General features: G+C 43.3%; 2 protein-coding genes and 1 pseudogene across 8 annotated transcripts in view; all 3 read left to right on the top strand.

Annotated features, from left to right (window-relative positions):
* The window catches only part of Anln (anillin, actin binding protein), a 65,017-nt gene extending 53,670 nt beyond the window's left edge, over nt 1-11,347 (top strand). For 2 of the 3 annotated variants that reach the window (XM_085844491.1, XM_085844489.1), the window contains 4 exons: nt 4,030-4,116; nt 5,057-5,164; nt 9,160-9,332; nt 10,213-11,346. In XM_085844491.1, coding sequence (XP_085700617.1) covers nt 4,030-4,116; nt 5,057-5,164; nt 9,160-9,332; nt 10,213-10,336 — 492 coding nt within the window. In that variant the 3' untranslated portion in view covers nt 10,337-11,346. Of the gene's footprint in view, nt 1-4,029; nt 4,117-5,056; nt 5,165-9,159; nt 9,333-10,212 lie in introns of all 3 variants that reach the window. The other variant, XM_085844490.1, reaches the window with a different exon arrangement.
* A 1,435-nt stretch (nt 11,348-12,782) lies between these two features.
* LOC110302326 (small ribosomal subunit protein uS10 pseudogene) lies at nt 12,783-13,106 on the top strand (annotated as a pseudogene).
* A 22,117-nt stretch (nt 13,107-35,223) lies between these two features.
* On the top strand, nt 35,224-64,642 carry LOC110301943 (zinc finger protein 809-like). 5 transcript variants are annotated; one of them, XM_085844484.1, is made up of 9 exons: nt 35,224-35,408; nt 37,315-37,404; nt 42,029-42,121; nt 49,969-50,072; nt 56,545-56,671; nt 57,417-57,509; nt 60,101-60,207; nt 62,081-62,534; nt 63,433-64,642. In XM_085844484.1, the coding sequence occupies exons 4-9, from the start codon at nt 50,070-50,072 to the stop codon at nt 63,468-63,470; spliced, it is 822 nt and encodes a 273-aa protein (XP_085700610.1). In that variant the 5' UTR covers nt 35,224-35,408; nt 37,315-37,404; nt 42,029-42,121; nt 49,969-50,069; the 3' UTR covers nt 63,471-64,642. The 5 variants fall into 5 exon arrangements, with proteins under 5 accessions (XP_085700610.1, XP_021028326.1, XP_029337267.1 ...); XM_021172667.2 differs by having other exon boundaries at nt 62,081-64,642; XM_029481407.2 differs by having other exon boundaries at nt 49,966-50,072; nt 62,081-64,642.
* The last annotated feature ends 7,094 nt before the right edge of the window (nt 64,643-71,736 follow it).

The raw sequence follows: 71,736 nt of genomic DNA, 5'->3' as shown, positions 1-71,736 counted from the left end.
TCTGACCTCTGTAATTGTGCTGTGTGTGCATGCGTGGACACATACATACTTGTGTCAAGGTGGTAAAGGAAAAAGTACATGTAAAGAAAGATCTTAAGGCACAGTTGAATGGGCTTTGACACAGCCAACAGCATTCTGTCACTCGCTTATAGTTAGTCCCAACTGCACAAGTTCTTCCCACTCCTGTCCTCCTACTTTGGTTTTGCTTGTTGTTCACTTTCTGTAAATGGAAGTACATGCATGATCTTCTAAGTGTAACCAGTTTTGCTCAACATGATGCCCTTTGAAATTCACTCAAGATATGTATTCGGAGTTCATTGCTTCTAAAATGATCAGCTGGGGGTAGTGGTTCACATTTTTAATATGAGAACTTAAGAAAGCTGCAGATAGGTCTCTTTGAGTTCAAGGTCAGCCTGGGGGCTATGTACTGAGGCCTTGTCTGCAAAAAAGGAAAAGGGAAAACAAGGAAAAACAACCCTCCACACAGATAACACCCACAGCTTAGTAAGTAAACAATGATCCACTAACCCTCCACACAGATACACCCACAGCTTAGTAAGTAAACAATGATCCACTAACCCTCCACACAGATACACCCACAGCTTAGTAAGTAAACAATGATCCACTAACCCTCCACACAGATACACCCACAGCTTAGTAAGTAAACAATGATCCACTAACCCTCCACACAGATACACCCACAGCTTAGTAAGTAAACAATGATCCACTAACCCTCCACACAGATACACCCACAGTTTAGTAAGTAAACAATGATCCACTAACCCTCCACACAGATACACCCACAGCTTAGTAAGTAAACAATGATCCACTAACCCTCCACACAGATACACCCACAGCTTAGTAAGTAAACAATGATCCACTAAGGCAAAACTCACTCAACAAAAACAAGTTTTGACATGAATAGTCTGGCGGCTCTTACCCATTCATGATGTTGTACAGTGCTGTCTCCAAAAGTGGAGGAAGCTCTCTGACAACATTTGAGTGATTTCTGACGTCTTGGCTTGCTTCTGTGGATATATGCAAATACAATGTATGAGTGCCTGTGTGTGCTTTTTTGGGCTTATCTCCAGGAATGTAATTGAGTCAAATGGATAATTTGGCTTATCCTTATAAAGAGCCACCAAACAATTTTCACAGAACCCAGAACACTGGATATTTCTACCAATGATGCCATGAGGTTCTACTTCCCTGTTCTTTTTTTAAGACATAACCATTCTAGGAGCTGTGCAGTGGCTGGAAGTGGCTTTATGATTGAGTTGGAGCCACCATGACCATCTGCCTGTGAGTCTGATTTGCATTCAGTTTTGGCTCTTTTGCTGTTGAGCTCTTTGGCTTTTCTGGCACCACAAATTTATTTAATCATCTTTTTTTTTTTTTTTCTTTTTTTTTTCTGAGACAGGGTTTCTCTGTATAGCCCTGGCTATCCTGGAACTCATTCTGTAGACCAGGCTGGCCTCAAACGCAGAAATCCGCCTGCCTCTGCCTCCCGAGTGCTGTGATTAAAGGCCTGCGCCCACCACACCCGGCTTAATTTTTTTAAAAAGAATTATATATGTATATGAGTACACTGTAGCTGTCTTCAGACACACCAGAAGAGGGCATCAGATCCCATTACAGATGGTTGTGAGCCACCATGTGGTTGCTGGGAATTAAACTCAGGTCCTCTGGAAGGACAGTGAGAGCTCGTAACCACTGAGCCATCTCTATAGTGCAAATACAACTTTGAGAACCGATTCCTTTGTCTCATGCTCCTGTGATTATAGTGTCATGATAGTCCTTTTACATTTACTTTGTGTGCTTGTGTCAGAGAACAATGTGGGCCCTGGGGATCAAACTCGGGTTGTCTCTCAGGTCTCAAGCACTCTTACCCACTGAGTCATCTTAGTAGCCCTGGCTTTTTTCTTTTTTGTTTGTTTGTTTTGTTTTTCGAAACAAAGCCTCCTGTAACCAGCTTGGCCCTGAACTTACTCTGTACCTGAGGATGATCTGAACCATTTCCACTTCTCAGTGCTTGGATTAAACTTGTGCCACTGCTATTGGCTGTGATTCTTATAATTGTTTTTAACATATTAATATACATATGAATGCATTTTAGTTCCTTCTTTTTATGCATGCATATATTTTTATATATGCATAAATATTTTGATTACATTTACAACAGAGATGTAAGAACCTTTGTGGCTACACCACTGAAGAAAATGTCTTTTCTTTACTCTTCATTTGTTTATCTGCCTATTAATCCTCGGGGATGGGTGGGGCCCTGTGAGCACCTTCCCCTTTCATGACAGAATGTTGGCAGGCCTAGTCTCACACAGGTTCTGTACAGGTAATCACAGCTACTGTGAGTGCAGGAATGCAATGGCCATGTCATAGCCCTGAGTCAGCACATCCCACATCATTACCCCTGAGTCAGCACATCCCACATCATTACCCCTGAGTCAGCACATCCCACATCATTACCCCTGAGTCAGCACATCCCACATCATTACCCCTGAGTCAGCACATTCCACATCATTACCCCTGAGTCAGCACATCCCACATCATTACCCCTGAGTCAGCACATCCCACATCATTACCCCTGAGTCAGCACATCCCACATCATTACCCCTGAGTCAGCACATCCCACATCATTGCTCCTGAGCGAGTACATCCCATTGTTACCCCTTCTTCCTCCAACTGTTACCTTATTACCCCTCCTTCACTCAGCAGTCATTTAGTCTCTGCATTTTGATCAGCTGTGGATCTCTGTAGTTTGTTGTTAATTTTTCAAGAGTCCCTGTTCTAAAAGGATTTAATTTTGATGAAGCCTATTTTATTCTCATGTAACTTGTGATTTTTGTATCGTATGTAACAATTCATTGCTAAATTATGATTATGAAATTTTACTTCTGTGTTTTCTTCTAAAGATATTTCTGTAATATTAGTTCTTATTAAGTCATTATCTATCCTGGGTTAACTTACGTTTGGTGTGAGGGTGAAGTTTAGCTTGTCTTGCTTAGCTTTTCTGACAACTTGACATAAGGTAGAGTTATTTGAGACTAGGAATCCTTAATTGAGAAATACTTCCAGAGTGGCTTGTGGGTGTCTTCTTTGATGTGGGAGGGCCCAGCTTACTGTGGGCAGCGGCACTGCTAGGCAGATGATCGATCCTGGGGTGTACAAGACAGAGGGTTATGAAAATCATAGGGAGCAAGCTAGTAAGCGGCACTCCTCCATGGCTTCTGCTTCAGTTCCTGGCCTGACGTTGCTCTGTGATGGACTGAAAATGTAAGATGAAGTATGTCCTTGCCTCTCCAAGACGCTTTAGCACAGCAATGCGAGCCCAACAGAGACACCAGCCTTACTCCTTCACATGGGAATTTCCAGTTTTCTCAATATTATTTGTTCAAGATTGCTCTATTTTTAGAGTAGTCTTGGCATGGTTTTCAAAAATTAATTGGCAAGAAAGCCACAAATAATTGGGTATCAGTATTTAGGGTTTTTTTTTTTTTTTTGGTATCTGCCTTTCAGTCCTACAGATTGGGTCAGGGTCTTGTGCATGCTACACAGATCTCGCCCACTGCCACTTCTCCAGCCCTTTCCTGGCTCTCAGCTCTGCTCCATTTCTCGTGTCTGTCCTGAAGCTTCTGTCTTGCAGCTGTGATTGTTTAAGCTTTGAATTAATTCCTGAAATGGGGAAGGCGTTCATCCGGTGCTCTTTCGGTTGTTTTGATGACTTGCAGTTTCATTTAGGTTAAGGATTGCCTTTGTAGTCGTTGTGTGTTGTGTACTGCTGAGCGTTGCTGCTGTAGGCTATGAGCAGTCATTCTCTCCAGACGCTCCTGTGCATGCACTAGAAGTATCTAGGAGTACACTTTAGAATTAGTTGGTGCTAAGGAACTGGTGGATCTTTTATACTTCAGCTTTAGCATGTGGCTTTTTTTTCAGGGTATAGTATTCTCTGTTCATTATTTATCAAGAGCACACTTTGAAAAGACTTCACAAATAATGTTCTGCTTTTCTTCGCAGGTACCTTTTTTATCACCGTTGGAAGGTCACATCTGTTTAAAAATAAGCTGCCAAGTGAATTCAGCTGTTGAGGAAAAAGGTTTCCTTGTGAGTGCCGGCTCCTGATCTTTGTGGCCCTTTCTTCTGTTTTCCTAAAGCAGGGGTCCTCAACACGTGGTCTTGTCACTTTGGGGGATGAACAACCCTTTCTCAGGGGTAGTGAGGAAGGAGGCAGGAGCATGCTCAGATTGATCCTGCAGAGGATTACACCTGCTTCTTTCTCTTACACTTGAAATAGAAGTGGTAGGTTTCTTTCAACATTTTATTGTGAAAAATGGCAGCTGTCTAAAAATATTGCCATCGTTTTACAAAGCGTATGCACTGGCTTTCTCAGTTCTGTCATTACTCTAGTATGTTTGTTTATAAGACAGAGTCTCTCTTACTTAGCTCTAGCCATTCTAGAACTCCCTATGTAGCTCTGGCTGACCTTGATCACCTGCCTTCCAATTAAAGGCATGAGGCACCGTGCCCAGCTTGGTCTAGAAATTCTTCAATGCATTTTTGATAGAGACAATCATTCACTTAAAAATATCATAGCAGCCGGGTGGTGGTGGCACACGCCTTTAATCCCAGCACTTGGGAGGCAGAGGCAGGCGGATTTCTGAGTTCGAGGCCAGCCTGGTCTACAAAGTGAGTTCCAGGACAGCCAGGGCTACACAGAGAAACCCTGTCTCAAAAAACAAAAAAACAAACAAAAAAAAACCATAGCATATGGAAACTTTTTCTTAAGTTTCCAATGTCAGCCAGGTGATGCACGCACACCTTTAATCCTAGAGTTTGGGAGGCAGAGGCTTGAGGATCTCGGTGGCCAGGCCAGCCTGATTTACAGGAGCAGGAACAGCCAGGGATGTTACACAGAAACACTCTGTCAGAGAGAGAGAGAGAGAGAGAGAGAGAGAGAGAGAGAGAGAGAGAGAGAGAGTTAGAGTTGGATTGGTGGATGGATGGATGGATGAATTCTAATATCAGTGTTTTCATTAACTTCCAGACCATATTTGAAGATGTTAGTGGCTTTGGTGCCTGGCACCGAAGATGGTGTGTTCTCTCTGGCAACTGTATCTCTTACTGGACTTACCCAGATGATGAGAGGCGAAAGGTAATTGACACAACTCAACTCAGTGGAGAAAGGTCTGCTGGGCTTCTGTGGTACTTAATGAATGCATGTCCCCTGTCCGCTTCCCTTAGCTTCCCTTATGTATGAATTAATGAAAAATAACTGTTGATGTTCTGGCTGTGTGCCCTCCTATAGCTAACAGTATATAGTAGTAATTATGTATGCATCCATGAATCATCTCCCTTACCCTCCCACTCTGCCCAGCTAGTGCTGGAGACTGAGCCCAAGCCTCGTGTCTGGTACGCCTGCTAGGCTTGCCTAAATCCCCAGACTATGAACTTGTCTGATTCAAACAAAAACAAATACTTTGTAATCTGAACTTGTCTTTGATAAGATATTCTGATATCTTTCTAAAGCAATAGACTTACCTATAATGCTTTTAATAGTTACTAAATAGCATTACATTATAGTTATTAAAATTATGAAAAAAATTTAAAGATTTATTTTTATATTATATGTATAAGTGTACTGCCTGTATGTATGTCTGTACCACATGTGTGCATGATGCCCATGGAGGCCAATAGAGGGCATCGGATCCCCCTGCTGCTGGAGTGCTGATGGTCGTGACCACCATGTGGGTTCTGGGTCTTCTGAAAGAATAGTGAGCACTCTTAACCACTGAGCCGTCTCTCCAGCTCTAAAATTAATATTATTTTTAAATATATTCTAAAACATTTAAGAGATTCAAGAAAGCATTAAAAAAATTATTTGAGTGAGCTCTTCAGTTTAAACTCCCCATAGGATTTTCTCTTCTACCAGAGATACTGTCTGTGGTGAGAGTGTACTGGGCCTTTGTGTTTCTTAGCATTTTAGTTGTGTTCTTTTTTTTTTTTTAAGATTTATTTATTTATTATATGTAAGTACACTGTAGCTGTCTTCAGACACTCCAGAAGAGGGAGTCAGATCTCGTTACAGATGGTTGTGAACCACCATGTGGTTGCTGGGATTTGAACTCTGGACCTTTGGAAGAGCAGTCAGGTGCTCTTACCCATTGAGCCATCTCACCAGCCCTAGTTGTGTTCTTATAACTGCATATTGTTAACTGTTACACAAACGATACCATTGAGTCAGTGTGGAATGTTCAGTCAGTCTAGGCTGGCGTGTTGCCCTAGTTTGTTCCTTTTCCTCTCCTGTATAGAATTCCATTGTCCAAACATGTCACAGTGAATTTAGTTATTGTGTTTGTGCATTGCTGCATTTAAATGCAGCCCTGTGGCTTTTGAGAAGGCCAGTGAGATTGAAGATAGAGGGCATGATAATAGTTCATGGAGCAAGGATGGAAGGTGAAGAAATAGCACAAAGCCTCAGAGAAGGGTATGTGTGCAATGCATAGAGGATTGTGCAAAACTAATTGGTTTTTCTCTGCTACCCAAGGATTTGTGGGATGCTATTGATGTTGCAAACCAGGTTGCAGTTATTGTCAGAGGTGTAAAGAGGAGCTAGGGTTTGAGTGACGTAGGTGAAGCAGACTGAGTCAGATTCATTAGACATGCTTTTCCTCTCTTGTTAGCGCTATTCACGGTTGAGTCGGTAGATGGGACTGCGTGTGCTCCAAAGGTTCTCCATTCTCACGAACACTTTAGCATCCCCAGCTCTTGTCAGTGTGAGTGAGACACACATCCTTTGTAGTTGTCTTTGTGTCTTCATTACTGGAGTAGCACCTTGTCTTCTGTGTCTGGCCTTTGTGATGATTTGAATGAGGCTCATATATTTGAATACATGGACTCAGGTTGGTGAAACTGGGAGGATTAGGAAGTATGCTGGCTAGTTTCCTCTTTTAGCCTGATTCAAGCTGAAGTTATCTGAAAGGAGGGAACCTCAGTTGAGAAAATGCCTTTATAAAATCCAGCTGTGGGGCGTTTTCTTAATTAGTGATTGATGCAGGAGGGCCCTGCTTATTATGGGTTGTGCCATCCCTGGTGGTCCTGGGTTCTATAAGGAAGCAGGCTGAGCAAGCCATGATAAGAAGCAAGCCAGTAAGCAGCACCCTCCCTGGCCTCTGCTTCAGCTCCTGCCGCCAGCTTCCTGCTCTGTGTGAGTTCCTGCCCTGACTTCCTTTGATGAGGAACTGGACGTGTAAGCCAAATCAACCCTTTGCTCCCCTAGTTGTTTGGCCATGGTGTCCCAGCACAGCCATAGAAACCCTAACTAGGGCAGGAAGTGTGGCCTTTTTGGGGATGTGTCACTTTGAGGTTTTAAAATCCCATTCCATTCCCAGTTGGTTCTTTCTGCCTCCAACTTGAGGGTCAGATGTAAGTCTTAGCTACTGCTCCAGTGCCATTCCCAGTGCCTGCTGCTGCCGTGCTCCTAGCCATGATAGTCATAGACTCTATGACTATCTAACCCTCAGGAGACCCAGCATTTTCTTTTATAAGTGTTCTTGGTCGTGTTCTTTGTCACAGCAATAGAAAGTAACTAAAACAGCCATTTATATCTGTCTTACACTGATCTCTATCCCTTTTTGGACCAGGCTCTTGCTATGTAACCCAGAGAGTCCTATAACTTGAGATCCTCCTGATCCTACCTTCTTTTCAAGGTCTGGGATCACAAGCATGTGCCACTATATCAGACAGGAACTTTCTCCATTCTTTACCTTTTTTGGGGGGAGGGGGTGAAATTACTTTTCACTGCTCTTTTTGGTTTGACTTCACTTTCTATTGTTAAGGGAATTGAATCTATCAGCTTGTTATATTGCTTGCTTGTACTGCTTTGTCTTAACACCAAAATCAAAACAAAGACCATCCTTACTTTGCAGTCAGAAAAATTACTTTTTTGCTTTCTGTATTCACTCCAGGTCATGTACTCACATCTGTACTTGGAACTAGGAGCCACAAATGAGAGAGAGAACAGTGTCTGTCTTTCTGGGTCTAGAGAACTTCACTTAGTACATTTTCTTGTTCCATCTGTCTAAAAATCTCTTTTTTTTTAACAGCTGAATATTATTCCATACTGTGTATGTACCACATTTTCATTATCCATTGATCGGTTGAAGGACATTTACAGTGTCTCCATTTCCAAACATGGCTGAGCAAGTACCTGGATAGGACCTCCAGTCCTTTGAGCATATGCCAACGAGTGTGTGGCCGGTCTTGTGCCATAGTATCTTCCAACTTCATCCGTGCTCATCTTTCACAAAGCACAAGGCTGTTTTCATCCAGAACCACCCATTGTGTATAAGTGCCCCAGTTTTTAATTAATTCATATTTTGATGGTCTTTTGTGTTCTTTCCGTATCATAACTATTACGAGTAGTCCTGCAATGAGATCTCTTTGACATACTGGTTTTATTTCCAGAGCAATCCCACTAATTCCTCTAGTGGGACTGCTGTATCATATGGTAATTCTATTTAAACATTTTGAGGAACTTTCTGTTATCTAAAGTGAGTTTATCTATATTGTTTTCTAATGATCTACAATGTTTTTGGACGTGTGTATAGTGTATGTGTGAGTGCATGTTCAATTGTTGAGACACGTATATGAATATGCACACATAGTCATAATATGATCAATATGGGGTTGTCCTAAAAGTTTCCCTGGGAGCACAGATGTATATTATTGAGCATGCACCCAAACCAGGTGGGGCAGGTCAGTCCATTGCCTGTAGTTACTGGATTGTGTTCCTTTGTGTTTGAAAATAATCTGGCTGTTAATAAGTGGTTGATAGGTTGCGAACATTTTCCCATTGTTTAAAGCAAGTATATGTGTGGCCTGATGGAGGTGAGGGGTCCTAGGTCATTAATAGTTTGCTCAGAGCATTGCTCAGAGAGGAATGTGTACATGGCTTAAGCTAGGTGAAGTCCCAGGCTGCTAAGATATTTCTGGTGCTTGGCTATTTCATGCTTATTCTTTTCCTGGTTGTTAAACATTTTAAGCTAATGGCTTTTTTACTTTAATTTATAAACTTAAAAGCTGCTTAATACATACTGACTTAAATAACCTTGCTTGTTTTCTAATACTTTGTACATTTTATTTTTGAAGAATCCCATAGGAAGGATAAATCTGGCCAATTGTATCAGTCATCAGATAGAACCAGCCAACAGAGAATTTTGTGCAAGACGTAACACTCTGGAATTAATTACTGTCCGACCACAAAGAGAAGACGATCGAGAAACTCTTGTCAGCCAATGTAGGGACACACTCTGTGTCACCAAGTATGTACTGGTACCATGCTTATTTCTGTCAACTGAGTAATTTCTGACTTTGTTCTTAAGCATATGGAAAATGTCAGTGATGTCAAGTCCATCACTAAGTATAAACACCATGGCCAAAAGCAATTTGAGAAAAGGGTTTATTTGGCTTTCTCTTCCATAACACAGTCCATCACTGAGGGAAGCCAGGGCAGGAACTCAAGTAGGAACCTCGAGACAGGAATGGAAACAGAAGCCATGGAAGAACTCTGCTCACTGGCTTGCTCCTTATGGCTTGCTCATTATGCTTTCTTGAACCCAGAACACCTGCCCAGGGGTAGGGCCGCCCACATCAGTTCTTAATGAAGACACCACCCCACCCAGTTACCCCACAGAGTTGCCCTACAGGCCAGTCTGATGGTTTCCTATTGAGCTTTCCTTTTCCCAGGTTACCCTATGTCAAGTCAGCAAAGAGGCTTCCAACGCAAATGCCCAAGACAAGCTTGAAGTCAGCCTGCGGTTGTGATTAGGGATGGAGATTAGATGTTGCTGGATATAGATACGGGAGTGTGTGAAGTCACTTGATGAGACCTGAAATTCCATCTCAAAAGGGGGGGAGGGGGGAAGAGAAAAGAAAAAAAAAAAAAAAGAAGAAAAGGAAACAAGAGAAAGAGGACGCACTAAGGACTTTGTGTGATGACTAGTTAACCGCATTATGAACGGTGGCACCATTGTACAGAGCACTTCCTTGCATGGCTATTGGTTTGTATCCAGTTATTGGTAGGCAGCAAGTCTTGGTTCATTGAGGGAGTTATGTTTTCCAAGCAAAGGCATTAGGGGGCTGAGGGTAGGGTGGGGCGCATGGAATGGGGGGATGGAAGCTGACCTCTGTTTGCCCTTGCAGGAACTGGCTCTCTGCAGATACTAAAGAAGAGCGGGATCTCTGGATGCAGAAACTCAACCAGGTTATAGTTGATATTCGCCTCTGGCAGCCTGATGCGTGCTACAAGCCTGTTGGAAAGCCTTAAGCCGAGGGAGCTTCTGCCCCATGAGAGACTTTGCTAGCTGTGTTAAAAGGGTCTTAAGAAGACAGGGTTAGAAGCACCAGATTTGCAAGTTGTATTTTATGCTTTAAATATAAAAGGGTATGTGCAAATATTCACTACATATTATGCAGTATTTATATCTTTTCTATGTAAAACTTCACCCAGTTTGTCTTGCATTTGTACATGTTTGACAGTCAAATACTAACAATATTCATGAGAATTGATATCCATGCTAAATATAACATTAAGAGTCTTGTTTTGTAGAAACCTCACTAGCCAGTTATTCATGACAAAAGCTATATATTATAATCAAGTTCTGATTTGTCCTTTGGAGCTGTGGGTTTGAAGGTATTAGGGTCTCCTGTAAGTCACAAACAGAAACATTTCAGGACAGTTTAGTAAAGAGATGAGAAAAGGCAGCAAACAATAGTTTAAGTTGCTCAGAGCTGTGGGCAGGACACTGTAACATTTGGGCCTGCATATTCTATACTGAAGGGTTAAGAGTCACACAGCTAGCGCTCACTCTGACCCTAAGTGTGCAGTGTGGGGCACATTCTCACCGTGTTCAGGCTTGACTAAAGAGTTATTTCCATATAGCTTGGAGTCCTCATATTAACCTTAGCTTTTTCTCTTGCAATAAGAGCAAATGTAGGTTGAAGAACAGTGCATAAGAACCTTTACCAGGCTGTTGGACTACTCCTGTGCTTCCCGGAGTTCTTGTCTTACGTTCCTTTCATGTTTATCTATGACACTGTCTACAAATCTGTTCTGAGATCACTGAAAAATATAGTAAGCTATGTATTACCTTTAAAAGCCCAATGCCTCCTTGAAATTTAAAGATATTGAAATGCATGGCTTCAGTTTTTAAATATTGTATTACTTCTCTGACTTAATTATTGATGGTTTCATTTATAAACACTAAGTCTATCACTTGCCATTATATTTCTTACTCATTTAAACATGGATTTTCTTATGTATATTATAAAAGTATTTTATGACATAAATAAATAATTGTAAATTGTCAAAAGCATCAGTTATTTAAGAAATCCTCTGTGTGATGTATTGCTGTATATGTCCTGGTTGTGTGGGGGACATTGTGCTGACACTACGCCATCCATATCTTCATATCTAGCCCGGTCTTCGTCTTGCTGAATGTTCTTGGGGTTGGTGTTACATGAGCAGGTGTGTGAAGGACCCTTTCTGGGGGTTTCAGCAGAATGTGATGATGGGTGCACATTTGAGGAGGTGATGGGTGAGACTGAGTGGTCAGCAGCTAGAACAGGCAGGCATGAGGTGAAAGGAGCGATGAGGTGGTTCTTTGTACAAGGCTGTTGACTCGCATTTGCAACAGCTCAAGAGCGCAAAGACTTTACCCAGATGTCTTCTCCTGTTCTCAGGCTTCCCTTTGTACTTTTCACAGCATAGACCACCGTGCAAACAGTCTTTACAGACGTGTGCAGTCTTCTGTATGTAAGTGTTCTGTACACACTGCTGGTTATATAGGACCCCTTAAAGGTTGTCTCAGTTTATATATGAAATTCCGTTTTAGAAGTTTACAATATATGTCATTCCTTTTAACGGTTAATGAAACAATCTAAAAATCACCCGAGTAGAAAAATTCATTCTAGTTTAAGTTGGCCTGTGGACATTGCTGTAGGGGATTTCCTTTTTTAATTTATATATTTATTTGTGTGTATGTGTGAAAGAAAGGCTATGTATGAAAATATGATACAATCCATTATTATGTATAATATGTTAACAGATACTAATACATTATAAAGCTTCGTTCTTACAGATATCTATAGATAAAGGTAAACACAAAAGGTCAATATTCATGACATAATAAAAGAATTGATGTGCAAAATATAAAAGACTGGCTGTCATTGAGCGTGTATCTATCCTATAGTGAGGCTATCCTTGGTGTCAATGTGTTCTTTTACCAACCTAATGAAACAGTAAACTAACAATTCTGGAACAACCAACGTTGCAAGTGACTGACCTCTGTAAGCCTATGTTCTGTTCCAGAGTCCACATGTTTCACTATGACACTGTGATCGTTCTCAAATTAGTGAGTAAAAGAATAGTTAGCCTGGGTAAATAATACTACCAGTAAGTGCAAAGTCACAAACAAAAATCCAAAGATCCAGCAAATGTAAAAGTAATAAATTAACAGAAAACAAATATAAATGATCACTCTTAGGATAGAAAGCAATACAGCTTTCTTAAGGTTGTGCGCGCGCTTTGAAAGGTTAATACCTGAGAATCCATAAAGATGCAAAGTCTAAATCATCTACAAGCCAATAATAAGAAATTAGGGCCTTTCTGAGACCTGGTGGTGCTCGCTGCAGAGCTCAGGCCAGTGTGCTCCATCCTGACTCACCTCTGTTCACTCTTGCTGAGGAACAAGTCAGGAAGCCTCACCTCAGCCATGGCATTTAAAGATACCCAAGTGGCGATTCACCAAATTCGAATCACACTCACCAGCCACTCGCTGGAGAAGGTTTGTACAGACTTGATCAAAGGCGCAAAGGAAAAGAATCTGAAAGTGAAAGGACCAGTGTGCACGCCTACCAAGACCTTGAGAATCACTACCAGAAAAACATCTTGTGGTGAAGGTTCCAAGACATGGGATCGTTTCCAGATGAGGATCCACAAGCAACTCATTGATTTACATAGTCCTTCTGAGATTGTTAAGCAGATTTCTTCCATCTGTATTGAGCCAGGAGCTGAGGTTGAAGTCACCATTGCCTAACACAACTGAATAAGTTGACTTGTTCAATTAAAAAAAAAAAATTGGGATGTGCTGTCCACATGAAAGTGCAGTATACAGTTACATTGACAGTTGATGAAAATACGGAAGGACCACCTTAGTTCTCACGGGAGAAGGGGAGAGGTTTGTATTGATACTAGGCTGTACTTCTGGACTATTTCATATGGTTTTGAGAATATTTTCATTGTATTGAATATTTGCATTGGATATTTTGTAATGGACTTGGGAAAACTTTAAAAATTACAAGTCAGAATGAAGAATTGAGTAAACAGTGAGCCAAGTGCAGAACTGGCTGTGGGACCGTGTGGTTGGGATGTTGTGGTTATAAAAAGATAAAAAGGTCTATGAATATGTTCTATGGGGGTGTGGTGAGGTATTGGGGATGGGGATGCCTCAGTGGGCCCATGCCAAGGCATCCCCCTCCCCTGAGGGACCAGCCACATGACAGTATAGTATAGAATAGTTTATTCAGGGCATAGGGAGGGGAGTTAAGAGGGTAGTAGAGGCAAAGAAAGGCAGAGAGAGGGAGAGAGCAGAGAAGTAGAGGCTGACCATGGTCACCTGGAGAGAGGGGGGAAGGGAAGGGGGAATTTAGACAGAGTGCTAACATTCCTCCCATTTTGGTTTAACTAAAAAAGAAAGATTGGAAAGATGTGATGGCAAAGCGGAAATAGGGTCGTTGTGATATCTGGCTGCTTCATGCTGACATCGGGGTGACATCTCTCGGGAACCTAGAGGGATGGGGATGTTTGTCCAGTCTCAGGAGAGTGGGCTGTTTCCTTGTCCAGGGTCTGTGGAGCCATCTGAGGATGGGTCAGAAGGAGCAGGTCCAGGAGAAGCGTCTGTGTCTGAGACAGGAGATGGAGCATCTGGAGGGAGGCTGCTTCTCTGGAGCTGTCCTGGATGTAGTGAGCGCCTGGACTTGACAAGATGCTCAAACACAATATAGTTATTGTATAGAGAGATTAAGTACGTTTGGGAGAAAGAAATTTTTTTTTCTTAAGATGTACATTTGAAACCCAGGGGAATCCCATCCTCTGGAATAGGTTAGGCAGATGTACTTGTCAGGATGGAGCCTATTTGGTCCATGAGAGGCAGATCTGAGTGGGTTTCCTATAGCTTATCAGTTAAAGCGATAACATGAGTGTACTGGCTAGTTTTGTGTCAACTTGACACAGCTAGAGTTATCACAGAGAAAGGAGCTTCAGCTAAGGAAATGCCTCCATGAGATCCAACTGTAAGGCATTTTCTCAATTAGTCATCAAGGGGGAAAGGCCCCTTGTGGGTGGTGCCACTCTTGGGCTGGTAGTCTTGGTTCTATAAGAGAGCAGGCTAAGCAAGCCAGGGAAGCAAGCCAGTAAGGAACATCCCTCCATGGCCTCTGCATCAGCTCCTGCTTCCTGACCTGCTTGAGTTCCAGTCCTGCCTTTCTTTGGTGATGAACAGCAGTATGGAAGTGTAAGCCGAATAAACCCTTTCCTCCCCAAGTGCTTCTTGGTCGTGATGTTTGAGCAGGAATAGGAACCCTGACTAAGACAGTAGTAAATATATTAAGACAGGATAGGAATGATAACTTCAGGTAACTTTGACAGGTTGTGTAGGTAAAGTATATTTTGTATTAGCAAAGGAATATTTGGCTAGGACTAGAATAAGAAAGCTGGCAACAGTGGCATAAGATCATGGTGACAGAAATGAGTTTGTCCAGGCAGGTTCAGGCCATGAGAACAGGCCAGGGGTGTGGGAGCATGGATAGATAAGTGCTTGGGCCTTTTGTGCTGCATAGCCCACATGGCAGAGGCTGGGTGGCACCAGTTCCCGTGGTAGAGGTCTATGAGTCTCACAGCAGCCAGTAGGTGGCAGTGGTTCTGGGTGGCAGGGCCTTGGCGTTGGTGGCTGTAGCTGCACAGCAAGGCCTGTGTCTCCCCGGGCTGGTGGGTTGGGGCAGAACTGCAATGGGCCAGTGGCAGTAGAGACAGGCACCGCAGGTCAGGCCTGTGGGTCTGTGCCTTTGAGGGGCGGGGATTCCCATTAGCAGCCAGAAGTCCTGGCCCAGAGTCCACAGTGGGCGGGGAAAGGCAGCTCCTGAAAGAGCGTGTCTTAGCAACGTAGTTGGGGTGCACCCCACCGCTAGCCTTTATAAGTCCTAGACAGAGAGGGAAAGAGGAAGGGTGAAAGGGGCTCGCGTGTGCAGGAAAACGGCTTTGGCAGGGGCCAGCAGGTGGTTGTGCACATGGGACAGCAAGTCTCACAGACGGAACAGGCTTTTCCCACCACGAACTGAGAGCAGAGTTAAGGAGCAGAGGGGGAAGGACAGCAAGTAGGGTCCCTAACTGGTCTGCAGCAGGCCACAAGTGAGGACGGCAGAGACCAGCAGAGCGCACGCAGGCTGAGAGAGCCGAGTGCAACTGCCAGTCTGGGTGAGACTGTCGCAGAGAGCAAGAAGAGGGGAAGGGCAGTAGAGTCCCTGGCAGGGGGCAGAGCCAGAGCCGCTTGAACCGGCAGAACCTGCTGCCGCAGTGGGAGTGAGAGCCAGCAACTGAGGGCTGGGGGGAGGGGAAAGTCTGAGCTACAGGTTTTTAGCGAGAAAGTGCTAGTTTAGCGGCGATGTAGAGATATTATTTTAGACCAAGTCGTCCCATTAAATAGAGACAGAGGTGGCGAAGACTGACCCCTGGGCGAGAGAATAGCATTATTAACTGCTACTACCAGCGTCCTGAGAGCATTAATAACCCGAGAGAGATTCTAGCACAGGCCAGACTGCCAGGTCATCACCTGTGGGCCGGGAGCCAAGGCTCAGAGCCTGTGCTCTTGAGCCAGAGACCAGTTCACCCGGGCTGGGAATTTCTGAGAAATTGTCTCCAAGGAAAGGGAAATCTCACACAAGGGGCAAAGTCCTAAAATAGGGGTCAAGGCAGCAGAGGTGTAAGCTCTGAGCTCAAGAACTCTCCCCCTGGGACCATGAACAGTTTGCTCTGACCAGTGGGGGATGTGGGGATTACCAGTGAGTGTGGATCTCTTGTGGCTGAAATGGGATGCAAACTGCAGAGTTTCTAGATCCGAGTCTCGGCACCAAACGCTGTGATTATAAAAAGATAAAGAAGTATTAAAATATGTTCTATGGGGGTGTGGTGAGGTATGGGGGGAAGGGGATGCCTCAGCGGGCCCATGCCAAGGCATCGCCCTCCCTGAAGGACCAGCCACACAACTGGTATTGTATAGAATAGAGTTTATTCAGGGCATGGGGAGGGGAGTTAAGAGAGTAGTAGAGGCAAAGAAAAGCAGAGAGAGGGAGAGAGTAGAGAAGTAGAGGCCGGCCATGACCACTTGGAGTAAGGGGAGGGGAAGGGAAGAACACAAGAGGGCAAGAGAGAAAAAAGCAGAAAGGAGGGGTAAGAGAGAGAGGAGGGGCAAGCAGCCCCTTTCATAGTGGGCCAGCTGTTGTCAGGTAACTGTGGGGAGGAGCATAGTAACTAACTGTGGGGTAGAGTTTAGACAGAATGCTAACACGGGGGTCTATCTGGAGTTTACAGGGCAAACAGTGAAGGAAGGATGTGTCTGGAAGGAGAAATGGCTGATATGGGGCTGAGAGAACCAAAAGGAAAGGGAACCTCAAAAATACTGATGAAGAGGGACTGTAGGGTGGGAGGTGAATGTGGGGTGCTGGGTAAGAAAGAGGTGAAGAGTGGAAAATTCCTAGCAACCTGTTAGGATCATAAACACTTGAGTCATAAACACCTGGTCCTCAGACCTCAGCCACTCCCGGAACATACCTTACCTTTCCTGGAACAATCATAATGTTCCAACGACCTCTGTGGAATGTCTCAACGCCCCAGAAGCATTGCCTAAGGTAGCACATGATCTAACTGCTAAAAGAATTTATGATCTCCCCTCCCTCCCCCTGGTTTGTGGTTTTTTCCTTTAAAAGCTCTGTAAAACTTCAGGCCAGGGTCGAAACTCCTCTACTCCTGCTTGGAGCATGAGTCTCGACCCCAGCATGCTGGCCTGAGCTCTCGTCCTGTCTCGTTCTGTCTCACTTTCAATAAAATTCCTCGTGTGATCACAAGATCCGGTCTCAGTGTCCTACTGGGTGCGCGACGGTCCCGAGACTTGAGTGAGGGTCTCCCTATGGGGGTCTTTCAGAGGCATAGTCCAGGACCCGGCAGCCACCCTTTACTAAGAACTGGATACCCAGAGTTAGGAGTCATGAGGGCCAGGCAGGTGTGGAAGGCTCTGTAGGCCCTCCTCTTCCAGGTCCATAAAATGGTAGGAACCACCTTGAGGCAGGGGAATTGCAGTGTGGGAAATTGCACAACTGTTCCATAAGACATTCAGGGCTCAGCAACCTCAGCTGGTAAGGAGACTGCAAAGGCCTCTAGTCCGAGATCCCTAATCCCTAAAAGAATTTGTACTGTCAAGAGACTAAGGCCTAAGAGGCAATCTACTACCTCTCTGATTTTCATTTTGATAATGGAATTTCACATCAGTCTAAGTGTGTGGTTGCTGAGACAGCCAGTGTGTCAGAGGGCAGCCTGGGCTAGTGACCGAAAAAGCCTCTGTCAAAAGAGCTAATAAGGGTTTTCACAGTTCAACATAACTCATGTAGGCTGTCATCTCATCATTTGGGGAAGATTAACACTTCATGTTCCCCATATTTAAATGTTAATTTTTTTGACCAAACTAAAAAGAATATAAGTATAGTTACAATTTGACTGTCCCAACATCTATTTAAAATGGCATGGATGGTGATAGAGAGGTGGCTCAGCGGTTAAGAACACACTCTGCTCTTGCAGGGTACCTGAGCTCAAGTCGTAACATCCACAGGAGGTAGCTCACAACCTATCTCCAGCTCCAGGGAATCTATCCTCAGGTATACATAACTGAAAGTGGAAATTTTTAAAGTGAATGAGCAAAGCCTATAGACTTGCTGGCTCTCCTCTATTCCGTTTTCTCACATAGTTGTATAGTAATGTATTTTATATTTTTTGAGTAAAATATATAAGAAACTTTCATATTTTAAATGTTGAAAATTCTATATGGAATTATAGCATTTATTATTAATAATGCTTTTCTACACATTTAAAGTAAAGAGTAAAACTTGATGAAAAATGTATCTTGGGTTGGCTCAGCAAGCCAAGGTGCTTGATGGCAACCCTAGCAAAGTGAGTTTAATCTGTGGGACCCAGACAGTGGGAGAAGAGAATCCCTCTAGTTGTTCCCTGGCCTCCACACTTGCTCCTGAAGTAGAATACAGTAGAAAAGACCAATTAAAAAGTGATTTATTTAGTGATTCACTGTATTGGTTATTGTCAGACATAACTGGAAAGGGCCCAAAGCCTTTGTAAAAGGGAAAAATGGAACGGGGTGGTGGTGCACACTTTCTTTCTTTTTTTTTTTTTTTTTTTTTTTTTTTGGTTTTTTCGAGACAGGGTTTCTCTGTGTAGCCCTGGCTGTCCTGGCACTCACTTTGTAGACCAGGCTGGCCTCAAACTCAGAAATCCGCCTGCCTCTGCCTCCCGAGTGCTAGGATTAAAGGCGTGCGCCACCACGCCCGGTGGTGCACACTTTCAATCCCACTACTTGTGAGGCATAGGCGGGCAGATCTCTGTGAGTTTGAGACTAGCCCAGTCTACAGAGCTTGTTGGAGGATAGACAGTCAAGGGCTTCACAAAGAAACCCTGTCTAGGGGCTGGTGAGATGGCTCAGTGGGTAAGAGCACCGACTGCTCTTCTGAAGGTCCAGAGTTCAAATCCCAGCAACCACATGGTGGCTCACAACCATCCGTAACGAGATCTGGCGCCCTCTTCTGGAGTGTCTGAAGACAGCTACAGTGTACTTACATATAATAAATAAATAAATCTTTAAAAAAAAAAAAAAAGAAACCCTGTCTAGAAGGAAAATCAAAACAACAACAAAAAAAAAAAAGGAAGAAAGAGTGGAAACTAAATGGGTCATTGCCCATAATAGCCTAACGGCAAAAGCTTACACCTGCCCGCCTTGAAGAATCACGTGCAACCTTAACTAGTGGTTGTAGATTCTCCTCCAAAACCATGATTTCACTAGCACTTCATAGTTAGCTAGGTGTCCAGTACAAGTGAAGGTATCCTTGTCAAACAGGTGTGTGTACAATCACACAGCCATTGGTTGCCATCAAGGTATATGTGCCACTACTGTGCCCACAGGGTTCTTGTGCCATGTTAGCCACTGCTGTGGGTCATGGGCATAGCTGGGTAAAACTGTTGGTTGCCTCTCTGTTTTGGAAGCTTGCATGGCACCTCCTGAAACCATGAATGCTGGTCTTCAGGGAGGGGACCTTGAGGTCAGTTCTAGCTCATAGGCCTCTGAAGTGCATGGTGTCCTCAGCAATGGGGACTTACCTTCTACAATACTGGATATCTTTTCCGGTGCCACTCGTTTATCTGCAAAGGTCATGAGTTCATTTTTCTTTACAGCTGAATAGGATTCTGGAGTGTGTGCGCCCACATTCTCAGCATGAAAGACATTTGAGTTGATTCCATTTCCTAGCTGCTGTGAATAGAGAGTTGTTGCCTACACCTGTATCATGTACAGTGCTGCCTATATTTTCTGGCAGTTCCAGGGTTTTGGGTTTTAGCTCTTTTGATCCATTTGGAGTTAGTTTTTGTGTGAGGTGATGTGGGTGCAATTTCATCCTTCTACATGTGGATACCCACTTTTCCAAGCACCATTTATTGAAGACGCACCATTTATTGAAAAAAAGGGAAGAATGACATCCCAGTGTCAGTCCTCACTTCAGTGGGATGGCGTGAAGCTTCGCTTCATTCAGGATAATGTTGGCCATGGGATTTTTGTATATAGCTTTTTTTTGGGGGGGGTGGTTCAAGACAGGGTTTCTCTGTAGCCCTGGCTGTCCTGGAACTCACTTTGTAGACCAGGCTGGCCTCAAACTCAGAAATCTGCCTGCCTCTGCCTCCCAAGTGCTGGGATTAAAGGCATGCACCACCACGCCCAGCTTGTATATAGCTTTTATGATATTGAGATATGTTCCATCTAGCCATACATTCTCTAGGATTTCTATCATAAAAGCATAATCCCTAACAACAATGGATAAATATTTGTCCTTATACCCTGTCTTAGTTAGGTTAGGGTTTATTTGCTTTGAAGAGACACCATGACCGTGGCAAATTCTATAAAGGCAAACATTTGATTGGGGCTGGCTTAAAGTTTCAGAGGTTCACTCCATTATCATCATGGCAGGAAGCAGAGGAGTGTACAGGCAAACAGTACTGAAGCAGCCAAGGGTTCCACATCTTGCTCCAAAGGCGGGCATAAAGAAGAGGATCTTCAGGCAGCCAAGAGGATGCTCTCTTCTGTACTGGGTGGAACCTGAGCATAGGAGTCCTCAAAGACTACACATACAATGACACACTTCCTCCAACAAGGCTACACCTTCTGATAGTGCCAATCTCATGTGCCAAGCATATTCAAACCACCACATTCCACTCCCAGACCCCCATAGGCTTGTTCAAACACATGAGTCTATGGGGGCCACCCTAGCCATAACATAACGCAAAATACGTTTAGTCCAATTCCAAGTGTCCCAACAGTCTATCACAATCTGAACAATATTTAAAAGGCCAAAGATCAAAGTTTCTCCTGATACTCATGTGTAATCCTCTATAAAATCAAAATTAAAAGACAGATCACAGCCTTCCAGCATCACATTAGACTCCAATATCATAGTAAGGAAATGCTGGACCAAGGCCTGGCAGAAAACCATGTAGGTGAACTCCAAACTCTGCATCTCTATGTCCAATGTCAAACTGCTCTGCAGATTTCTAATACTTTCTTCTTTATTGACTGCAACAAACTTCTTTCTCTTGGGCTGGTTCCACTTCTTGTTAGCAGCTTTCCTTGGCAGGTTTCCCATGACTTCGGCATCTTTATCACTATGGGGTATCCAAGGCAACTTTAACTAGACAGTTTCTTGTCCAATATCTGGGACACATGATCTTCTGGGCTTCTCCAAAGGGCTTGGGTTACGTTTCCAGCTCTGCCCACTGTAGCACTCTGGGCTCTGGTAGACTCTATTGCACTGCTGCTGCTGTTCTTGATAGTCATCCCATGGTACACTGGGGCATTCTGCTACAACTGTGTTCCACCAGTACCCTCTTAGGCTCTCTTCATGGTACTAAGCCTCAATTTCTTTGCATGACCCCCCTGTCAGGCCTTCAACTGCCTCTGAAGCTATACCTTCCCAATGGCCTTCTCTGACCTCTCATGGTGCCGGGCCTCGGCTGCTCTCCGTGATCCCTCCATGCCTTCAAACCAGGGTTACTTGGATGCTTCTTAGATATCACCAAGTCCAGGTGTGAGCACAGTGTCTATCTCTGTAACACGGCTTCTTTGTTTTCTCAAAAAAGCTCGTCCCAAATTTTAGCTCAGTGGTTGTCTTAGTTAGGTTTTACTGCTGTGAACAGACACCATGGTCAAGGCAAGTCTTATAAAGAGAACATTTAATTGGGGCTGGCTTACAGGTTCAGAGGTTCAGTCCATTATCATCAATGTGGGAGCATGGCAGCATCCAGGCAGGCATGGTGCAGGAGGAGCTGAGAGTTCTACATCTTCATCTGAAGGCTGCTAGTGGAAGACTGACTTCCAGGAAGCTAGGATTGTTAGGCCCCATTTTGGCCTTGGTTTGGGCCTTGAGGACAAACCCCAGCCTGGCTCGAGTTTCTGCAGCCTTGTGGGAGAGCCTAAGCCTGGCTCGGGTTTCTGCAGCCTTGTGGGAGAGCCTAAACCTGGCTCGAGTTTTGAGACTTGTCTCAGTCACTTCCATATCAAGATGACTCAGCAAGTCCTGTTTGGCCCTGCCTCTGCCCCACCACTGCTGATGTAGAGCTTTGCCATTGGTCCTGTCAGTCACTCCATACCCTCCATTACCCTTCCCTGCCTCCTATGCCATCTTACCCCACCAAAAATCCCCCTCCCTATGTTCCAAACTTATATAAGCGAGAGGCTGATACCATAACGTTGAGTTCCTGTTTTGACAAGATTCCTGGCTTGATGTGCTTCTTTTGGGCAGTCGACACTGGCCATCCTGCTCAGCCCTGGAGAGACCCTGGTGGGACTGGGACCTCTCTCCTCTTGCCTGGACCTGCCAGCAAGGAGCTGGCATAAGGTGATGATCTTAAAGTCCACACCCACAGTACCATACACACCTACTCCAAAAGACCCCCCCACCGTCTAATAGTGCCACTCCCTGGCATATACTTGGTGCTGGTCTCTTTTTAATCACTACTAATTTCTTGGCTCCAGCTAACCAGCACCAATTGTCACAGTAATTCCTCCTGCTCTTGACTCTAAAGCCAGAGCTCTATGACCAAACCTGCAAAGTTCTGCTACTTGCTGGGGCTGGAAATGGCCCCCTTGTTCTAGACATCAGCTTTCTGTTTTCTAGCTCCTTCACTGCCTAAGCTTGGTTGTTCTGGTATTTGCTGTGTAGACTGACCTTGAACTCAAAAGATCTGCATGACCATATCAGAAACACTATCACAGGCAAAATCATAGATTTATCTAATGCTGTAATTTTGGGTTATTTCAATACCTTACTCTCACCAATAGAAAGGTTGTCTATAAAAAAACAAATGCCGGGCAGTGGTGGTGCACACCTTTAATCCCAGCATTTGGGAGGCAGAGGCAGGCAGATTTCTGAGTTTGAGGCCAGCCTGGTCTACAAAGTTAGTTCCAGGACAGCCAGGGCTATACAGAGAAACCCTGTTTCGAAAAAGAAAGAAAGGAAGGAAGGAAGGAAGGAAGGAAGGAAGGAAGGAAGGAAGGAAGGAAGGAAGGAAAGAGGGAGGGAGGGAGGGAGGGAGGGGAGGGAGGGAGGGAGGGAGGGAGGGGAGGGAGGGAGGGAGGGAGGAAGGAAGGAAGGAAGGAAGGAAGGAAGGAAGGAAGGAAGGAAGGAAGGAAGGAAGGAAGGAAGGAGAAAACAAACAAAAGCAGAGCAACCCTGGAATTAAATAACATCCTAAATCAAGTGGATCTAAGAGAGAGCTACAGAATCTTCTACCTTAACACTAAAGTACACACATTTTTCTCCAAAATCAGCCATATATTAAGACACAAAGCAAGACTCAATAAATATAGAATGATAGAAGTCACATCATGCATTCTATCTAACCGCAGTGGAATAAAGGTATATACCAACAGCAATAAAAACCTAGAGAATGTGTTCAGGGAAACAAGAAACACATTTTAAATGATAATTGGGTCAAGGAATAAATCAAGAATGAAATGTTAAAAGTCCTAGAAATGAATGAAAATAAAACCAGAACATACCAAAATCTATGGGACACAATGAAGGCAGTCTTAAGTGGCAAGAGTTAATGGTTAAGTGTCTACATCCAAAAATTTGAGAGGTCTCAAATTAATAAATAATGCACTTGAAGTTGATACACTAAATCTCATAGAATAGAAAGTGGGAAATACCCTTGAATGCATGGATACAGGAGATGATGTTCTGAACATAACACCAATGGCTCAGGCTTTAAGATCAACAATTAAATTCTGGGACCTCATGAAACTGAAAAGCTTCTGTAAGGCAAAGGACACTGCCAGTAAGACAAAAGGCAGCCTACAGATTAGGACCTTCACCAACCCTACATCTGACAGAGGGCTAATATCCAACATTTACGAAGAACTCAAGAAGTTAAACATCAACAACCAAATGACCCAATCTTAAAAATGGGGCAGGGAGCTAAACAGAGAATTCACAAGATAGGAATCTTGAATGGCCAAGAAGCACTTAAAGAAAGGTTCAAAGTACTTAATCATCAGGGAAATGCAATTCAAAACAACTCTGAGATAGGTCTTACACTGGTCAGAATGGCTAAGATAAAAAACTCAAGTGATAGCGTTCAAGGAGGTGGAGCAAGGGGAACACTCCTCTATTACTGGTGGGAGCACAAACTTGTACAACACTTTTGGAAATCATTTTGGAGTTTTCTCATTCAACTTGGAATATTTCTACCTCAAGACCCAGGTATCCCAGCTCTTGCTGTTGCATCAGTCTCTGTCTCTGTGTATCTGTGAGTGGGTCATTCCAGAATAAGAGCCTTGAGGCTCTTCGGGTCTTACACCACCAATTCCTGAAACTATTAATGATACTCTGTTATGCTGGCAGACAGAAATCTATCATGGCTGTCCTTTGAGAGGCTCCACCCAGCAGCTGACTCAGACAGAAGCAGACATCCACAGCTAACAGTGGATGGAGCTTGGGAACGCCTATGGAAGAATAGGAGGAATGATTTCAGGTCCCAAAGAGGATAGGAACTCCACAGAAAGACCAACAGAGTCAACTAATCTGGACCTTTGGGGTTTTCAGAGTCTGAACCATCAACCAAAGAACATGCACAGGCTGGACCTAGGCCTCTGCACATATATATAGCAGATGTGCAGCTTGGTCTTCATGTGGGTCCCAAACAACTGGATCAGGGGCTATCCCAAAAGCAGTTGCAGTATGTGAGATATGGTTTTCTAGATGAGAGGAAGCTCCTAGCCTCACAGAGACTTGAAGTGCGAGGGTGGGAGGGAAACCCAGGCCCCATCCACTCAAGAGGAGAAGGGGTGACTGAGAGGAGGGCAGTATGTGGGATGTACAGTAAAAAAGTAAATAAATATTTGAGAGGTCTCAAACTGATTCTTTTAAAATGCACTTGAGAGCCAGGCATGGTGGCGCACACCTTTAATCCCAGTACTTGGGAGACAGAGGCAGGCGAATTTCTGAGTTAGAGGCCAGCCTGATCCTCAGAGTGAGTTCCAGGACAGCCAGGGCTACACAGAGAAACCCTGTCTTGAAAAACAAAAACAAAACAAAAACAAAAAAAAAAGCACCTGAAGTCCTTGTAAAAGAAGATGAAACAACACTACAAGAAGCAGATGGGAAAAGATAATACAAATGAGGTAAGGACTGGAATCAATGAAACAGAAATGAAGAAAAGAAAATATACAAAGAATCAAACAAAATTGGTTCTTTGAAAAGATTAACAAGATTGACAAGTCTTTAGCTGTAACCTCCCCCCTAACCTGAAGCAGGCTGAACCAGACCTCAACTTTCCTGCCACTAAGGAGATTACCTAGGGTGGAGCCTGCCTCCCTAGGTCACTCTATTGCTCAGCCACTGTCGCTGCTACCTGCTGGGAGTCCACCTAGCTATTCCGGAGACTACACCCTATCCTGCACGTGGTCACCTGCAGCTGGGCTCCAAGGATGAATTGGCTGGAATGGGCCTCCCCCATCCTTTATAAAGCTCATCTGCCATTAAACATTTGAACCTTGAGCAGACTAGCATGTCTTGGTTCCATTATTTCTCGACCCGCCTAGGTTCCCTCTTTTCTTTCAGCTCCAGTTTGCCTCCCAGGCTCAAACCCGAACATGAGAGCCGCAGGCTGGCCCCAACATTTAGCCAAATTACACAAAAGGAAGAGAGGACCTAAATTCATAAAATTATAGATAACAGGGAGACATTACAACAGACACAAGGAAATGCAGAGGGTCATCAGGGCATACGTTAAAAGTCTTTATCCTATCTTACTGGAATATATAAAAGAACTGGATGAAGTTTATATGGAATCACAAAAGAACAGGGAGAGAAGGCAAAACTGATTCACATAAAAAATACTTAAAAAATTAAAAATAAAAATGAAATTTAGAGGCAAATGAGTGGAGTTTGAAACCTTCATTCTTAATGAGGTAAGCAAGACCTAGGAAACCAAACACTATATGTTTTCTCTCATTCGTAGATTTGAATCTTCAAATATGTGTTCAGTTTGGTATAGCCAAATGGAGGATAGGAAGTTAGTCATTGGCCAAGGGGGCGATATCAAGGAAAGGATGATATAACGAAGGGGTAAAAAGGGTTAAGGGGGAATGATGGTATAGGAAGGTTTGTTTAATGGCAAAGGGTTAGGAGGGCAGGGCAGTTGAGAGAATACGGAGAGGGAGAACTAACATTAAAAAATGTTAAAACAGCCGGGCGTGGTGGCGCACGCCTTTAATCCCAGCACTCGGGAGGCAGAGGCAGGCGGATTTCTGAGTTCGAGGCCAGCCTGGTCTACAAAGTGAGTGCCAGGACAGCCAGGGCTACACAGAGAAACCCTGTCTCAAAAAACCAAAAAAAAAAAAAAAAAAAAAAATGTTAAAACAAAATCGCCTGGAAGTTGATTGCTGTCAAAGTCTCTCTATACATATACACACGAACACACGAGCTCTGGTGCGTCCCAGGAAGCAGAGAGGGAGGCTCTCTCAGTGATCACCTGCTCCTTGCAGAACATAAACCGGTTACACTCTGACCACTGGGTCTCCAAGGCTTTTCACGTCAAGAGGAGAGGTGACTCACCAGACTGGTATAAATGTCTGAGAAGTCTCCTGTAGTTCCAAGGAATTCAGTTGACCTTGGAAGGCGTGTAGGCCAAAATAACCTTTGAATTTCTTTTCTCCCCATTGTCAGAGGCCTTGACAGCTATTGAATACCATACTTGGTCAGTTACACCACCATTATGTCATGTTTTAAAAGTCATGTTTTAAAACTTAGCTGTTGTATGGCATTTACATAAAGCTCTAATAAAAAGCTAAACAGTTTAAACCATCCTACTAAAAGATCTGAATACAAATTTCAATCATAACATAAATAAGGTCTCACACACACACACACACACACACACACACACACACACACACGGCTTGTGTTTGCTCAAAGTCCCCAGGCAAACTTCATTTTTATTTGGATTCATTAAGTTAAAATATGCTGTTAAAAAATTGACAAATAACAGAAAATGTTCCTTTCCTCTTTCAGTGTGATTATTATTTTCTTTTTATGCAGAAATGCCACACCAACTCTGGTGGAGTCTGTATGACATGCAGCACAAAGTGCACAAAGTATGTTCAGCCCTGAGACACCAGTTCCCCGGAACCCAGGCTCCCGGAAGTCACTGGCATGGAGCCCATAACATTTGCACAGGCTCAGCAATGGCTATTTGTGGTGGGGTGATGTGTGTTCCTTCCTTCTTCCTCATGGCCTTCTTGGTCCTTATTGCTGATTTTGATAAAATCATTACTACCTTGATTGATCAAGGATGAAACATTTGGGGATGTGATTAATGCATTGCAGCAACAGGAATCATTTGTAGAAAATCCAGATGTTGTTGATAGTCATAGAGTTCAAGCTTTAAGGGGGCCTAGAAGTCCCATTCAGGATGAGCAAGAGCTTATTAAGAATGAGCTAGGCATTCCTGTAAGAATAGTTGGTGGAAGGAAGCAGTATTTAATTAGAGGCCGATGGTGGGCCCCTCCTATGTAAAGGGGACCCTGTAAGTTAAGAACAACTGCAGGACCTTTACCTTATACAGGGGCCTGTGATGAGAATGGAGATAGATGGGTAAATATTAATGGAGAGAGCATTTTATACTATACCTTAAATTTTATGGAGTGACTTGCCAGAGCAAGGCCTCCTTGGTGCGTGATGACAAAGAGAGGTCAGAGAGCAATCACAAGGCAAATACAGAGATTTTGGGAAAATTATAAGAGCCTGTTCTCTAAAGAGAGTTTTATAGCAGCAGTCACAAAATTTCCAAGCTGACCAGAAGGACTATAGAATTGTGAAGTTGGTATAAGTTAAAGTTAAACTTTTGACTGCATTATGTAAGCCTCGGCTGGCGGAGTTCTAAGCCTAGGCCGACCTCAGCCTGGGTCCAGCAACCACTGTCTGGGTTTCACGATGAGTCTCAGAGCTGCTTCCTGTTTTATTCTTCTGGTTTCAAGATGGATTATTGATGTTTATCTTTGGGGTATGAGATGTTCCATGTGGCGGCCCGTAGCCAAAACCTGCGTTCCTGATTAGAGTGTACATAACCTCAGCCGAAAGTAAAGCAAACAGCAGCAGCTTCAAACCTCTCTTGTGTTTGTGTCTGTCTGTCACTGTGCCAAATCCTTACCTACCTGAGTACTGAGACCCTGATTCTCCCACGGAAGGAGACCCCACACTGGGTGGTCAGTGCCCCAGAAACAAGAAAAGGACATGTGAGTGAGAACATTTGATTTATTTTAAAAGGTCATCCTTTGCTTCTTTTAAGTTGATAGAATCATGCAAATGTAGCAGAGGGTCAAGGAAAATCAAGCAACAGGTAGGAGCACCATGTCATTTCCTATGCCTAACTTGAGATCCTCCTGATTAGACTTGAGGATGCCTGTCGGGTTAAAAGCCGTTCTAAGGAATTTAATAAGTGTAGGGGCTAGCGGCCATGGAGAAATGGGTACCTGGAAGGAGAGCTGGGGGTGGTGGATGGGAAGGATGGACAAGAGAGGAATGAGACCAAGACAAAGTTTCTGATCAAGGCCCACTGTTTAATTCTTAAGTCTGAATTTAAAGGAGGGGGGGACCCATCCCCCACGTTGCTAGTATCTCCTCAGGAAAGCAAGCTCAGCTGCTCAGTGGGCAGTGGTGTCTTGCAGGAAGCTGTAGATGTGACAGGACAATTGATTCACCCAGGTCAGAAGACTCCTCCTTAGCTGAGCTAGACGACAGTGGCAAAACAAGATCTGATTTAGCCCACTCAAGGCTAGGGAAGGGCACAAATATGCAAGTGCCCTTGGAAGTGGAAACTTATGGTTTCGTTGGCAACTCAGTTGTGTCATGAGATGCTTTTCTGGAAACTGTCTTATGATAGGATGCTTTGCTGAACCATACACAGGAGAGAATGTTTTGCTGAGTCCAGACATGTGGCATTTTTTTCTGGAAGTTTCCTGTGGTGTTTTACTGGAGTGGGTACTTGAGAGGACACGTGATGTTTGGAAAGGGTATAAGTATAACCCAGCAGCCAGTGGACACCACCGTGGCATTGGTTCACCTTGCCACTCTTGGCTGTTCTTTGTTGGTCTTTGCCGACCCTGGGTTTTGCTGAAGATACTGTGGCACTGGTTCACCTTGCCTTCATTGCTGATCATTGTTTGTCTTGATTTCATAGAGAAAAGGGCACCAAAGAAATTCTCGTGATAATCCAGCAGCTCCTTAGGGCTTCCCTGGACTCCAGCCATTTGCCAGAGCCTTGCATTTTCTTTTGGATCTAGCGACTGCTGCTGATTCCTGTTAACTGAACTGCTGATGTCCTGACAACAAAGGATGAAATTGCTCAAAAGAACTATTTCTAAACAGGCCCACATCCCCCTTTGTCCTGTCAACCTTTCCTTTCTACTACTTTAAGGTAGAAAATTTAAGTTTGGCCCCCTAGACCAAGTTGGAGCCAAGAAAGAAAAATAGTTGGTCCCTGAAGCAGCTGTTTCTGAGAACTGGCTGACCACAGAACAGGTAATTACACAAGCCAGTTCAGTGACCTTGTTCCAGGACCTGGCTGACCACAAAAGTTCTCAAGATTAAAATCTTGAGAACAATCTTGAGACGCAGGGAGTCTCCACTTGTGATTTTTAGTACCTCCTTGTGATTTTTCACTGGTATTCTCGGTATTTTCCAATAACGTCCTCCCTACCCCCTTGGGTTGTGGGTTTTTTCCTTTAAATACCCTCTTTCTCAGCTACTCAGGGTCCTCTACCCCTGTGTGATGTACAACTGTAGGCCCCAGAGTGCTCTTTGAATAAAAAGTCCTCTTGCGGTTTGCATCAAGGCCATTTCTTTTTTTTTTTCCAGACACGTTTGTCATTTTAATATCTCTCCCAATCATTCCCATCAGTCCATGGGCTGTCTATACATTATTGAATGCTTCTCCTGGATGGAACATCCACTGTGCATAGCACATACTATCTCTGGGTCGACACCTGTAGTAACTACAGACCGACTCGGTAACAGGGGCAGATACAGAGCAGAAACATCAAACCCATTCTGGTAACAAAGTTCCAAAGATTCAGTCTTGTCCCTGGGCGCAGGAAAGGAAGCTAGCTGGCTGAAGAAACAGGTAATAGGTGTCAGGTAGGACCACAGCCTGCCTGAGGCAACATAGCTGCAGAGAATCCCACCAGAACAGGGCAGGAGCCTTCTACATGTAGTCTCAACATTTGGGCTCAAGCAGTAGGCCAGCCTTGGCTACAGAATAAGACCCCACATTTCCTCCCCCACAAAAAAGAGGGAGGCCTATCTCTGTTGAGTGGCCTGGCAGGCACTTGATTTCAATTCCAAGCACCTAATGAGTGGGCGTGGTGGGCAAGGCCTGTAACCTTAGCACTTGGAAATGGGGCAAGAGGATCAGAAATTCAAGGTCATCTTTAGTGACATAGCAAGTTCAGGTACAGCCTGGGCTATGAGACCCAGTCTTTTAGAAAATAACAAAAAGAAAAGACATTTCAACTATCTTCTCCCAACACTCTTGGAGCCTAGGGCCTGGGTTAAAAAAACCACAAAATCTGTATTGTCCTGTGAGCCACCAGACAGAAAGGAAGTTTGGGAGGAGCTCCCACCTCAGCTTTGGAGCATGGCTTCTTCCATCTTGGGCTGCGGTACAGAATAGTATCTTAAGTATCCCATTAGCATTCAAACAAAGAGTTTTCTAAAGGAATGTGAAAGAAAAAAAAAATGCCAATCAGATTTTCCAGTCTTGCTGTTGGTAGCCTCCCATAAAGTTAATTCGGGAGGCGGCTCAGACGCCTCCCAGCAGAGTCTTAACATCTTGGGAGAAGCATTCCCTGAAGCGAGCTAAGGTCATTTTGTATAAACTCCAAAGTCATTCATTAAAATTAATTGTTCTCCCTCACCTCAGCCCCTTTTTTAAAATGCCGCCGACCCTGCTCTTCCATTTTGGTCTCAGTGGCAGGGGTTACATTCGTAAAATTATATATAAAGAAAAATATAAGGGTTACTTGACTTGGTGACCATATAGTGCACTCCGACAGCTGGCCGTGCATATTTTCACCATGAATACCCCTTACTAAAAGTAAATCATTGGGTAAAGATAGCTGGAACGTGACAAGGGTCCAGCGGGGCGCGAGAGGCTCCATCTGGAAGAGAAGCAGGCAGCCGCACCCAGCAGAGCCTCCAGCTTAGTCGCCAGGGTCTCAGGAACTCTGAGGTAGATGGGAATAGAATTCGTTCACCTTGGGGCAGCACCGGAATTCGGACTCCTGCAGTCTGCCTGCATAAAGGCTATCAAGGCCGTTTCTTGTGAGTGATTTAAAGTGTTGCCTCTCCTGAGTCAGAACGCGGGGGAGTCCTCACTTTGTGGATCTTTCACTACCTCTGTTGAGTGGTGGGCTAGAAAGTATTTAGGAACCCGTAGGCAGAGTATGAAAAATCTAAGCCAATGGCCCTCCTCCATAAAGAAAAAAAATAAAAAGTCGTAAGACACTGTAATATTATGATTGATTTTTTTTTTCCTGCAGGGGATTTAGTTTTTATTTTATTTATTTTGTGGTTTGCTAGCATGCAGGTATGTACACTATATACATGCCTGCTTACCTCAGAGGTCAGAGAATGTGTTGGATACCCTGGAATTGGATGGTCTTTGATCTGCCATGTAAGTGCTGGGATTCAAATCAAGATTTTCCGCTTAGTAACAGGTGTTCTTAACTGCTGAGCCCACATCTCTCCAGCTTCACCACAGGTCATTTTATACATCACAATTTGTAATTGGGCCAGGTTCAAAATGCAGATAAATATCATGTGTTTTTTGAAGCCAGGGTACAGCCTTTGTTGAAGATAACGTGGTTACTCATCTATGCAGCAAAAAGAAGAGGATTAGACACCTCACAAAGCACTTATGCCTCCTCACAGAGAGCCCTCTGGCAATTCCACCTTTCATCCACTCTTGAATGACTTCAAGGAGAGGAGAAGCCTCTTAGATTAGTGATTCCCTGTATCCTGTGCTCCCTCCCAAGTGGCCTGAGAAGTGGAGCCCACTGGACTAGGCACACTCACCTGGCTCTCACTCCACATCTTGATAAATTCTTTTTGCATTTGTCTGAGAATCAGCAAATTCACTGCTCAGCTTGGCAAGGAACAAGGCCCCAACGTTAATGGGGATTGGAATAGCATGTTCAAACCAGTTCCAGACTCACCTTATTCAGTGAGGACTATGTTTTCTGGTGAGGGTCAGAGCCCATAAGTTTCCTTAACTGATGACTTTAACTTTTTTTTTCCATAGGGAGAGTATTTTTGCCTCTTATCAGATATGGCATTGATTTCTTTTCTGTAAGAATCTGGAATGACCAGAAGGAAACTATAAAGAAAGGGTAGGGGGAGATATCCAGAGAGGGATCTTGTCCTCATGTGATATTTTGGTTATTGACCTATTGTAATTTGAGTCTGTATTGTTTTAAAATGTCCTATTAGCGTTTACTGTAGATTTGGGCGTTAGAAGCATGAGTTTCGGCATCTAGGAAGCTCAGTGTGTGGCATCTTTGTGTGCTGTATGCCTTTGCTCATTATGAAAGACCCCCAAAGGGGGGGGACCCTCACTCAAGGCTCAGGATGACGTACGCGGCTCCCCCCAGAATTCACGAGAGACTGTCCTTGCTGCAATCACACGAGGTTTATTGACAGGAACCAGTGCACTGGGGCCGAGACTCATATCCCCCACATGGGTAGAGGAGTTCGACCCCGTGTGGCTGGGAGAGGGGGTATTTAAAGGAAGAAACCACAATGCAAGGAGTTAGGGAGTGCGTCATTGGAAAATACCAAAAATACTAGGAAAACTCACAAGGGGAAACCCCCTGCTTCTCAAGATTGTTCTCAGGATTTTAATCTAACTTTTGTGGTCAGCCAGGTTCCGGAACAGGGTCTCTGAACCGGCTGGTGTAATCACCTGTTCTGTGGTTAGTCACGTTCCTGGAACAGAGTCACTGAACTGGCTAACCTACATTCTTGGCTCTACTCTGTTTGCTAGGGGGTCAGGATTTTTTCCTGGTCTTTCAATTACAGCCTCTCAGTTCTGTGTGGTAGAAAACAATACTGCATAGATTAAAAAACAAAACAAAACAAAACTTAAAACAAATTCAAGGCACACCCCTGTGTTTGCCTGTATTGCTTCAAGACAAAATCCCATCCCCAATAAACATCATCTGTAGTAATGCCATTTGCATTCATAAAAAGAAGTTTCAAACCCAATTTTGTTGGTGTTGGAAAGCATACAATGTCTACAAATAGTCGGGAATGGAAACAATCTGTATCCATGTGGGATTAATTCATGTTTCAATTTTTCCCACCACGAGAAATGAAAACATATCATGGCTTTTTGAATGGTTGTTTTTATAATCTATTTCATTACTTTTGATTTCTTTATGTGAATATTACAACATTTAGATTTAGATTTCTGAGGACATATCTAATATGAAGGCTGGGGACAGGCCATCAGGGGAAGGAGGAGAACCTCACTTTAAGACATTTTATATATATATATATATATTTTAATGTTTTTTCGAGACAGGGTTTCTCTGTATAGCCCTGGCTGTCCTGGAACTCATTTTGTAGACCAGGCTGGCCTCGAACTCAGAAATCCACCTGCCTCTGCCTCCCAAGTGCTGGGTTAAAGGCGTGCACCACCACGCCCGGCGACATTTTATAATTTGTCCCCCACTTTATTTGTATCAGACACTGGGACTTTAGGGGATTGCTGCCCATTTCAAAGCTCAGCTTTTCGCCTCAAAAGAGCAAAGTTGGAAAAAATGTGCATGGAATTTATAAAGCTGGTCGAATTCTTCCCATTTGTGTAAGATATACCTAAAAATAACTCATAATATGATATAACCAAGGGATCAGGAACTAGACACATCTCTGACAGGCAGGCAGACAGAAAAGGGGACCTTAAAGAACAAAAATGGCAAATTTCTGGCTTCTTCCTCACCCCTCCCAGCCCCCCCTCCCCTCTACTCTAGCTGCACTGACCCACTTCTGGATGCTCAAGGCCAGACAGGGATTTGTTTACCTACAGCTATGGGCCTATCAGATACTCTTCTTTGTCTAAACTGACCAATCCTAAACCAGGGAAAGGGGGACTCATGGTTGGCCACCAAAATATTTCAAGACCCATGGGGAAAAAGTGTTGTCCTTTTTCTGCTTCGGTCTGGATGTGCCTGGCTATGTTTGTGTGCTTTATTTGTTTGTTTGTTTTTTAGAGACAGGATCTCTCTGTGTATCCCTGGCTCTTAGAACACTATATAGGCCAGGCTGGCCTCGAATTGATAAATCTGCCTGCCTCTGCCTCCTGAGTGATAGGATTAAAGACATGTGCCGCCGCCACCCGGTGGTGCTTTTTAACTTTTATTAAAATTTGATACCTGTTGCTGCTACCTACTGTGTCTGAGGGTTTTGTGGTTTTTTGTTTGTTTGTTTGTTTGTTTTTTTTTTTAAACCCTTGTGTCGAGGGCTGACTTTCAATAGATCGCAGCGAGGGAGCTGCTCTGCTACGTACGAAACCCCGACCTAGAAGCAGGTCGTCTACGAATGGTTTAGCGCCAGGTTCCACACGAACGTGCGTTCAGCGTGAGGGGCGAGAGGGCGGCCCCCTTTCCGGCCGCACCCCGTTTCCCAAGACGAACGGCTCTCCGCACCGGACCCCGATCCCGACGCCCGGCGGGGGGAGACCCCGCCGAGCGGGGACGGACGGGGACCCGGCTATCCGGGGCCAACCGAGTGTTTTGTTTGTTTGTTTGTTTCTTGCTTTGGTTTGGTTTTTTGACACAGGGTTTCTTTTTGTAGCCCTGGCTGTCCTGGAATTCACTCTGTAGACCAGGCTGGCCTCGAACTCAGAAATCCGCCTGCCTCTGCCTCCCAAGTGCTGGGATTAAAGGCGTGCGCCACCACTGCCCGGCCAGATTATTTTCCTGTTGCTACCTGCGGTGCTGGTCCTGTCTCACTTCTTTAATTGGCAAAGGAGATGAACTCGATCCAGACCCTAGGACGATATCTCCGCCCTTTGTACAAGGCTAAATGCAAGCGTTCAGGTGGCGGTGGGCTCTTGCACAGGATGCCATACCTCAGGATACCTGCGGATCGAGAAGTTGTCATTTTTAAACGGTGGGAATAAAGTTGGCTTGCTCATGGATTGGTGCCAGCTTCTGTCAGTCAGGTCTGAGCCGATGAGAACTGAAACCCTGTCCAATCGAAGGCGCCGGGGTGAGAAACGTGCAATCGGGCGCACAGACGAAGGGAAGGGGGCGGGCTTTGGCGGTCCTGCCTTTGTCTCTGACGTGACAGCATACCACCATCTTGGGATCTGGAGCCGGTGTCCCAGGTTCGGGGGACTCTGTCGGTACCGGCACGGGTCTGCGCCGCGCAGCGAGGACGCGGGGTGTCTCGACTCCGCCATGGTGAGCGCGGCGTCCCCGCGGAGCCGGCGGCTGCAGAGTCCCAAGCCCGAGCCCTCCGCACCCCAGCTGTGGGGTGGGGGCTGGGCTCCCCGGGTGTCCCGTTGCGTCCCTGGTCCTCGCGTGGGGACTCGAGTCCCGCCGCTGTGCTCTCCCTGGCTGGGATACTGGAGTGCAGGTCACGGTCCTTGGACCAAAGTCCCCCGCAGGGTTTGGGGCTTGCGGCACATTCTTGCAACCAGCTGTTCTGAAAGGACTTGTGTCAGCTGGACAGTGCCAGCAACCGACCCCCCAGGTTACCTGGCCCCAGTGAAGGGTTGCCCCAGGATTATCCTGGCCCCGCGACTCTGCACGACCCAGCCCTTCAGCCCTGTATGCCCCTTGCTCTGTGGCTTGTTTATGAATTTCAGGATCGCACTGAAGGATGTGCTTAACTGTACTGATTTTAGTATTTAGTATTTAACTGTACTGATTTTAGACGCGAGTTCCTTGATTTCTCACCTCTTCCCCTCAGGGCATGTATTTTCTTGGGTCCCGTTCTCTACGGCATGGGTTGGACCTGAATACTTACCTTCTCTGTGATGGAACCTAGGAAATGCATATTAGGGAAGTGCGCTGTCGCCAACCCAGCCCCCACAGAACAGGAATGTCAATGCCTTGGGCTGAGAATCTAGGTGTCCAGGTTTCTTCCCAGAGGCAAAAAAAGAATTGAAGACCTAGGGACCGAGAAATAGAGAAAGGTAAACCTGTCACCTCTGCAGGGGTGACAACAAGCATCTCTTGAAGCAGAAAGCCGCCTGGCAGGAAGAGGGGAGGATAGATCTCCCGATCAGGGAGACCCTGAAGTGGACCTTGGGCTTGTCATGTTATTGGGCCCTGGGGCCTTTATTTCCGTTGATCCCTTCCTCCCCCTCCCCACTCCCTTTGACACAGCTTCTCACACTGTAGCCCTGGCTGCCCACAGCTATGGCAGTCCTATCCAGCGCCCTGAGCACATGAACCAGCGCTCTGCTTCCCTGGCCGTCTTTCTCTCCCCACCTCTGTTGGCATTTCTCTGTTGGCTGTTCTATGAAGCTTAGAGCCAATAGCTCTCCCTGCTGAGACTCTCAACCCTAAGTAGAGATGGGATAGGGGCTCTCTGGACATTTTACTGAATGGTAAGTTGAGACCAGGGAATGGTTCTAAGTATGAATGACTTCCTCAGTGCCTGTCACTGGTCAGCCAGGGTAGTCATAGAAATCAGAAGTTGGTGTCTACTAGACTCAAAGAGACTCCCAAAGGGATGGGAGAGACAGTGTTTGCCAATACCCCTATAGTCTCAGAGGCTGAATGAGGAACTGAGGAGCCTGTAGGAGGGATGTAGGCCTGAGAAAGGGTGTGATGGAGGAAGGCAGGGTGTGATGGAGGAAATAAGGGCCTGAGGGAGGAGGTGAGGGCCTGAGGGTGGAAGCCAGGACCTGAGGGAGGAGGTGACAATCTGAGGGAGGGGGCCAGAGCCTGAGGGAGGAGGCCAGGGCCTGAGGGAGGAAGTAAGGGTCTGAGGGAGAGGATGCCTCAATCTAAGAAAGAGTTGATGGAAAGGGGTTTGAGGATGGGACAACTGAAAAGAGATCTGATCCTGAAGATCAGCTCTGAGGGAGGACTCAGGTTTGAGGAGATGTGAAGAATGAAGGCAAAGATGGACCGGATAGAAAGAAGAAACCTTAAGGGCAAATGGGAAGAGAAAGGAAGCCCCCACCCCTCCCCCCCCCCCCCGCCCCCCGCCCCTGCAGGACCCCTTCCTCTGGAGTCCGACGAAGTCTAGTCAGCTGAAGCTCAAGTAGAATAAAGCTGTAAAGTTGCCAATGCAGTCTTAGTTCTGTATTACAACACCTCCATTAAAAATCAGGTAACCTTGATTGTTTTGCAGATGTAGACTTGAGTTTTCCTGGGAAATCCTCTTGACATACTAATTCCAGAAGGCCCAAGGGAGGAACTCTTTCCCTGGAAGCTGGAAATGGTGAGTTTGTTGGTCTGGCTCCCACCTCCAGGGAGGGAAATCTATAGCCTGCATACTTGGGCTAGTCTAGGTCCCTGCTGTCTGTGCAATGTGATTATGGGGTGCACTACCCGCATCATCTCCTGAGAGGTTAGGGCGACTCGTGGTTTGCAGAGCGTTCAGTGAGTGGTTACCTGATCATGTCACACCGTCTCTGTAGTGAGAAGGGACATAGAGCCTAGCTGGCTACCTCACTGCAGCCAGGAACTCTGTGTTTGTGGGGTGCGTATGTATGAAAACTGGTTACCTCACTGCAGCCAGCAAGCAGGAAGGGGTGGGGTGGTGAGGACACTCCAGTAGCCCTTCTAGGACATGTCCCTAATGACCTTATTTTCTGACACTGGGCTCTGTCCAAAGACAGTTGAATAGATTATTGACCAAGACTGTTGCACCTGGAGTTTGGAGTGTCATTCAGATCCGAAGTATAACCCCGAGTGTGCGTGCTTTTGTTGTGGGGACGCTCATTCTCTTCCACTGGTGGCCGTGACCTTTACTGTGCTGTCGCCCTGCAGACACAGCACACTGTGGTCCTGTAGTTTGATGCCAGTTCTTACAAGGATGTTTTGGTGTGGTGGTGGTTTTGGAGACAGGCCTCACTATGTGGCCCTAGGTAGCTTGGAATTTGTTCTGTGGGACAGGTTGGGCTTAAATTCACAGAGATCCAGCTGAGTGCTAGGATTAAAGGCAGGCATCACCGCGTAGCCTAAGTGTGCTCTTCTCAATCAAATTATGTTGACAGTTTGGGGCTTTTAGTGCATATGTTGAGGACACTGTGTAGGACACAGTGATGATTATCTTTTATATTAAGACAAGTATTGAATCTTTAAATCTCTGAGCAATATGGATATCTAGATTTAATTTCTTACCCTCTGTGAGCATGAACTACCTTTCCCTCCCCATACCCTTCCCACACCCCCTAGTGTGTGTGTGTGTGTGTGTGTGTGTGTGTGTGTGTGTCCTGAGATAAGGTGTCACTGTGTATCCAGGATAGCCTTGAAAACACTGTATAGTCTAAGCTGCCTTCAGAGGAATACCAGCCCTCCTGTCTGTGCTGGAGTTCTGGGTCCTATGGAGGCTGTTTCCTCTAATCTTGAATTTTCAGGAAAGTGGTCTTTGATTCTTCAGCTAGTAAACTGTAAAGTTAGATAGGAGATACAGCTCAATGTGTACAGCCCCCAGTACTGCAAGATATAGCTAGCTAGCTAGAATCTTCAGCTCCATAAGATGTGAATACATAAATAAATTGAAGCTTCATAAAAGATTTTGAAAGTAATTTAGTAGTTCTTGTGAATGGGATAATATTCCAAATTACTGCATTAATAACTTTGCATGAGTTTTTAGAGCTAGGGTCTCATGTGATCCAGGCTAGCTTTGAACTTACTGTGTAGCTGAGCAAAGCCTTGAACTTTGTTTTTACATCCCAACTGTAGTTTTCCCTCCCTTCTCTCCCCTACACTTTCCCTCTCCCTCCCCCATCCACTCCTCCATTTCTCTTCAGAAAAGCGCAGGTCTCCTGTGGATATCCACTAGCCATGGCACATCAAGTTTCAGTAAGACTAGGTCCTCCTCTCCTCTTAAAGCTGGATGAAGCACGCAGAGGAAGAAAAGGGTCCTAAGGGCAGGCAAGGGAGTCAGAGGCAGCTCCACCCCTCGGTTAGGAGCCCCACAGGAAGACCAAGCTGCACAACTCTAACATGTGCAGAAGGCCTAGGACCTTGAATTTATATCCTCCTGCCTCCACCTCTGCATTGCCGGATTATTCACGGGTGCCCCTGTACTCAGCTTTTTGGGCTGCGAGGGAACAAATCCAGGATTTCATGCTGGGAAGGCAAGTTCAACTGTACATTTTCAGCCCAGGAATTTTGTTACTGGTTTATCATCTACAAACATTGGTCTTTCAACTTTGCATTCTTTAACATGAATGATTTGATCCATTCCCCCTTCCCTTGAAGTCTTTTTTCTCTTTTTAAAACTTTATTTCACTTATTGATTTTGATTGTGTCTGTCTATGTGTCAGAGTGCACAGAGGTCAGAGGAAGTCGCCACTGTGGGTTCCAGGAATGGAACTTAGGTCATCAGGCTTGGGGCATGTGCCATTGCCTCCTGCCCCCTTCTTCTCTTTATGGAGTCATTTGGCCTACAAATAAAAACATTTTCACAGTCTCCTTTTTCATTCGAAGATCCTTTGTGTGTTGCCCCTGTATTCAGGGCTTAACCTTCTCGGCGGTGAACCAAGGAGAGCAGTGCAGGACCAGCTAAGTCTTTGTCTTGTTGCAGACCTTAAAGTTCTTTCAGGACTTTGCCGTTCGTAAAGTTGTAGGCTGTGTTTTTATTGCACTTAACCATTACTGTGTGCAGGTATGATCTTGTTATCTATTTATTGAGAACAATTTTTTAAGATGGAGTATTGAAGTTTGTAAATGCCGTTAAGAATCTGTTTTGATCTCCATATACCTCCTTACTGTTTACCATGTAGATCTGGTGCCTTACACTTGTGAAATTCCATATGGCGAATGTTACACCCCTGCTATGAATCACATGATCAGAACTAATATATTTTTTTAAAGACAGTGTCTCATGTAGCCCAGGCTGCCATCAAACTTGTCACGTAGACAAGGATGATGCAGAGACAGGATCCTCCTGCATCTCCTTCCTGAGTGCTGAGATCATAGGTGTGTGCCGCTGTGCCCCGTGCCGCTGTACCCTGTGTGTGTAAAGTCTTAGTGTTGTAATGCTGTAAGAGAACCATGACCACAGCAACTCTTAGAAAGAAGAACGTAGCCGGGCAGTGGTGGCACACGCCTTTAATCCCAGCACGTAGGAGGCAGAGGCAGGTGGAATTCTGAGTTCGAGGCCAGCCTGGTCTATAGAGTGAGTTCCAGGACAGCCAGGGCTATACAGAGAAACCCTGTCTCAAAAAACAAAAACAAATGAACAAACAAACGAACAAACAAAAAGAACAACATTTAACTGAGACTGGCCTACAGTTTCAGAGGTGCAGTCTATTATCATGGCAAGGAGCATGGCAGCATGCAGGCAGACATGGTGCTAGAGAAGGAGCAAAGAATTCTACATCTGGATTGGCAGACAGCAGGAAGATAGAGTGACAATGAGCCTCACTTGAGCATTTGAAAGCTCAAAGCCTATCCCCTAGTAACACATTCCTCTGACAAGGCCACACCTACTGCAACAAGGATATACCTTCTAATGGCTCCTCTCCTTGCCCGGCCAGCATTTGTGAGGCAGAGGCAGGAGGGTTTCTGAGTTCGAGGCCAGCCTGGTCTACAAAGTGAGTTCCAGGACAGCCAGGGCTATACAGAGAAACCCTGTCTCTGGGGGAAAAAAACACAAAACAAAACAATGGCTCCTCTCCCTATGAGCCTCTGGTGACCATTTTCTTTTTTTTTTTTTTTAAAGATTTTATTTATTTATTATATATAAGTACAGTGTAGCTGTCCTCAGATACTCCAGAAGAGGGAGCCAGATCTCGTTGAGGATGGTTGTGAGCCACCATGTGGTTGCTGGGATTTGAACTCTGGACCTTCAGAAGAGCAAGCTGGTGCTCTTACCCACTGAGCCATCTCACCAGCCGGACCATTTTCATTTAACCATCACACATAGTTTGTAATGTTTATGTGTTCTCTCTCTGTCTGTCTGTCTGTCTCTCTCTGTCTTTCTCTGTCGCTGTGTGTGTGTCTGTTTTCTGAGGCAGGATTTCTCTGTGTATCCCTGTCTGTCTTGGAACTCACTCTGTAGACCAGGCTGGCCTCACACTCAGAGATCTCCTTCTTTGGTTTTTACTCTTTTTTCTTTTTTAAGTTGCTTTGGGGTTTGTTTTTCCTTTTTTACATTTTTTTTCTTTAGAGGCAGGGTCACTATGTACTCCTGATTGGCCTAGAAGTTGCTACCTATGCCAGGGTGGCCTTGAACTCAAAGAGCTCTCCCTGCCTTCTCCTCCCATTTGCTGGAAATAAACTTTTCTGTCACCATGCCTGGCTTTGTTTCCTTTTTCTTTTTCTTTCTTTCTTTTCTTTCTTTCTTTTTTTTTTTTTTTCTAATTGAGCTCTTTCCATGCAAAGTTTCTGACGGATTCTCGCCACTTTCTCTGTGTCCCATGTGTCCTCTCTCCAGCTTGGTTGTATTTTTCTCTTTTATTATCTATTTTTTTTCTCTCTTTTTTTTTTCTTTTTTTTTTCCTTTTTTTTTTTTTTTTTTTTTTTTCGAGACAGGGTTTCTCTGTATAGCTCTGGCTGACCTGGAACTCACTTTGTAGACCAGGCTGGCCTCGAACTCAGAAATCCACCTGCCTCTGCCTCCCAAGTGCTGGGATTAAAGGCGTGCGCCACCACCGCCCGGCTCTCTTTTATTATCTATTATCTTAAATATTCTCCAAGTCTTTATTTTGGGTTATTTATCATGCAGTTTAATGCCACTTGAGGGTAAAATTCCAGTATAAGAACTATCTTATGAAAGTTTCTGTCTCACTTGTGATAGTGTTGTCCTTAGAGTGTATCCTGTCATCATTCATCCCTGGATGACCTCACTTAGCACATTTGCAAAACTGATCTACTACTTCCACTTGCAGGGCACTGCATGACCAAACCAGAGCTCATCTTTGAGTGGGAGCTTCAATTTGGACCATGGACCACAGCAGAAGCCTCAGTTGGATGCGTGTCCGGTCAGTGAGTGTGTCTGGGGCAAGGGCTCATCATATACAGATTGCGTTGAACTCTTTTTATACCCAGACTCTCCCCTGCAGACAGCTAGTCCTGTGACAAAGATAGGTTTTATCATGTCTCTGAAAGGGTTCTCAGTGTTAAAAGATCCCCAAGTTTCTGCTATTGAAGTATATTTTCTTAGATTTATCAAAACTTCAATCCTATGTACTACTTAGGTCCAGTGGTTTTCAATCTATGGGGTCAGGACCCCTTTGGGGGTCAAATGACCTTTGCACAGGTGTCGCCTGACACCACTGAAAACATACAGATATTTACATTATGATCCATAACAGTACCAAAACTACAAGTTACAAAGTAGCAATGAAAATAATGTTGTGGTTGGGGGTCACCACAACATGAGGAACTGTGTTAAAGGTCATATCATTAGGAAGATTGAGAACCACTGGCATAGTTGGTTTTCTTGGTTAGTCGGTGTACCTAAATTCTCACGCTTCCTTCTTTTTAAAATTAGGCATTTGCTAATATGTTCTTTCAACACTTGCTCTTGATCCCTAATGATTCTGTGTAACTGTGTTGATAATACCAACAGAAATCACCCACACATTCAGAGCGTTGCCTTACATTCAGTGAATGTAAAGTGAATCAAAGACACAAGGATTATGGTGGCGTAGAACTCAGAGAATTCTTACAAGGAGTGGAAAAAAGTAGATCTGGGGAAGAGTAAACCAAACCCACTGTTAGGGAATTGTATATTCATTTGAGTTTAAATTTGACATAACTCTTTTCACAATTTGGCGCATTGTACTTGACTCAAGGGTGGTGATGTTTTTAATATTTTCCCTGTTCATAAAGTGAATGCCAGGATTGAGGCTAGCCATGAAAATCAAGAGAAAGATTTGTGGCATATTGGAATCAACAAAGCAGTATGTCAAATGAAGACATGGTTGGTACAGGTGAAACACTTATCTGAACTCTCAAACTGCCTTTCAGAGCTGAATACACAGAAGGAAACCCTCAGGGATGTGGGGCCTCTCCACAGGGTGTCTGCTGAGATGCAGGTCAGAGAAGAATCAGACTTTTTTCCTTTTAAAGTACAGTGGGCCTAAAATGTAGATTTGAAGTATGAAGACAAAGAAAAAGGTACCTTGGGAAGAAAGCAATATCTGGAACTGTGCCTGTTGATTTCCAGAGCAGTATCCCCCAACTTGGCTTTTTTATGACTGAGGAAATCCTCTAGTACCCTAACCATCTTAGTCTCTATAAGGGGACCCCAGATTTGTGGTGTTCTATTCAATATATCTTATGAGGGATGTCCATCTAAATCCGAGTGATCTTCCTGACACAGCAATGAAGCGGATACTCCAGATCTTCCAGTAGAGCCAGTCAGGACTGGAAGTCCTTTTATTAGGAAGCACCTAATGCCCAAAACATGGAAAATGTAAGGATCAAATCACTAAGTTTAATGTGTGGGATAATGTTCCATTTTAAGATATAACTCAGAAAAGGGTAAGTAACACATAAGAGAGTGTAAATATAGTTATCCTGAGAAATCTTTAAATAAGTAATTATGCTTCAGAAAGCATTAGGATATATGTGTTTGGAAATGGCCCAGTGAGGATAAGTAATATAAATAATTTTGATGTCTCCAGTTAGAACTAAAGGTCCAGCCAGGCAGTGGTTGCACACACGTTTAATCCCAGAACGTGAGACGCAGAGGCAGCCGGGTGCTTCCTATTGTAAGTAAGCCAGCCCCCATTCACCATCAGAAATCTTATTACAGGAAGTATATGAATGTACACATCGTAACAAAGTATTCAATTTGAAGTCAGCCCTCACCTTTCATCTAAGAACACACGCAGAAAGAAACCTGTGGATATAAAGAAAGCAAGAAACCTGTTAACTTCATGTCGTGCCTTACTGTACATCAGAGAATTCACACAGCTTGGAATTCCTAATAACATGAAGAATGCAGGAACCTTTTCTCTTGCAAGTCACAGCTCTGTACATCAGAAATGCCACGCAGGACATAAACAATATGAATGCAAAGCTTTCTTGAGAAAGTCTGACTTTGCTTGACATCAACGGATTCATACAGATGAGAAACCTTATGAATATGGAAATATAGGGAAGCCTTCCTTCACAAGTCCTGTATGTGTACACCACAGACTCTGCGTAGGCGAGGAGCTCTGTGAAGGTAACGACTGTAGGAAAGCCTTCTACCAAAGCCAGACCTCATTGTGCATCAGATAATTCATAAGGGAAGAACCCTAATGTAAAGGTGTAAGGATGAAGGAAATATTTCTCTCTCAGGTCAAAACTAAATTAGAGAATACATAAGGGGAGAAACTCTATGACTAAGGAATATAGAAAGCTTTCTGCCCAGTAAGAATTCATTGTACATCAGAGCGCACACACATGACCTTTGGATATAAAGACTATAGGAAAGCTTTCTATTGCAAGCCACAACTTCCATGGCATGAGGGATCCCTTACAGGTTCTAAGCCTTATAGTCATGTGAGGAATTCAGGGCATAACTCAGTGTGCACCAGAGTCGTCATTTCTGATTAGAATCTGTATGAAGACAGAATGCAGGAAGGCATTCAGATACAAGTGAAAACTTACTGCTTATCGGGCTGGAGAGACAGCTCAGTGGTTAAGAGCACTGTCTGCTTTTCCAGAAATCCTGAGTTCAATTCCCAGCAACCGCATGGTGGTTCACAACCATCTGTAATGGGATCTGATGCCCTCTTCTGGCATATAGATAAACAGACAGAGCACTCATACATTAAAAAAACAAACAAGCAAACAAACAAAAAACAACTTACTGTTTCTCAAAGGACACATACAGGGGGGAAGCCCTGTGCAAGTAGAGCCTGCAGGGAAGTTTTGACCCCCACGTTGAAATGACCTGCATCAGAGAATACGTGCAGTTGAGAAATGATACGAATGAAAAGAGTGCAGGAAAGCCTTCTACTGCAAGTCAAAGCTCTGTCTCTGTCAATGAGCTTGTGTGTTAGAAAGCACGCAGTTATAAAGAACACACAAAAGAGTTTTAACTTTAAGGGGAATCTCACTCTGCTTCTAAGACAATAGAGGAGAAGACTGTCAATGTAAAGAATTCAGGGAATCATTTTACATGAAGTTAGAACTGTCTTAACACCACAGAGCACACACAGGAGTGGTGTCTTTAAGTCAGTTCCTAACTTCAGATTACTTATAGCTGAGAAGCCCAATAAGTGTTAAAAAATCAGGGGAGACTTCATTTCATTTGAGGAAGTGATATAAAGATCTTTTTTGTTTTTATTTTATGTATATGAGTGTTTTATCTGCATGAAAGCCAGAAGAGGGCCCCTGATTCCCGGGGACTGGACTTAACAGTGGATGTGAGGCAAACCCATCTGTGGAGGCCTGGAACTGAAGGAGAATCCTCCGTAGAGCACCCTTTGCTCTTAATCATAGCACCATCTATATGGGCAACTGCCCTGCACTGTCTGTATGTGTAGAGTTTCAAAATGGAAACTTTAAAAGCCAGAAAGAAAATTCTTTAACAGTGCACTTCAAGTTCTCAAAGACCATGAGTGCCAACCTAGACTACATCCCCAGAAAGACCATGCACCCTAGTTGAAGGGAAAGAAAACCACCATGATGTAAGCAGCGTGACAATTCATGGCCACAGAACATGGCCCTACAGAGAAGACTGGAAGCAAGACGGTGCACTTAGGAGAGAAATAAGCATAGCCAGAGAAGATAGAAAACACCAATGAAGCTACAGTTACTGAACCACAAAATCTACTAAGGATACAACAGAAACAAACAAACACAATAAAAGCTCAGCACAATACCAGTGACCAATACACCTAAGAATAATAACAGGAATTATGAATGGCCTCAACTCCCTAATCAAAACACACAGGGTAGTTGAGTGGACTAAGAAACTCCATCTGTTGTCTACAACAAACTCGCCTCCAACAGATGTGATCAAGAAGCAAGCAGAGGTTGCTGTTCTGATGTCTGGCAAATATCTTCAAACTAAAACAAAGCAGAAGATATAAGGTACTCTTCATTTTTATCACTGGAACAATTAACTAAGAATACATCACAATTTTGACCATAAATGCACTGAATTCTGGCATACACACAGTTTCATAAAATGCATACCACTGTCCTTAAAGACAAAGGTCAGCTCCACTCAAAACACCACTTCCTCCAGGAGACAGGACATCTACAAAAAAATTAAACAGGAACAATAGAATTAAATGACAGTGTACATCAAATAGATCTGATATTTACTTCACAGCCCATGGAGGCATCTCTAAAATAGGCCACAGGTTACACTGCCTCCTAACAAATACGGATCTGGAAGCAATGATGAAGCCTTCTACAAAGAAGCCCCGCCCAGATGGGTTCACCCCAGAATTCTATTGGATGTCCAAAGAAGATCCACAGACAGCCCTTAAATTAGTTGTTTAAAAAAGAAAAGAAACAGAAGACAACCCAAACCAGGTAAAAACAACTTCTAAGCACTATACAGTAATTGGACAGTCTCCAGCCACATCATTATACGGTGTTAAAACAGAGCAGTTTAGTCTGAAGAACCTGGCCAGCATGAGAGCTCTGAGCAGCAGCTTGTATCTGTTTCACTTAAGAGAAAACCAACAAGAAATGCTATGACAGCAGGAAGACAGGACATCAAGTGAGGGATGGGGTTGCCACCCCACAGTCACATCTCTGACCCATTATTGCATGACCACTTCTGTACCCTCTCCATCCTAAAATCCTCTTTGATGGTACTCTCTGCTCTTTCTCATCAGCTGATTTCTAATGGCTCTTGGTTTTCCTGTCATCTTTCTAAAGACATGTGGTGTACCTCACTGTACTTGAATTGTTCTTTATAATGTTTGCACGGCCTTAGTGTTGTTACGGTCACTCTTGTTCAATCCTATATGTTTCAGAATCCAAAGCATATTTTTTTTCTATCCCCCCACCCTACCTCTTCATTCTTATTTTTCTTGTTTTGCACTGCTGGTATAGAATCCATGTTCCTGTACAAGCTGGGCCATTATTAGTAGTGAATTTCTGGTTCCAGGACAGCCAGGGCTACACAGAGAAACCCTGTCTCGAAAAAACAAAAACAAAAAACAAAAACAAACAAAAAAATAACTATGAATATGCTAAATAAGTTGGATTAAAATTCCTAATGCAATTTATAGTAACCTCCTTGCTCAGCGATAATCCACCTGTAGAGCTCACAGTTAAATGGTTTTCACTTACATGAAAGTCCCTATCAGAACATGTTCTCCATCCAAACACAGCAGTCAGTGTGTTATAACCATTGGTAGTCACTACATTACCTTCATATTTCCTTCTTCTTCACCATAAATACTAATCTACTGGCTCTCTAGCTGCAGTTCCTCTTGTGAACATTTTATGAAGAGAAGTGGATTATTGGTGGACTTAATGGTTGACATTTCTCAGTGGGCAGAGGTGTCTTATGTGACATCCATATTGTAGCATGTATCAATATATTATTTTCATGATCTAATTATTTTCATATCTAATTCTATGGCATGCCAAACTTTTAATCTAATCAACAATAAATACATTATCTTTATATATTCCTATGGACATCACATATAAATGTTTTATTAGTAGTGAAATTAAAGTTTAATATCAACATGTGGCTTATATTTATCTTGAGTCCAAGAATCCATGATCATCCTGGGCAAGATATGAACAATCTTTGGTGGTAGAGGAGCTGGAAGAGAGAGAACCTAAGCTGTATAAGTGATTGTATTGGGGGCTGGGAAGATAGCTCAGTCAGTAAAATGCCTGCAAGAGAAACAGGAAAATCTGATTTCAGATCTCCAACACCCGTGCAGTAGGAACAGCAGCACATCAATGCTCCCTCGAATGGAAATGTCAGTCCTGGGAGGCTCCCGGAGCTTATTGGACCTGGGAGGCTCCCGGAGCTTATTGGATGGCCAACCTCAGCAAATCAATGAGCTCCAAGTCCAGGAGGAGGCCTTGCTTCAAATTACACAATTGAAAGCAATATTGTCAAACATCTAGAGTTGACCCTGGCCCCCATGTGTGTGCACCTTCATATATGTACAGATTCCTGAGTGCACATATGCACACACTCACATGAACACACAGAGAGACACAATGGTTCTGTCACTAATATCACTGACTGGGTTTCGTGGGTTTAGGTTAACATTCTTGATGAGAATCCATATTAATGTCAGTTGTATAACTGAGCTTACTTGAAAGAAGCCAGTCGAGATGAAGCATGGTGGCACATGCCTGTGATCCCTGCATCTGGGAGGCAAAGGCGGGAGGAGCTTTGAGTTCCAAGCCAGGTGGGACTACAAAGTAAAACCCTGTCTCAAAGAAAAATCACCAAAAAAATAATCCAATGCAGAGAAATTTTTCACATCACTGAATAACAGTGAAGTCCGTGAACAGAAGAGTCCAGGAGCAGTGGCTGCCGCTTCCTTCTCAATCTCAGCAGTGCATTTAAGGCTGGGCCTATTTTACCTGTACAGCTCAGAAGGCTGGTCTTAAATAATGTGTAATGCTGGGCTTTTGGTAGAGAACAATAACAAAATTATGAATTATGCTTTGGGTATTGTGAGTGAATAATATTGTGTTTAAGGGAAAAATTATATGTATAATAAAAAATTTTTAAAATCCTACAGGTAATAATGCTTGATCTTATATGAACAGGTTCAAATTGGCTCTAAATTATGCCTAACTTGTGAATATTACAATCTAAAAGTCTATAACTGTATTGGAAAAATCTAGTCCTTAAAGAAGAGGGCAAAGACAATACTGAGTGAATATAATTTATGTGTGTATGATTTTAAAATATTTCTAGGAAAGCCATGGAAGTTTTGGTAAAAGCAAGACGCAGATTTTAATAATATATGTTATATAAACATTCCTGAAAACATGTACTGAGAGACAAGCAACGTGCATAACATGAAGAAAGAGCTTGCGCTAGCCCTGGACAACTAGTCCTTGCCTTCACCCCACAGTTCTTTCTGGCTGATCTCTTGTAGCTGTCACATTGATAGCAACACCACCATTGCTGGGTGTGGAGTTAGGTGAAAGAGGAATTAACAACAGGAATCGAGCACTAGGATGAGTTAAGTTCCAAGATGAAACGAGCCTGTGTTTCATAGCATATTGCCAACTTGGAGTCTGAATTGCTTGCCTGCAAGACTCACTAGTGTTTCCTAATTGTGGAAGGGCATACTCTCTGGGCTCTCAAACTCCTTTCTAAGCGAGGAAGCTAGAGGAGGTAATGGGTAACTGCACAACCAAACAAATAGCCCGATTTTAAGATCACAACCTTCACTTGACTATAGCAGGGAAGAATTTCCATTGAAAGGAATAGAGGATTTTTCTAAAGGTTATGAAAATATTGGATGTTTGCATACCTTAGTATCTCAGAATGACAGCAGACATTTGTTCTATTTCAAGTTGAGCCTGGTTAAGGGGGTACAGTGGTGTTCACAAGTCTATGATTTTAGCCCTGGGAGACTTGAGAAAGGATAGCAATCTGAGCCAGCCTTTAACTGGGCCTCAATGATAGCTGCAGGCTCTCATCCCAAGCCCTGCCTTAGAATGCCTGAAGGCAAGAACCTGTCTTTTTGGCTTCATTCACTCATGGGTTTGTGCCATCTACTGTTGCTTGGGATTGAGGGGTTGAGAACTAAACCCTATCCAGTCCAGCAGTGGGGGGAGCAATATTCAATGAGCATTAGAGACAGTAGAGGCTGGGTATTCACTCTCTTCACCATAGCTGTTGATCTGAACAAACCATTATGTGATCTGTCAGCAGGATCATCTTGATCAAGAGGCACTAATGCCGTCTCTGTTCCCCGTGACATGCTGCTGCCTTGAGAACCATAGTGAGGACACTGGCTGTCCTGGAATCTGGAAATGGTGAGTCTGTGACAAATCCCTAGCATGGAGCACAGGACTGATACTTCTGTGACTTTCTCTTTTAGTTATATTACAAAACATAATTTATATCAAGGTTTAATGAATAAACAAATTCAGAAAGCCACTTTCCTTCTGGGATGGGTCTGGTGGTTACCCCAAGCTTCAGTGGATCCCCACCCCTCGTGTACATGTGGGGTTCAGTGGGTTGTGAGTATTGCTCAATGGGAGTGGAAGGGTGAGCTGGGTGGATAGGTAAGAAACATTGTATATAGCTATGAAATTGTCAAAGAATAAGAATATTTTAAAACTTAGGTAGAAAACATATAAGTTGGTTTATGTACTGCTGTTGCCCATGAAAAACAAATCTCTAACTTCTTAGAGAAGATACCACGTGAGTGGTGACGACTTGGGAACATAGATTCAGTTTCAGGTCTAGCCTGGAGCACATATATGCGGAGTCCCCAGCCTGATGAATACCTGGAATTCTCCTACCTGTGCCATCCTCAGTCCGTAAACCTAGCCTTGGACTTACAGCCTGTGGGCCAGGCTAGCCCGATGAGTGCCTGTCTTAGGGTTTCTACTGCTGTGATGAAACACCATGACCAAAAGCAACTTGGAGAAGAAAGGGTGTACTTCAGCTTACATGTCCTGATGGCAATCCAGCATGAAGGGAAGCCAGGGCAGGGACTTAAAGAAGGAACCTGGAGGCCGGACTTAAATAGATGCTATGGAAGAATTCTGTTTGCTGGCTTACTCAGCCTGCCTTCTTATACCACCCAAGACCACCATCTCCAGGAGTGTCACCACATACAGTAATGGATTGTCCCGCATCTATTATCAGTCCAGAAATTGAACCACAGTCTCATTCACAGACCAATCTTATTGCAGAATTTTAGTTGAGATACCCTCTTTAAAAGTGACTTCTAACTGTGTCGTGTAGATGTATAGCTAAGCATGACAATTTACCCCTCAACTTGACACAAACGTATCACTGTTAAACTAAACCTTTTCCTTTTTTGTTTTGTTTTTTGTTTTTTGTTTTTTGTTTTTGTTTTTGTTTTTGTTTTTGTTTTTGTTTTTTCAAGACAGGGTTTCTCTGTGTAGCTGTCGCTATCCTGGAACTCACTCTGTAGACCAGGCTGGCCTCGAACTCAGAAATCTGCCTGTCTCTGCCTCCCAAGTGCTAGGATTAAAGGCGTGCGCCACCACTGCCTGACTAACTCTTTCCTTTCTTGTCACTAAGATGTTCTATTAATATGATAATATAAAACATTCTAAATTTTTTAAAGATTTGTTTATTTTATATATATGAATACACTGTAGCTCTCTTAAGAAACACCAGAAGAGGACATCAGATCCCATTACAGATGGTTGTGAGCCATCATGTGGTTGCTGGGAATTGAACTCTGGTCCTCTGGAAGAGCAGTCAGTGCTCTTAACCACTGAGACATCTCTCCGGCCCCAACATTCTGAATTTTTAAAGTTCCGGAGTCTTTATAAATTCACATACATTAAAACTCCAGTTCGTTTAAAACAGCCAAAGCTTCTCTAAACACGCAAACCGCTCCATTATTGGTGTCTGTGAAAGAAAAAAAAAAAAAAGTAAATCCTTTCTTACCCCAAGGGAGAAGAGCCAGGGCACAGTCACAGGCGGATCAGAGCAGAACCGGAGTTCAGCAGTATAAAAAGTTTGGTGCTTGGTACCTGAAACTCATTCACCATCCTCTGTGCTCCAGTGGGCCATGGCGGTGGCACTTCAGTGGGCCATGCCGGTGGCACTTCTGTTCTAATCCTTCACAGAAAATACAACTTCTTTCCTAGACTCTAACTTGTCTCTATACCCTGATGTAATACATTTCTAGTAAAACAAACAAACAAACAAACAAAATACATCAGAAAGATCAAACACAAATAAATTACTTAATGATAACAATTAAGAATTTGGGGGCTCGGGCTGGCAAGATGGCTCAGCAAGTAAGAGCACTTACTGTTCTCCAGAAGGTCCTGAGTTCAAATCCCAGTGACCACATGGTGGCTCACAACCATCTATAATGAGATCTGACGCTCTCTTCTGGTACATCCAAAGACGCCTACAGTGTACTTATGTATAATAATAAATAAATCTTAAAAAAAGAAAGAAAGAAAGAAAGAAAGAAAGAAAGAAAGAAAGAAAGAAAGGAAGGAAGAAAGAATTTGAGGGCTGGAGAAATGACTCAGTGTTTAAGATCACTGGCTGCTCTTCTGGAGGTCCTGAGTTCAAATCCCAGCAACCACATGAAGGCTCACAACCATCTGTAATGAGGTTGGATGCCCTCTTCTGGTGGGTCTGAAGACAGCTACAGAGTATTTATATATAATAAATCAATCAATCTTACAAAAAGAAAAGAATTTTGAAAAAGAATAACAAACCAAATCTAACAGATGAGCAAAAAATTATAAAATCAGATAATTTAATGAAGTATAGCTAATGAAAACAATACAGAGAATTGACAAATCTAATTGCTGTTTCTTTGAGAAGGTTAGGAAGATTGACAGGTCCTTGGGCCAATTAACCAAATGAAACAGGACCCAAATGAGAAGAATTTGAAATGAATGGGGAAACATTAAAACAGACGCTAAAAAAAAATTCAGAACACTGTAAGGGAATACTTTAAAAACCTAAACATTAAAAGATGGATAAAATCCTAGATTCATCCGAACCACCGAAGTTACGAAGATATGGAACCTAAACAAATCCCTAAAAGTAAGGAGATTGAAAGACTATTTAAAAAGCCACAAGATGCTGGGTGGCACGCCTTTAATCCCAGCACTCGGGAGGCAGAGGCAGGCAGATTTCTGAGTTCGAGGTCAGCCTGGTCTACAGAGTGAGTTCCAGGACAGCCAGGACTATACAGGACTAAACCCTGTCTCAAAAAACCAAAGGAAAAAAAAAAAGCCACAAGACTCAAAAATACCCAGGTCCGGAGGATAGCTGCTGTGATGGTTTGAATGACAAATACCCTCATCGCCTTAGGCATTTGACCACTTGGTCTCCAGTGGAGGTGGAGGTAGTGTAGCCTTGATAGGTAAAGCATGCCACCATTACCTGCCTCCTTCAAGTTCATTCTCTCTGTCTCTCTGTCTCTCTGTCTCTCTGTCTCTCTGTCTCTCTCTCTCTCTCTGCTTGAAGATGGACTTACAAAAGTATATACAAGTATGAAACCAAATGATCATCGCGGTAGATGCAGAAAGGCCTTTGGCAATATCCGACATGCCTTCATGATGGGGCTAGGAGGGACATACCTCAACATAAACTATGACAAACTTACCACCAACGTCATTCTGAATGGATTGCGAGAGAGTAAGAGAATGAAATTAAAGGGAAACAAATGAGAAAAACAGTCAGATTACCCTTATTTGCAGATGATATGATATGATGTACTATGTAAGAGATGCCAGTATACTACAGTTTCTACAGAATTCTACACTTTCAGCAAAGTGACAGGGCTCAAAACCAACTTAAAACCAGAAGCTGCTCTGTATCAACCACAGAGAGAGTCTGAGAAAGAGATAATAGCAACACTCTCACTTACAATAGCCCCCTCATATTTGCTCATATATATATATATACACATATGTGTATGTGTGTATATATATATATATATATATATATATATTCCTAACCAATGAAATAGAAGTCTTCTACAATGAAATCTTTAAAAAATATTTTCAAAGACATTGAAGAAAATAGAAAATGGAAAGACCCCCCCACCCAAGATACATTGGATAAAACATGGCATCTTCAACAAACGATGCTGGGAAAAGCTGGATATCTACATATATAGAAGAACTGAATTAGACTCTGTCACTTTACATGCAAGTCAACTCCAAATGGATCAGAGCCACACAGCTGAGCCACCAAAGAAATCTCAGTGGTCTGTTTTGCTTCTCCTTTTCTGTAACACTGCTAGGGATTTGAGACCATGAAAATGGTTACAAGATCCTCCCAATTTCTTTCTCTGAGCTCCGTGGAGACTGGCGTGCGTCCAGGTCCCTTTCCTCCAGAGCTTGGGAATTTAATCTGTATCCCCTCAGGCAGGCTTTGTGGAAGCTGATGCACTCTGCACTCTAAGCAAACTAGCGGTCACTAAGGTAAGGAGTGGGCACAGGCCGAGGAAGAGCTGAGGTCCACCCAGGCTGCTACCGCTCTCCATTCACTCTGCCCTGTTCACTCCATTGGGCAAGCCATAGACAAGTTTGATTATTGGCATCAACCGTGTTTCCTGGTTTTATGTCAACTTGAGTCGTCAGAGAGGAAGGAGCCTCAGTTGAGGAAATGACTCCATGAGATCCAGCTGTAAGGCATTTTCTTAATAAGTGATCAATGGAGGAGGGCCCCGCCTGCCCATTGTAAGTGGTGCCATCTGGGAGCTGATAACCTGGGTTCTATAAGAAAGCAGGCTGAGTAAGCCACAGAGAACAAGTCAGTGAGCAGCATCCTCCCTCGGTCTCTGCATCAGCTCCTGCCTCCAGGATCCTGCCCTGTTTGAGTTCCTGTCCTGACTTCATTTGGTGATGAACAGCAATGTGGAAATCTGAAGCCAAATAAACCCTTTCCTAACAACTTACCTTTTAGTCCTGGTGTTTTGTTACAGCAATAGTAACCCTAACTGTTAGACAAGTAGTTAGCGAACCATGCTGGGAGTTCCTTCCAGGGAAACATTTAGTACATTTTAACTTCTGCCCCGATCCTCTGGGAGGAAGCATCCAAGTTTTACCTGTGCTCTTGACTCATGTGGCTTCACCTGAGTGGAATAGCGGAGTGTAGGTAACCTTACTTCGCTCCTCAGGGTGACTTTTGTGGTTTGGAATTGTTTCATAATTACTTACTACACTGATCCACGGTGCAGCTCTTACCTGTGTGAGCCAGGGCATTCCAGAATCCTTTTTTATATGGTTGTTCTCTAAATTATATAGAATATAGAAATCTGTAAATCCATGTATACTTTTCAGAAGGACCTGGGCTATGTGAAAATATTTATTGTTAGTGTCTGTGGATAAAGGAAATGTCAATTTTCTACTACTTAAGGCATTTAAATCATTTCCCAGGCATGACCACCATTCACCTAAGATATTTCTATATGACTCCAGATCTATAGGTATACAGCTGGCTCAAGCATTTGTACTGATGAGAAATCATAAGGAAGTTATTTTAAAGACTGGAGAGATGGCTCAGCAGTTGATTGCTCTTCTAAAGGTCCTGGGTTCAATTCCTGCTGCCCACATGGTGGCTCACAACATCTGTAACAGGATCCGATACCCTCTTCTGGTGTGTCTGAAGATAGCTACACTGCACTCATGTATATTAAAATAAATAAACAAAATTTTTTTTTTTTTTTTGGTTTTTACGAGACAGGGTTTCTCTGTATAGCCCTGGCTGTCCTGGAGCTCACTTTGTAGACCAGGCTGGCCTCGAACTCAGAAATCCGCCTGCCTCTGCCTCCCGAGTGCTGGGACTAAAGGCGTGCGCCACCACGCCCGGCACAAAAAAATTTTTAAAAAGAAGCTATTTTGAAACAATTCTTTGTTATACATATAATTTTCTCTTTAAAGATGAAAGCAAGTTTACATACTCAGATATGAAAGGGTCTGTGTTCCTAACAATACAATTTCAATATACATTAGTTTGATGCTTAAGCGAAGATTATGGATAATGTTTTCTTTTCATCATCTTGTCTCTCAGAGACAGGAACATATATTTAAAGTAAAAATCCTGTAGTTTAAGACAGTCGTGTGAGCCAAGGCCTTCCAGGTCCTCCTGTTGCCTGGAGTTGGGCACTGTGATGGAACCATGATGAGAAGGGATGCAGGTGCTCTCACAACAGCTACACCAGAGTCACCTGTGCAACATGGGTGAGACGCCCTGGAGGCCTGCAACACATTTGATGTAGAATTGAGTTTTGGTTATCACATTTTGAGAAAACTTTCAGCATGACAGTTTCCACAACCTCTACATCGATTTATAAGATTCCACGTGCATTTCACAGTTTAGTGCCTCTTCTGCGCCAATCTCTCAGAGTCAGGCTCATGGCCGTGCCCCTCTCTGTATGGTCTGTGTCACACAGGGATGTGGCAGCCCCCGATATCTGCCTTTTCTTTGTTTTGTCTGTTCTTTACAGATTTAATATCATTTTACATGGCTATAAGTATTATCTCTTTTGCTCATAATCCTACAGACCATGCACATACATGGATTCTTCTATGAATTTTTGTTTCTGTTGTAATTCCTTGAAGAACTTTCTAATCATATGTTTTGGAATCATAAGATTAACACATAGGTAAGATTCGAGTGTTGATTTTTCTTTCTCTCATGATACGGAATCGAAAGCACACTATATTTTTTATAAGGCACTGATAAGACAAAACAGCGAATTCCCATTTTCGTTCCTAAGGCTGAGGACAGCTTGGAGTGGAGATAAATGTGTCATTCTAGGTGTTGGTGTCATTTGAGGACGTAGCCGTGGACTTCACCTGGGAGGAGTGGCAGGACCTGGACGCTGCTCAGAGGACCCTGTACAGGGACGTGATGCTGGAGACCTACAGCAGCCTGGTGTCCTTGGGTGAGTCAGACTCATTGGTAAATCTCAGCGGTACCAATTGTAGAGTTGTTGCTTACTTTTAATACTGATTTGATATTGTGCACTTGCATTTACGACATGGCAATTTCTGCAGAACAGTGTAGCTTTGTAATACATGTAGTGTATATTGATCAGATTGATGTTTATTGGTAGTGTATCAGCTCTGGAATCAGTTGTTTGCACTGGGAGCATTTACAAACCTCTCTGATGCTGTTGTGAAGTCTTCAGTGCGAACCGTCCATATGGTTCCAATAGTGCTGTGGAGCAGATGTGATAGGATATCCTCCCCTGCTACTGTTCCCAGTGAACACTCACCTTCCCTTTTCCATCTCTCCATCTCTGTATCTTTTCCTCACTGTACTGATTATTGTTTTACTGCTTGAGGCCACCTATAGTTTGCAAGTATGATAAGAATGTGGAGAATTTTTTATCTTTTGTCTGACTGTATTTCATCTATTGAAACTTCCCTGGGGAGTCATAGGACAATGTGTTTGCTCAAATATGGATGGAGTTTTACTGCCCAAAGAATGATTTCATCAATGCTTGGTATATATCTGAGTTTGTTAGATTTATTTATTAAAGTGACTCTCAGATTTCAAACAAAACAAAACATAAAACCAACAACTAACCAACCAACCAAACAAACACCCCAGCCCTTTCAGTGGTAGACTTGATGAGGTGATTATTCGTAGTCTCGACACGATCTGTATAATTGTCTCATTCACAGGGCACTGCATGGCCAAACCTGAGCTGATTTTCAACTTAGAACAGGGACTTGGGCCACAGAGCACAGAAGGAGCCTCAGTCTGGAACCTCTCAGGTCAGTGAATGCTACAAGCAAGAGAGAACAGTAACAAAGACCATCAGATATTGGTCATATTGGGCTAAACCCAGTCTTGACGACAGTTGGTCTCATGGACCAGACAATCAGTTTATCCAGTTTTCCAAAAGTTCTTTGCGTTAAACTACCAGTTTCTTGATGTTGAAGAGTGTCTTTTCTTTGGGAATAATTCAATGATTTTACCTGGTGCTCAGTGGTGCTCACTGGTGCTTCCTCCCTTCCTTTTCTGGACATATGTTTTAAGTTACACAATTATTGTCTTGATTTCCTCCCTGTCTTTTTGACTATTGATTATCTTTGCAATTTTCATGGTACTTAGTAAACACCCAAATGCGTCTGCTCTTAAAATACTTCCCTTTCGTGGGACCCAAGTCCAGTAAAGTAATGATGTGTCATGGTGAGACAAGCAGCTCAAGGATGCTAGTCAGGAGCAGAGGGAGAAACACAGGATTCACAATTAGATAGAAAGAAAGGGAAAATACAGAACAATTGTAAGCACTGCACTGAAGACCTCCTGGATAGATTTATGAGATCTCCAGCTTGTAAATCTGGTGTTAAGAAGTGAACTGAGAGTAAGGTCAGAAACAGAAAACATACTGCATGAAATTAGTGTACAATAGTGTACAAGTCTTGGTCACAAGACAGATATCTAGATATGTGGAATTACAGTCACAAATTGACAGGAACTGAGGATATTTCCTCAAAGGGCATTATAGTTCAAAATGCCAGGCTGGAGACATGGCTCAGCAGTTAAGAGCATTGGCTATTCTTCCAGAGGGTCCTGAGTTCAGTTCCCAGCAATCAGGTGATGGCTCACAAATATCTATACTGGGATCTGATTCCCTTTTCATTCATGCAGGAATACATACAAATAGAGCACATATCTTTAGATTAAAAAGAAAACAAAGGCCAAGAGAATAGAACATGAGCAGACTATTGAAAACTATAAACAAAAAGTATAGTTATTTTTGTTTGTCTTGTTTTTTTGATTTGGTTTTTGAGACAGGGTCTCACTGAACAGTTTTGGCTGACCCGAAAGTCATTGTATAGCTCCGTCTGGTCTTGAACTTACAGAGTTCCACCTGTTCCTACCTCCAGAATGCTGTCATTAGAGACATGTCCAACCATACCTAGGTAATATAAGCGTACTATCATAGTTGATATCTTAACAGAAACTCTGAAATCCAGAACGTAGAGTCTTAGGTGTTCTAAGCCCCAGAGGAAAAACAAACAAACAAATTCTGCCAATCAAGATTATTCTATGTAACAAGGTCAAAACCAGAGAACATTATGAATTTCTATAATAAGGATTGTCTTAGGTTTTCTACTGCCGTGAAGGGACACCGTGACAACAGCAACACTTATAAAAGAAAATCTTTAATTGGGGCTGGATTGTTGTTCAGGGGTTTAATCCATTATTGTCATGATGGGAAATGTGGCAGTGCACAGGAAGACATGATGCTGGAGAGGAGCTGGCTGGTGTTCCACATCTTGCTCTTCAGCCCACGAAAGGGACTGTGAGCCACACTGGGTGTAGCTTGAGCATAGGACACCTCAAAGCTGGCCCCACAGTGGCCCACTTCCTTCAACAAGGCCACGGGTGATAGTACCACACTCCATGGGACAAGCATTCAAACACATGAGTCTGTGGAGGCCATTCCTGTTCAAATCACCACAAGCATAAATGGAATCACTCCCTGAATTCCAAGCGACGATTGCAGAAGATATTTAAAGCAAATAAAGTAACTAAATTTTGTGTAAAGGTAAGCCACAGGCAACATTCCTCATAGAAAAAAAAATCATTTCCACAAAACCCTTAGAGGATCCTGCTCTTTCTTTCTTTCTTTCTTTCTTCCTTTCTTTCTTTCTTTCTTTCTTTCTTTCTTTCTTTCTTTCTTTTTTTTGGGGGGGGGGTGGTTGGTTTTTGTTTGATTGTTTGTTTGTTTTGGTTTTTCAAGACAGGGTTTCTCTGTGTAGCCCTGGCTGTCCTGGAACTCACTCTGTAGACCAAGCTGGCCTCGAACTCAGAAATCTGCCTGCCTCTGCTTCCCGAGTGCTGGGATTAAAGGCATGCGACACCTCTGCCTGGCCTGCTATTTCTTATTAGAGCAAAGTGCACAAATTGAAACACAACTGTGTAGCAGTCTTTCCCTAATCTATGTTGTACTTGGGAGAGAGAATATTGACAGCACCTAAGTCTTATACGTAGCTAGTAGAAGAACGTAAGAACGTAAGAACGTTAGACATTCTAAATTCAGATAGTAAAGAAACAGGACAGGTAGAAGAGCGAAAGGAGAATGTGGCTATAGAGACCTACGACTGAGGAACGGGCATTTCCTTGCCATGTGTTTCAATAGCACTGCAATGCAACTGAGAACCAGGACTTAGCCCCTCAACAGCTGTCAGTGTGCAGTGTAACTCCAATTCATTGACGACTAGGATGTGCACAGTTATAAGGGGATATCTTAAAAGTTCAAGTGTGATTCTAAGAAGGCACTAGTTTACTTTTGTGTTTGAATTACATAAAGTTTGTGCCTATTTCATAAAATTGAAATTTTAAATATTTTCAGGTGTCGGCAAAGTGAGTAGCCTGGTTGATACCATCCAGAAAAATGATAGCAGACATTTCTGGCAAATTGAAATCAACAGCCATACAGCAAATGAAGAACTGGTTGAGGTAGGTAAAATTGATGTGAGCATTAACTATGGCTATATGTAGGGGGTCTTGATTGGGTTCATTTTCTCTTCCAGTTAAGGAGACCTTATGAGTATAACAATTATCATCAAAGGGAATATCAGACTGAGCAGTCAAATCAACCAGTGAAGAAAGGTTATCACAGGGGTGAGGAAACACACACAACGGGGCATCGGGGGGATCCTCTGCAGAGCTGAGGGCCCTCAGGAGCCTGAATGAGCTTCTCGTTGAGGGCTTGGGGGTTTCCAGGGTGTTTGAGGACTCACTCTCCTCTAATTTAGGGTTGATCAGTCTGAACAAAGAAAGAATGGCTAGGGCTGGAGAGATGGCTCAGTGGTTAAGAGCACTGACTCCTCTTCCAGAGGTCCTGAGTTCAATTCCCAGCAACCACATGGTGGCTCACAACAATCTGTAATGGGATCCAATGCCCTCTTCTGGTCTGTCTGAAGACAGTACAATGTACTACACTGTATACTAAATAAATAAATCTTTAAAAAAAAAAAAAAAAAGAAAGAAAGAAAGAAAGAATGGCTAATAGAGCCAACGATTTGGTATAAACATGTACTGATCCATCCTTGAACTTGTTGGAGATCCCTCAGCAAGGTGCCCTACTGGTGGGAAAAGAAGCCCACCAGGCCTTTCTTTTAAGCTGCCAGGCTTTTATCTCAGATCAAGGGAGTGAGGAAGAAGCTGCTATCTTGGAATTTCAATATCTTTATTACCTAGTTCCAGCCCCTCTCCCAACTGTCCATCCTCCAGATATTTGTCTAACTCCAGGTCTCTCAAAGTTGTCTTTCATAGTTGAATATAAAGAGTGTAAACTAGCTGGGCGGTGGTGGCGCACGCCTTTAATCCCAGCACTTGGGAGGCAGAGGCAGGCAGATTTCTGAGTTCGAGGCCAGCCTGGTCTACAAAGTGAGTTCCAGGACAGCCAGGGCTATACAGAGAAACCCTGTCTCGAAAAACCGAAAAAAAAAAAAAAAAAAAAAGAGTGTAAACTATTTTAGGAATGTTTTCTCAGAAACTTAGTCTATGGCAAGATAAACTTCTCATTGGTGAATCTTACCAGATGTAGGCTAGAGAGGAATTTGATCATTTTAAAGTAATTGAAACCCTTCAGTTACCCTGAGTCTCTGAGTATCCTTAGCAGCAGCTAATTGTGTCTTTCTAAATATTCAGAATCAAAGAAAACCTACAAAGGAGGGCTATTGGCACAGAAGTTGTCATTTGTAGGGGAGCTGCAATGAGCTCAGTGAATATGGGGGATCCTTTGATGAGGCATCAGGTGAATATGGGGGATCCTTTGATGAGGCATCAGGTGAATATGGGGATCCTTTGATGAGGCATCAGGTGAATATGGGGGATCCTTTGATGAGGCATCAGGTGAATATGGAGATCCTTTGATTGATGAGGCATCAGGTGAATATGGGGGAATCCTTTGATGAGGCATCAGGTGAATATGGGGGATCCTTTGATGAGGCATCAGGTGAATATGGGGGATCCTTTGATGAGGCATCAGGTGAATATGGGGGATCCTTTGATGAGGCATCAGGTGAATATGGAGATCCTTTGATTGATGAGGCATCAGGTGAATATGGGGGATCCTTTGATGAGGCATTAGTTATTCCAGTCAAGGTGCAGATCAGGAAGCAGAGCTCCTAACACAATGTATGTGAGATAACATTCTTCCACTAAATTCAGTTAATGAAGTTGTATTTAACAGTGGAGAGAAAGATTTCAATGTAGTCATTGTGAGAAATCTCATTAGGAAATCATGACAAGAAAAGCTCAGATAGTAAATTCTATGGGACATTCCCTGTGAATATGAAGACTAACAAATTCTTTTATCTTACAGGCAGAACTGCAGATTCATGAGGAAATCCACCGAGGGGCAAAATCCTATGAATGTGAAGTATGTTTGGAAGCATTTTATCTGAAGCCACAGTATAGCACAAAGCAGAGATATCACACATGCGAGAATCCATATGACTGTAAGAAATGTAGAGAAACTTTCTATTCTAAGTCTACCTTCAGTCAGTATCAGAGGCTTGAGAGAGGTGAGAAACCCCATGCGTGTTTAGAGTGTGGGAAATCCTTCTACTGCAAGTCTCACCTCACTGTGCATCAGAGGACCCACACCGGTGAGAAGCCTTATGAATGTAAAGACTGCAGGAAAGCTTTCTACAGCAAGTCCCAGCTCAATGTGCATCTGAGAATTCACACCGGTGAGAAGCCTTATGAATGTCCCGAGTGCAGGAAGGCTTTCTACCGTAATTCTGACCTCACTGTACATCAGAGAACTCATACAGGTGAGAAGCCCTATGAATGTAAAGTCTGCAATAAAGCTTTCTACTGCAATTCACAGCTCACTGTACATCACAGGACTCATACAGGTGAGAAGCCTTATGAGTGTCAAGTATGCAATAAAGCTTTCTACTGCAAGTCACAACTCGCTGTACATCACAGGACTCATACTGGCGAGAAGCCTTATCAATGTAAAGAATGCAGGAAGGCATTCCAGTGTAGGTCAGACCTCACTCGACATCAGAGAACTCATACTGGCGAGAGGCCATATGAATGTCCCGAGTGCAGGAAAGCTTTCTACCGCAAGTCAGACCTCACAGTACATCAGAGAACACATACAGGTGAGAAGCCCTACGAATGTAAAGAGTGCAGGAAAGCTTTCTACTGTAATTCACAACTTACTGTACATCAAAGACAACACACAGGCGAGAAGCCTTATAAATGTAAAGACTGCGGGAAAGCTTTTCAGTGCAAATACGAACTCACTCGACATCAGAGAACACACACAGGCGAGAAGCCGTATGGATGTAGAGAGTGCAAGAAAGCTTTTTACACCAAGTCAGATCTCACTCGGCATCTAAAAACTCACGCAGGGGACAAACCCTGAAGATGTAGAGCAGGGTAATAGTTAATAAGTCCGTTCTTAACTAGCATCAGAGAACACACATAAACACGTTTTCCCATAAAATTAGACTCAATCTCAGAGAATCCCTACAAATTTAAGAAACCATTGATGTAAGAAAGGTCTCTAGCTCATCTCCATGTGTAGACCTGATTACTTTAGGGAATGTGAAAAGACTGTGTGTGGTCAAATCTTTTGTGACATCATTTAGTATATACAGGTGAATTTCCCTTGGAATATAAAGAATACTAAAGCACTTTTTTTTTCCTTAAATTATAAAGCACAATCAATGGCAGGAAATCTCATCCAGACTTTATGAATATATATGACATGGAAAAGGTTGATACCTAAGTCATGCCTCGGTCTACAGAAAACCTCATAAAGTAGTCACGCATAGCAAATGATTTAGCCAGGCGCACCTTTGCATTCTGACCCATGTGAGTGATCTTGGCAAGACTCATTTGGACTTGATGTTTAACAGCACAGCAAGACACAAAATCAAGACGGAGGAAATCTCGGCATGGAGGTGCTCAGCTCTCATCCTAGCACTCGGGGCAGTGTCAGATGCATCAGTGTTTGTGCTGACCTCTTCCAAATAGTGTGTTCTGGGCCAGCTATGGATCACAGTTAAATCCTGTCATGAAAAAAGTGAGAAAATGTTAAATGGCAATAAAACCCATAAGAAAGAATATAAAGGACCTTTTAAATAGTACTTGAAACTCAACTGACATCAGAAACACAACAAAATACACTAAAGTATACGAGTGTGATACAAGAGTACAGGTGATGCCTTACACCATCACATTACATCACCATGTTACATCATCAGGATAATGATTTCAGTATTCAGTTGTGGACACACACAGTAGGAACCCTGTCAGTCTATAGGTTATAAAAGCTGCACTCACACATTAGCAAGCATGACATCAAGTGTGAAAGTGAAAACACATTTGAATGTACAAAATGAGTTGAGCTTGAGTGTGGCACAGTCACACGTGCTTGTGAAGCACACACATTTCCTGTTCTTCTGGGTTTGAGAGTTCTTACACTTCATCAACATTCATGCCCATGAGTCCATTTTTGGAGAATATAAAGCAATTGTGAAGAAGTTGCAACAAATTGATCATGACGTTTTGAGTGCTGTCTGTGAAATCACACCTTGTTTCATAAGACAAGGCCTACATATGCAGGCCAGGCTGACTAGGAATTTCTTCTATCGTGGGCAGTTCTCATATTCACAGTCATACTGATGCAGGCTCTTGAGATCTTGGATTAGAGGAATGGTCTTCCATGCAACTATATATATCTTTAGTATGTGACATTTTCAGTGAAATTTCAACATTTTTATACACTATAAATTTGGGGGAGAAAATTCAGTTTATGTAACTTGCACGTTAATTTCCAGATGGAATTGTCTGCGATGGCATTGGAAATGAAGCAGCCAACTGTATTCTACCAAATAAACACAATGAGATTTCTAGCCAGTGTAAATTAAGCTTTTTCTTTGGGCATTTATTTTTATTATAACTAGTTTGGTAGTAGTTAGTGAATATAGTAGTCAAAGCCTGGCAATTCTAATAGACATCTGTTTCTACACAATTGCTTCTCACGACATATGGACTTTTCTATGTATTATTATAGTTATTCAAATTTTGCCTACAGAACACTCAGCATGACAGTATAGGAAACATGCATATGTTGTATAAGACATAATAATGGAGGGAAATGGAAGTGACATCATGCATACCTTTGTGTATAGTCCTGATTGTAATATTCGATATATATAAGTGAGATACATAGACTATAGACGAGAGATAGAGAGATAGATATTGTGACTTATTCTTTTTTTTTTTCTAAAGATTTATTTATTTACTACATGTAAGTACACTGTAATTGTCTTCAGGCACACCAGAAGAGGGTGTCACATCTCATTACAGATGGTTGTGTGCCACCATATGGTTGCTGGGATTTGAACTCAGGACCTTTGGAAGAGCAGTCAGTGCTCTTAACCGCTGAGCCAGCTCACCAGCCCTGACTTATTCTATTCATTATCTTTTTGTCACTCTAAGTATCAGACACAAAGAAATTAAAGTTTGAAGTAATTGTTTTAGATTGTGGTTTCGAAGGATTTTGTTCATGGTAACTTTGCCCGAGAGCAATATGAACAATAGTGTGGTGACAGGTTACTGTGGTAGAAGAGTTTCCTTACGTCACAGCAGGAAACGGAGGAACTGATAGACCGTGTACGTATTGCATCTTCTAAAGCGTGACCCTAATTACATAAATGTAACTAGACACCTCCTCCTAAAGTTAGTGTCGCTTCCAAAAACAGAGCTCAAATTTGAGTTCAGGTTCTATGGGAGAAATTTCATGTTAAAACCAAATCAGGCAATGGTGGCACACACTTTTAATCCCAGCACTTGGGAACAAGAGGCTGGTAGATCTATAATTTTGAGGCCAGCCTAGCCTACAGAAATAGTTCCAAGACAGCTAGAACTATACAAAGAATTTTTGTCATGAAGAGTTTTTTATTAAAAAATAACAAATAAATAATATAAAACAAAAATACACTACAAAAATCTACTTTAATAAAATTCCAGGGCTGGAGAGATGCCTCAGCAGTTACGAGCACTGACTGCTTTTCCAGAGGTCCTGAGTTCAATTCTCAGCAACCACATGGTGGCTCACAACCATCTATAATGGGATCCAATGATCTCTTCTGGTGTGTCTGAAGACAGCTACAGTGTACTCACATACATAAAACAAATAATTCTTTAAAAATAAATAGATAAAGTTCCATGTATAAATTCTTGAATATGATACCTGTCTTAGTCAGGGTTTCTATTCCTGCACAAACACCATGACCAAGAAGCAGGTTGGGGAGGAAAGGGTTTATTCAGCTTACATTTCCACACTGCTGTTATCACCAAAGAAAGTCAGGACTAGAACTCAAGCAGGTCAGGAAGCAGGAGCTGATGGAGGGGTGTTTCTAACTGGCTTGCTTCCCTGGCTTGCTCAGCCTGCTCTCTTATAGAATCCAAGACTACCAGCCCAGAGATGGCACCACTCACAAGGGGCCTTTCCCCTCTTGATCACTAATTGAGAAAATGCCTTACAGCTGAGTCTCATGGAGGCATTTCCTCAACTGAAGCTCCTTTCTCTGTGATAACTCCAGCCTGTGTCAAGTGGACACACAAAACCAGCCAGTACAATACCTTTATAACTTATGATGTATTTCTTTATTCATGCATATCTAAATGTACATGGATGCACTGCTATAACACTATCCCATAAGTGAGAGTAAGAATTTGTTTTTAATGTGTTTACAAAACAGCTCGTGTGTCCAACTGAAACATTTATTTTTACTGTGATTGAATTTTTTCTTTTTAAAGATGAAAATAGATTGGGAGGGCATAAAATGTATTTGAATTATGGTTCCCATTCCCCCCCACACACACTTCCTTCCAGATTCTCCCATCCTCCCAAATTCATATCCTTTCCTGATTTCTCATTAGAAAACAAATAGGTATCTTTTATAAAGAACATAAGAAATTATGTTAAAATAAAAACAAACAAACCTGAGTAGGACATCAAATGAGCAGAGAAACAAAGTGCCAAAGAAACAGCTTTGAGAAACACATAGATGATGTAAAGACACACACATTAGCACATGCAGAAATCCCCTAAAAACACCAAATCAAAAGCCATAGTATGTACGCTAAAGACCTGTTGGGTAAGTGGGAAAGGTGGGCGTGGGGGATATGTAAGGCGCATAATTGTTCCCAGGTGTCCTCTAAGGTAAAGTCCTTGGCATCAACAACTCTCATTTCATCCTGTTGACTGGAATGCTGGTTCTGCAGTTATGTCCCCTTTCTTCCTTATTCCTTTGTGTAGGACAAAGAGAAAGGTAAAAGTGTATTTACCAAATGTTATCTTCTGAAGACTGTATATATATATATATTTTTTTTTTCCTAATGTAGACACCTCAGGGTATGCCTTGAACAAAAGTGGAAAAATGTGGTAGGTTGGTGTAAAAGGTTTAAAAATGGTAAGTTCTTGCCCTACGTGATTTTATATGGCATGCATGTATGTACATGTTATAGTCTCTGAAGTCTCTAAAGAAGAAAATGTTTTAGAAGGTATCATTAAATGTGTTATAAGATGTGGTAATTTAATTGGAATGCATTAGATATTAAAAGTTATATGGGAAAGTGTGAAGCAATGATGATCATTGTAATATGCAGAATTACTCTTATTTCTGGAGACAGGTGTGCCTCAGGATGGTTATTTATGAGAAAAAAATGTTCACAATTTATTTTTCACTTGGTCTATGCCCTGACCTGCATGAAATTATTTGGAGATTTACCTTACTTGAATTTTTATGTGTATATCATACTAATATTTCTTCTAGTGACATACTAGTATGATTCTTCAGCAAGCATGGGAATAGTCCCCGAAAGAAAGATATAACAAAGATACCTGGTTAGAACGTGTGTGTGTGTGTGTGTGTGTGTGTGTGTGTGTGCACGCGCATGCGTGCACACGATCCTGAGCAGGTTGAATATTGTACCCTCATGTGAAATTTCTGAGATTGTCAGGGAAAGGAATGGGGATTGAGAGTCTGGTAACCTCCTGTATGAGTTACTTCTCTGTTGCTGTGATAAACCCATGACTGGCTTATACTTAACAGAGGCTGAGTCTGTTCTGTCAGGTGGAGATGGCAACCATCACAGCGGGAATAGAACGTTGAAAGCTCACATCTTCTGATGCAAACTCGAAGCAGAGCGAGAAAACTGAAGCTGTTGACAGTCTAAGCTCTCAAAGCCTGCATCCAGTGACATTCTTCCTTTAACAATGCCACATTTTCTAAACCTCCCCCAAATATCTCCACCAGCTGGGGACAAAGTGCTCACATACATGAGCCCTTGGAGGACATCCTCAGCCCAACAACCAACCTCCATTGCACGAACGCTCCTGTGGGAGGACAGACGGAAATGAACGCTCCTGTGGGAGGACAGACGGAAACGAACGCTCCTGTGGGAGGACAGACGGAAACGAACGCTCCTGTGGGAGGACAGACGGAAACGAACGCTCCTGTGGGAGGACAGACGGAAACGAACGCTCCTGTGGGAGGACAGACGGAAACGAACGCTCCTGTGGGAGGACAGACGGAAACGAACGCTCCTGTGGGAGGACAGACGGAAACGAACGCTCCTGTGGGAGGACAGACGGAAACGAACGCTCCTGTGGGAGGACAGACGGAAACGAACGCTCCTGTGGGAGGACAGACGGAAACGAACGCTCCTGTGGGAGGACAGACGGAAACGAACGCTCCTGTGGGAGGACAGACGGAAACGAACGCTCCTGTGGGAGGACAGACGGAAACGAACGCTCCTGTGGGAGGACAGACGGAAACGAACGCTCCTGTGGGAGGACAGACGGAAACGAACGCTCCTGTGGGAGGACAGACGGAAACGAACGCTCCTGTGGGAGGACAGACGGAAATGAACGCTCCTGTGGGAGGACAGATGGAAATGAACGCTCCTGTGGGAGGACAGATGGAAATGAACGCTCCTGTGGGAGGACAGACGGAAAGTGCATCAGCCTTCTCGTAGTAGGATTAGCTACCTCCTCCCCTCACTCTCACCATTCTATGATTTCGGTACTGTAGGAGACAGTCCTGAAATGTTCTCTGTCTCCTACTAGATGTAGCTCTTGCCACTGGGGACTGCTATATTGTATTTGGTAAAGGCTGTTAATGCCACATAAATCTCAAATGCAAAGATGTTTGATCCTGAAGGAGTATCTGCACTTTGCTGAAAAATAGTGAAAGCAGAATAGTTCATCATGCTAAATATAGAGTTAATTGTAGAGCAAAAACATTTTTAGTCAAAGCACAATGTATAAGGATGATATCAGACTGCTATGGTGATATGAATCTATTCAAAACTCAGTATTCACCTATATAGAGTAGAAAAAATCAGCATAAAATGGAATGCCAAGTACAGAATCTTTGTAAATGTCTATCCACTGGCTTTGGAAGGAGGACAAGATATAGGAAGTAGAAATTAAAAATATGAAGGTGAATTGGAGTTAGAAATGGCCACAGAATCATCACTTACCATGAGCTAGACAGAATGCGGTGGGGGTGGTGTGCACCTGTAATTCAGGCACTAATGAAGCCAAGTCAAGTAAGTTGTAAGCTTGAAGACAGTCAGAAAAATGTAACATGATCCTGTCTCAAAAATACACCAACAATAAAAGGAGGAAGGGAAGGCACATGAGCACTACAAATACTGACCCCTGCAGACACTGGGATGCTATGAAGAGAATGGATAATAGGCACAGGATAAAAGATGACAGGAAGCCCGGCAAGGTGGCACACGTCTTTAATCCCAGCACTTGGGAAGCAGAGGCAGGCAGATTTCTGAGTTCGAGGGCAGCCTGGTCTACAGAGTGAGTTACAGGACAGCCAGGGCTATACAGAAAAACCCTGTCTCAGGAAAAAAAAAAAAAAAGATAACAGGAAAAAGTATATCCCATGATCCATGGCACAGACAGTGATTATAAGTGTGTATTAAAAATCAGCCCATTGTGGCCACTTTGAATTTCCTAACACAATAAATAATAAATGCTTATGTAGCAAATATTATAGTATGTACAACAGAAGTAGCAAAGGTTGCTACAAGGATGTTTCCTGGGAATATGAAAGGCTTAGGAAATAAGCTAAGATAAGGAACAGATGCAGTTGTAGTTATAAACAGCTCTTTTTTTTTTTTTTTTTTTTTTTTTTTTTTTTTTTTTGGTTTTTCCAGACAGGGTTTCTCTGTGTAGCCCTGGCTGTCCTGGAACTCACTTTGTAGACCAGGCTGGCCTCGAACTCAGAAATCTGCCTGCCTCTGCCTCCCAAGTGCGCCCGGTTTATGAGCAGCTCGTAAACAGCTTGGAGATTTTATCTTGGAATGTAGCAATGTGGAAGAACAGGCAGCAGGCAGATACTGAGTGTATATGAAAATGGTTCTTGCTAAATGATGTTGATACTGAAAATTATTGTAGAATAATGAGAAATAATTAATTTTGAAAGTCTGTTTATGTTTTATGAAAAATAAACTTGGGAAGCTCTTAGCACTTCCTGAAGAACAGTAAAGAAGTGGAATGAGCACATGGCAATATATTTTGAGACAGTAAAGCTCAGGAAATGATACTGGATCTAAGTCTTCATGGTCTTTTCAACCCAAAACATCTTTTTTGTTTATTTGAAAATTACAATTTTTTGCATACAGTATATTTGGATTATGGTTCCCCCCTCCCTAGATACTCCCTGCCCTCCCAAATCCACATCTTTTCTTGTTATGTTGTTAGAAAACAAATAGAGTTTTTTTAAAAGAAACAAATTAAAGACACAAAATTGGAAACCATAAAGTATACACAACAGACTTGTAGGATAGATAAAACAAAAACAAAACCCCTCCAAAACTACCATTGAGTTTGTTTTATGATGGCCATCTACTGCTGAGCATGGGGCCTGGACTGTAGAATCCTTTGGGTATGTGCAGAGGTTAAGATCTGAAACAAAAGATGCTGTGACAAGGAAGAGGTACCATCTGAAGCGGTGATATTATGGGTGTGAGGACTTTCGAGGCGCTTTGGAACACTTTACCATGTCTACACCGAGGGGTTGAGAGAGTGGCATGTATACTCTCTGTAATTTGGTTGTGCCTGATGAACAGCTATGGTAAGTGCCATAGTCAAGTTAACCGATGACTCCTGTGTCCCATCTGGGGCGACATGGGTCCTTAATTAGAATATAAAAGATTTGCGGGGGGCATTTGTTTGTGTAATGACAGAAGTTGCCATCATTGAAAATCGAGCATGCCCATTTCAGCCATTTGAACTGTACTGAGGCCAAGCTGTTTATGGTAATAGAGTGAGACTTTAATAGAGTATGAGTCTGTGGAAGCAGAGAGAAAGGGTCGCAAAATGAATTCTGCTGGACAAAGTTTCTATAAGGTCCAAGTGGGAGCCGAGAGACAAAGAGGCCCAGGAGGGTATGGAGAAGCTGTGAAACTCCCAGGACGGAGCTAAGGTCAGAGAGGCCCAGAAGGGCTTAAGGAATCTGTGGGCTTATCAGGCAGCTCCTAGTGGGAGAGAGAAAGGAAACAGGGAGAGTTCCAACAGAGGGAAGGACCAAGTGCTTTAGTAACTAGAGAGTTGCTCACATTGTGAGGCTCTAGGAGCCAGAGAAAAGCCCCTTGCCTAGCAGGCAAGGAGAGATGCTGGTTAAAGCCCTTACCTAGCAGGCACGAAGAGACGCTGGTTAAAGCCCTTACCTAGCAGGCACGAAGAGATGCTGGTTAAAGCAGGCAAGGGAAGAAGCTCCCAGAGAGGTGGCCTCATGATTTGTAACAAATCTGACATGTCAGACACCAGCAGAGACAAATGAGCTTATGTAGTCCACGAGAGCCATCAGTTTGCAATGCTGAGACATGGACATGGCTGAAAGGGAGGTGTAGCATCCTTTACTCATGCTCCCAGAAGGGGCAGAGCTCTGGAAGCAGTCGTTTTAGAGAGCTTGTATGCCAGGA

This window comes from Mus caroli, unplaced genomic scaffold (genome assembly GCF_978045245.1).
Source record: "Mus caroli unplaced genomic scaffold, Mus_caroli_1 scaffold_11, whole genome shotgun sequence".
NCBI classification, from domain to species: Eukaryota; Metazoa; Chordata; class Mammalia; order Rodentia; family Muridae; genus Mus; species Mus caroli.
The sequence above is the reverse complement of the archived record's forward strand: the minus strand, read 5'-3'. Positions and strand labels throughout refer to the sequence as shown.

Coding starts and splice junctions, on each gene's coding strand:
- LOC110301943 (XM_021172667.2), top strand. Junction 57,510..60,100: donor CTCAGTCTGGAACCTCTCAG/GTCAGTGAATGC, acceptor AAATATTTTCAG/GTGTCGGCAAAGTGAGTAGC. Junction 60,208..62,080: donor CAAATGAAGAACTGGTTGAG/GTAGGTAAAATT, acceptor TTTATCTTACAG/GCAGAACTGCAGATTCATGA.